General features: G+C 38.1%; 1 protein-coding gene across 1 annotated transcript; it reads right to left on the reverse strand.

The window, feature by feature from the left end:
- Positions 1-37,077: 37,077 nt before the first annotated feature.
- On the reverse strand, positions 37,078-40,759 carry LOC113743938 (uncharacterized). The gene is made up of 5 exons (XM_072049550.1): positions 40,097-40,759; positions 39,109-39,914; positions 38,278-38,844; positions 37,375-37,570; positions 37,078-37,218 (listed from the first exon to the last, which is right to left on the reverse strand). Exons 1-5 carry the CDS (start codon positions 40,757-40,759, stop codon positions 37,078-37,080), a joined length of 2,373 nt encoding a protein of 790 aa, XP_071905651.1.
- Positions 40,760-72,089: the final 31,330 nt, after the last annotated feature.

The following is a 72,089-nucleotide window of genomic DNA, read 5'->3' on the forward strand; positions in this document are numbered from 1 at the left end:
CAGCTTTCTAGGACTGGCTGGATATTACCGGCGCTTTATCAAGGACTTCTCCAAACTAGCCGGTCCTCTAACCGATTTGATGAAGAAACATGTTCGGTTCTTATGGAACGCCCGAAGTGAGACAAGTTTTCAGGAATTAAAGAAAAGATTGACCATGGCTCCAGTTCTAGTCTTACCAAACGGGGTGGACGGATATGCTGTGTACACTGATGCATCCCGAGAAGGCCTGGGTTATGTATTAATGCAAAACCGAAATGTGATCTCTTTTGCCTCGAGGAAGTTAAAACCCCACGAGCAAAATTACCCGACCCACGATCTGGAGCTAGCTGCAGTTGTTTTTTGCTCTGAAGAAGTGGAGGCACTACTTATATGGAGTAACTTTCGAGGTTTACTCCGATCATAAAAGCCTGAGGTAACTTTTCTCACAGAAGGAATTAAACATGAGGCAGCGACGGTGGATGGAATTCTTGGAGGATTACGACTGTACCATCAACTACCATCCGGGAAAAGCAAACATGGTGGCCGATGTCCTAAGTCGCAAAGCTCAGGTCGCGAGTCTAATGATCAAAGAGTGGGAATTGTTAGACTCCGTGTGTGAATGGAAACCCTGCCCTGGGAGCCATAAGGTGATTTTTGGCAATATTAAAGTGACTTCTACCTTCTTGGAAAGGATTAAAGAAACTCAAAAGGAAGATGCATTGGTACAGAAATGGGGAGAGAAAGTGGGAAAAGGAGAAACCACTGATTTCAATTTTGGTCCTGGGGGTATTTTAAAATACCGAAACCGGATTGTGGTGCCGAAAGATGAATCATTGAAAACGGAGATTCTAGAAGAAGCCCATCGATCCAAGTATACAATTCATCCGGGGAGTAGCAAGATGTATCAGGACTTGAAAGGAAACTATTGGTGGGACAATATGAAGAAGGAAATTGCTTTGTACGTGCAGAAATGCCTCGTGTGCCAACAAGTTAAAGCAGAGCATCAAAAACCATCGGGCTTGTTACAGCCCCTTGAGATACCCGAGTGGAAGTGGGAAAACATCACTATGGATTTCGTTTCAGGTTTGCCGCGAACGCAGCGAGGACACGATGCCATTTGGGTGATCGTCGATCGGTTAACCAAGTCGGCCCATTTCTTGCCGGTGAACATGAAGTATTCCATGGACAAGTTGGCTCAACTGTACATGAACGAGATCGTAAGGCTACACGGCGTTCCAGTCAGTATCGTCTCTGATCGAGATCCACGTTTTGTATCTCGATTTTGGCAAAAGTTCCAGGAGACTCTAGGGACGAAACTCAACTTGAGCACAACCTATCACCCTCAGACGGATGGACAATCAGAACGAACCATTCAAACTCTCGAGAACATGCTACGAACTTGCATTCTGGAACACAGTAGAGTTTGCATACAACAATAGCTACCATTCGTCGATTCAAATGGCTCCATATGAAGCATTATATGGACGAAAATGCCGATCACCAATTTACTGGAATGAAGTTGGCGAGAGGAAGACATTAGATCCAACCACTATTCCTTGGATGGAGGAAGCTCGAGAAAAGGTCAAGTTGATACGGCAACGACTCCAAACAGCTCAAAGCCGACAAAAGAGCTACGCAGACAATCGAAGAAAAGACTTGGAGTTCGAGGTTGGAGACCATGTATTTCTTAAAGTCACACCTTTACGAAGTGTCACAGCGGGCAAAGGAAAGAAGCTCCAACCGTGGTTCGTTGGACCCTACAAGATTCTCCAAAGAGTAGGAACGGTAGCGTATCGATTAGAGCTGCCGTCCAGTCTTTCTCGGATTCACGACGTTTTCCACGTCTCGATACTAAAGAAATACTATCCCGACCCAACCCATGTCGTACAACCAGAGGAGATCGACGTAGACGAATCGCTTGCTTACGAAGAAAAACCTGTCCAAGTGCTTGACCGAAAAGTCAAAGAGCTAAGAAACAAGCAGATTTCATTGGTGAAGATACTGTGGAGAAACCATGGGGTAGAGGAAGCTGCCTGGGAAGTGGAAGAAGAAATGCGAACGAAATACCCTAACCTTTTCGTGAGTTAAGGTGAGAAATTTCGAGGGCGAAATTCTTTTAAAGGGGAGAGAGTGTGAGAACCCGTATTTTTCATTTTCTAGGTTATATATTTTTTTCATGGCTTGTTTTCTGCATTTTCGTGATAGAAAAAATTTCTAGATGAATTTAAGGAGCAGATATAATTTTTAGATGTTTTTTCTAGTATCAAATGGATTTTGAAAAATTAAGAGCGTATACGGGACGTGGGACCCACTAGTGCGAAAAGTCCGGAAAAATTCGACCAACTAGGTTAAGTTTTGGATACAGGAATTAATTTACCGGGTGTTAAGAGATAAGTAGAGGTTGCAATTTGGATTGGTGTGAGAGGAAACAAAGTGATAGACTTACATTAAATGAAGTAACACATGTCACCATTTGAGTGGTTGAACCTTAAGACCACTATTCATGGTCTTACCATTTGACTTAAATAAACCAAAAATGACCCAAAAATCATCAAAAAATCCTCCATGGTAGCCGGCCCTCTCTTTCTCTCTTTCTCTCTCTCTTACTCTAAGCGCAAGGAAGAAAACTCTTCAAGCTTGCTCCAAATCATCAAAATCAACCATCCAATCTTGATTTTGCTCCATAAAACCGCTTAAGGAGGTGTTGGTGAGTTGTTGTGTGAAGTTATTTGGAAAGTTAAGGTGTCCAATAGCTCTCTCTCTCTTGTTTTAAGGTAAGTTGTGAAGAACCACCCTCCTCCCTTAATTGATGCCTAAATCATGCTTAGTGGTAGTATGAGATGCAAGTTTATGGGTTATTTCTTGATTTGTGGTTGAAGTGATGAAGTTTTATTATTTTTGGGGATTTTTCTGTTTTAATATAAGCATGATTGTGTGGCTATCTATGATGATTGGCAATGGTATATAATGAATCTAGGAGGTGGAAAAAGTGATTAATTGCAACCAATTTCTGGTTTGGAAGAAATTTCAGAAAATTAGGGTTCTTGAGGGAGCATTCTGCCCGAATTTTTAGCTCCTAGTTAGAGGCCGAATTGGCCTTAGCTTAAAACATGAAAGTTGTAGGGAATGATATTTTAGAGGTGCCTACAAAATTTCAGGTCAATCAGAGTAGTTTAGAATGAGAAAAGTCAAAATTGCTATTGCTGTTCTGGTTTTACCCGAATGTAAGAGTTGCGCCTGTAATTGGTTGTTGAGGCCTTCTGATGAAATTTAGCCCTGTTTCTTAGCTTTCAGCTGGTTTTGGAATTTCTGGATTTGGACTTGGAGAGCCTGAGTTATGATGTTTCTGCTAGAATGCGTTTTGGTGAATCTGTTTTACGTTTTTGATGTAGTATCTTGCATTCTTGACCTGTTTGCACTCAAAACTGGGTTGAGTGACCTTCTGTGATATTGTAGCCCTGTCTTTTAGCTTCGAAATGGTGGGTCTTGTACCCTCATCCGATAATCGTAGTGAAATTGGTGCCATTACCGTAAAATGAGGACAAAAACTATTTTTTTTCAGGGCCAAAGCTAGTTACATTTCCGAAATTTCTGGTTTCCTTTAATGTTTGTATATGCTTATGGAACCCTATTGGGGTCATGTTTGGCCTTGGTTTATGACTCGTTATCGAGTCTCATTGTATTTGTTTGCATGTTTTAGGACGTGATCGTGGTGCACAACGTTCTTTTGACGGAAGGGCATGAAACCACATTTGCGAGCTTGGTGAGTGTACTACTCACTTGTGTGTTATTATATGACTTTGATACTTGAACTTGAGATGTTGAATGTTAATTGATTGACGTGAGAGTGTACTTTATCACTCTCACTTATTGTTTCGCATGTTATTGGAAAGTTATTGGAATGTTATATGAAATGTTATATGAAATGAAATACATGACTTGGTGTCGTTTGGACGAGTCTCCAACGACTACAATTGTTATCCGTGAGCTCAACCCCATTGGTAATTGATTGAATCGAGCCGGCGAGGGCTTGGTCGTGCCAATTAATGTGCCTTGGGGCAATGTTATATGGAATCTTGTAGTATGAGAGACTCTCGATTCCGGTTTACTCGAGTAATACCACAATGCAAATGTTTGGATTTCGGACCCGGTTGGGGAATGTTAGGTGGAAGGAATGGAAGTAAAGTGGAGTCTACGGTTGGTTATTGTTGAACATTGACGGAGAGTCAATGACGTTCGATCAAGAAATGCAAACGAGGAAAAAGGGCTCTTGAGAGTCATCTGTATCCTTTTATCACCATATTTGACGTGTGCCTTTGCTTATTTTACTATATTGAATGAAAGTTTGATGCTTATATGCACTTGGTTGCGTAAGTGATAGTATCTCACTGGGCAATTAGCTCACACCGTTTCTTTTGTTTTCCTTACAGGAATATGACTCTTTTTGGAATGAATCTTGATAGATGGTTGCCGAATGAACTAGATGTATATTTTTTTGTATGGTATATGAAGTGATACCCTAAATGTATCTTTAGGACCGTTTTCGCTTTCAATTTGGCAAACCGTGTATATATTCACTTTTGACAACTTTTGTATGTCACTTTGAATTGTATTTGCTAAAGTTCAAGATGTGAATGTTTGTTCGATATTTGGTTGCGTTCTGACGGGTCGGTTACTATTCATGATTGACTCCGAATTTCTTTTTTTTTTGGGTTATTTTGCCCTTTTGCCTTGTTTACGCGCGTTTATAAGTTCCGGAATGCAATAGATCGCTCTAAACTGCACCGTTAGTCCTGGCGAGAGCTGGACAGGCAGTCCGCTAACCTCTTTGGTTCGCCTTAGGGGAAGGTGGGGCTGTCACACAATCAACACCAATTCATCTCAAATCAACCACATACAAATCATAGATGATAAAACACACCTTTCCGTACAATAACCATAACTGAAGCTACACTAATCGGATTGAAACAAATATTATGGCGTTTCGAAGCCAAGACATATACCTACATTTCTTATGAAGACCTCCAAAGCCAAATCATGCATTTTCAGGGTCAAAAATAGAAATTTCCACGAAAACAGAAATCTGGCCGCGAAACAGGGCTCATGAGCAGTCAAGGATATTTCGGTCATTTCACATGCTACAGTGATCTGATTGAGCTGAAATTTTACAGGTAACTAGCTAACTCAATTACCAACAACTTTCATGTTTTGGGAAAAGGCTGATTCGGCCTCCTTCAAGGACGTAAATGCAGTGTAAAATCAGGGCATATTACTAACCCTAAGTTGGAATTTCCGCACAAAGTCTGAAATTTTCCGCAACAGCTACAACTAACACACAAATGCTTCATTTCACACCATATCAAGCTATCATTCATGGCCAACCACTAATTATCATATGTAATCAGAAAAATCACCAATAAAACCTGAAATTTAGCTAACTCTACCTCAAACCAGAAAATCCTCCATAAAATAGCATATTTAGCCACCACAAACCATTAATTTGACATTAGCATGAACAAAGAGGAAGTTTGTAAGCAAAGTACCTTAACACCTCAAGAAAGATGATAACTTAGGATTTTTCTTTTACAAATCCCTCCACTAGAATCTTTAATCGTCCTTATCTAGCAACCTTGATGGTGTATTTTGCAACTCACTTGGTTAGAACTCAAAATTGAAGCAAATTGAAGTTGGCAAATGAAGTTTTCTCCCTTGGTTTTTCTCTTCAAGAAGCTCGGCCGAGAAGGTAAAGAATGAAGCAAAAATTGGTCAAAATTAAGGTTTTAGTAAAGGTAAAGAAAGTTAGGCAAGTCCAACTTCCAATCGTGTCGCGACACGTGGCACTTTTTATGGTTCAAGCTTATCTTCTTTCTTTCAGGGGTTAAGCTATCTAACTAACCTCTAATTACCTCCTAACACCTAGTAATTAAATTTCTTTATGCAAAACTTAATCTAATTGGCCGAATTTCTCTCACTTAACGCACTAGCGGGTCTCACGTCCAATATACACTCCTAATTTCTCATGAACTAATTATACTAGAAAAATTATTTAAAACCTATATTTACTTATAAAAATCTCTGGAAAGTCAATATAATAGGGTATAATGAAGAAAATGCATGCGAGAAAAGAAAATAAAATATTATGAAATAAAGAAAATTTACGGGTTCTCACATTCCTCGCTGCCGTCACCACCACAAACTGCCCATGCCGATTCTGCGCCCCAGTCAGGCCTGGAGACCCTTCCAAGACCACCGCATCAACTGGCCGCACCTCCACATAGCCAGGTAGAATCGCGGCTTCGGCCAAGCTACTTTCCTGAGCAGCACCCAATGAAGATTGCAGGTCCAGGTCCTTGGGCTGCGCTACCTTAGCAGGTAGGGACCTCAACTCCTTGCCCGCATCCTTAGACTCCTCAATGGACACTACCACCGTGGCAGAGGCGTCAACCTGCCTCGCATCCAGCAGCGCAACATTCTTTGGTAGAGCGTCCTGTAGTTCGCGACGCTTTTCTTGCTCCGTCTCCCCCTCCAGCAATTCCATCATGGTGGATTCCCCTCCAAGATGATGTGCACCCCTCTCGTCCTCCTGCAGACCAGTCCCCAACAACTCCCCACGCCCCGCTGCATCCCCCACTGGAGCAACTACAGCTGCCTTAGGAGCCTATGCTTGGCGCTGATCCTCTGCAGTCGACCTGCCTCTCACCTCTCTTCCCATCCCCATGCGACACACTTGAGCCCTGTGACCAACCTTGCAGTAGTCGGCATAGAAGTCAGGGCGGTTCTCATACTCCACCCATTGCCAAAACCCCCCCCACAGACCCATTACCGATCCAAAGCTTTTTCGGAAGTTCTTGCTGAAGATTAACCGCCACGCAAACTCGGGCCACGCTCGGCCTCACCAACGGAACCGTGGAAGAATCCACCTTGAGCGGTTCCCCAATGAAGCGTGCAATCGAAAACAAGGACCCTTTGGCAAAATAGTGAGCTGGGAGACCAGGAAGAGACACCCACACTGGTGCTATGGGAGACTCCGAGGATATCGAGAAAGCGGGAGACCACTTAAAGATACGCATAACCCAGCCCTAGAAGTTCCAAACTCCACGAAGCCAACATCGCAAATAGTCCTCTTCCAAAGTAACTCTAATCAATACATGCCTAGGGTCAAGCAACCCAAGACAGTACACGTCCTTGAACCCCACAGATTGGAACATCTTTCGTAGCTCCTCCATGCGTGGCCTGCCCTTGGAGAACTTGCCAACTAGCGTAAGTTTGAAAGGTGCTGAGAGAGCCGCAACATCTTCATCGGAGAAGAAGACAGCTGGCTTACCCTTGAAGGATGAGGGCTCCTTCACTACATCAACGAATGGTGAAAGTGGAAAAACACCAGGAACATCACGCGTCACTGGAGGCGGAAGCTGGGACACAATTTCAACAAACGATTTGGTGGAAGACGATGGAAGCCCTCCAGCACTGTACTGGCCAGCCATGAACGAAGCACCCACGCGGACGCAACCCTAGCAGCGGCCGGACGCACAAAGCATCCTTTTCTTGTAAAGAATAAACCTACTGCAACTTGCAAGAGCAAGTTGTGGACATTTCACAAAAGTTTTTTAACCAATTTTTCAGTAAAAAAAAAAGGCTAGAACTACCAAGACTTGTCTTGGAAAAATTAAGGACAACTTTATAACCACATTATGAGAACATTTTCTCTTTCAAAAACATTTATAAATATCCCTTATATCTCATTGATTAGAAAAGGAGAGAAGGGTAGAGAGAACTAAATAGTTGTAGCTTTGAAAATAGAACATAAAGTTGTGAGAGTAAAAGGTGAGCTTTTCTTTGTAGAAAAACAGCTATGTTGTTGTGAAATTGAAGATCAAGGGTATAAAAATGAAACTTGAAGTTCTTTTTTCATTCAATTGAATAAGATTTCATCAGCCTTTACTCTTTACTTTCTTGTCTAGTTCATGTTTCATTTCAAGAGTTTTATGAGTTTCAACTCCATGCTTAGCTAAACTCTCACATACTAGGGAAGAGATAAACTTGTAGTTTCTTGACTATGTGATAACTTAAGTTGATTTTTGGTCATTTGTGAACTTGTTAGTTCATATATTTGCATCTCATACTTGTAGTTAAATTGATCACCAACTATAATCATTCAAGCATGTGTTTGTGCACTTAAGCTTGCCTTGCATGTGTTGTTCAAAGTATATGAACTCTATATTACATTTTCACGTTAGTAGAAGTGGATTTAGATGGAAACAAGCCTATAACTCATTGAATTTCATGAGCTTATGCTAAGTTAGTTTATCATGCAAATAGATAAGGGCTTGATATGAGTATTCTTGTATATATTTGTGAAAACAATATCCAAGTGCATAAGGGAGTTACTTCCTTAACAAGTCGCAATTTATGGTCTAAACAACCAAGTTAATCATTGTCTTGAAGCAACAAGGGATGCTAATATCTAGGACTTCCTCACTATTCTTACAAAACCCTAATCTAAATTGTTCTTTACTTTTATTTCCATTCTTACAATTTGCCACCTACATGGTTAGTTTTGCCACCTACATGGTTAGTTTTACCACCTCATAGCTGGTGTTATATTTATTAAGCTGTATGGCTGGTTGAATCGCCTATCTAACTTTTAACTTTTATGGACAGTTATACCGCCTAACTAACTTCATTGATTTTACCATTTGACATTACCATTTGTTTGGATAATAGAGTTAGTTTTAAAAGTCTTAGTAATTAACCAATTCCTTATGGGATCGACCTTAATTATCACTATATTTGTTTGACCCATCTACTTGCAAAAAATTGAGATAATTGGGTTTAATAGATTTGATAATTAGGAACTTATAATTTGAAAATCTAAACCACGTCAAGTTTTTGGTGCCGTTGCCAAAGATCGAACCTGTGTCTCTCGCATGACAGGCAGGGATACTCACCACTATACTACAATGACAACGCCAAAAATTTGATGTGGTTTAGACTTTCAAGTTATAAATTCCTAATTATCAAATCTATTAAACCAAATTACCTCGATTTTCTACAAGTATACGGGTCAAACGAGTATAGTGAAAATTAGGGTCGATCCTATAGGAAATTGATTAATTACTAAGGTTTTTAAAACTAACTTTATTATCTAAATAAATGGTAATGTCATGCTATCAATTTAAACTAGTCAAATGTCAGAATTAACAAAGTTAGTTAGGCGGTATAACCATCCATAAAAGTTAGAAGTTAGATAGGCGGTTCCACTAGCCATATAGCTTGATAAATATAACACCGGCCATCAGATGGTAAAACCAACCATGTTGGTGGTAAACTATAAGAAAAAAAATAAAAATTAAGAACAAATTAGATTAGGTCTTCATAAGAGTAATTGCGGAGCCCCTAGGGATTAGAATCCCTTGTTGCTTCAAGACAATTATTAACTTGGTTATTTAGACTATTAAATTGTGACTTGTTAAGGAAGTAACTCATTCACCTGGAAATTGTTTTCACAAGTAAAAAAAAAAATACTCATACCAACCCCTTATCTATTTGCATGATAAACTTAGTATACGTTCATGAAACTCAATGAGTTACAAGTTTGTTTCTTACAGAAAACATAAACAGAAGCCCTTATCTTAAGGAAAAGTGAACCTTATTGCTTGAAAACAAAAACTTCTATCTAAAAAGAGAAGATTACTAAGATGATAACACCAATTAACTTTGAGTTTTTATTAACGACATTAATAGTGACAAGTGGTCAGCAGTCTAGTGTATTTCTTGCAACTGCCTCATTTAGCGTTAAGATTAAATTTTAAAACTTTGATGTGCTAAAGTTACTACTAGGATACAACAACAATTGAAATTGTCATCGACATTTTAAGAACTTTTTTCCTAAAATAAATGACTTCCAAAGTTATGGACTTTCCTAAGTTAATTTATGACCTCTCTAAAATAAAGACTTAGCTAAATTAACTAAACTTTCCTTGATGATTGATTTTTCCAAGAGTGTTGACCTAAACTAGGATTCCTTCAAAAGTTGTTTAGACTTACCAAAAATAGTAACTTTCTAAGAAAAGAACTTTCTAAAATAGGAAGCTTATTTAAAAGGGAAATATTAGATATAGAAACTTTACTCGTTCAACAATGTTAGGTGTCCCAGGGTTAAACATCTCTAGGGGATGTATTAAAGAAATAAGTGACAAACAGTTAATATGTGTAAAGTAATAGACTTACGTGTTATCTTTCTAGGGATACAAGGTAAGGATCAAGAACCCTAGTAGGACTTTCTTCCAAGCTAATCGAGGTGAGTGGGATTTACTCCTTTGTATTTTTTAAAATTGTTTTGCAATGTTTAGCAAAATGTTACTTTCTTTATATGAAAATGGACCTTGTATGGCTATATGCATTGAACCTAAACCTTCTTGCTATGAAATCTATATGTATATGAGATGTTCATGCTTATACAAAATTATTTGATTTTACTTGATTAAGTGTGAATGTTAATGTAAAAGCTGTAATGGTCACGACATAATCGGTAGGGGTTATAGTCGTGCCAATGTTAATGTAAAGTAAAGTGCAATGTTGGTCAAAGGGTACTCCGGAGCTCCCTTTGACTGCCCGTTCTAGTAGAGTCAATCACTAGGTTGAGTACTCAGTGCCGATGAAGGCATGTAAATATTAAGAGCCATTAACTGTTTAATCAATGTTTATAGATGATACTAATGTATAAGGAATGTTTAGTCTTCATGAAATTGTATGTTTACATGTATAGCTTTTGGAAATATATAACTGTGTATATATATATATATATGTAACATACTTGATCCAACAAGGATGGTATAGTTTACTCATTGAACAAGTTGATGCTCATCCCAATATTTTAACATTTTATATGGAGGATGAGTACGTATACGAGTTTGTTGAGGCTAATAGTGACTGGAATTGCTAGTAGAATAATCAAATAGTGATTGAATAAATGTTATATTTGGATTCATTATGTTAGTAATGAGTATATATGGCTCAATAGAATGATTACTTAATCATTTTATTTTTTATTATGTATTAATAGAAATAAGTTCCGCACTAGATTTTCTATTGTTTCTGCAAATAAAATGTAATGATTATTGAGGCCTTGTATTTTGGAGAATTATACTCTTTGGGGTATGGCGATTGTCGCATTCCGAGCAAGGTGCGGGCTTGGGACGTGACAGGTTTAGTGGTATCTAAGCAAGGTCTAGATCTTATAGGAATAGATTCTAGATACTATAAGATATGTGATTTCTAATTTGTTTTTGGGAGATTTAAATTTGCTTTAAGTTAAAATTTCTACTAACGAGAACATTTTGATCGTGTAGGTTATGACTGGACATGTTGTCTATCATGTTGAGGGAGGAGTGCAATTGTCTGGTAGAGGCAATTGGATGCTATGTTAGGCGTAAAATAAGATGCTGCAGAATAGGGTTCAGGAACTTGAGAAGTCAAAGAAGGAGTCCAGTAATTTAATTGAAGATTGGATGAAAAATGCAATACAGGTTGAGGTGGTTGCCAGAGAGATGATCGAGAGTTTAAAAAGGGAGCTCAAGGAGAAAACTAATGAGACTCAAGGACAGGAATTAAGGGAAGGTTCCTTGCATAAGGAAATTATCAAATTTCTGGTTTCTAATACTGAGGTAGAGAAGGAGAAAGAATTTTTAAGGCATAATGTTCAGAAGCTAGTGACTAATACCGTTTGATTGAGGAATAGAAATATTGCTTTGGACTTGGAAGTCAATAATTTGAAGTATGAAAATATCCATCTAAAAATAGATATTGAAACTTGGAGGACTGAAGCCAAATTAATGGGAGAATGCGGTGGAGGAAATGAATGATTATACCTATGAGCGAGGGATGGCCTACCATGATCTAAAGGCCAAGTATGAGTAAAAGATAAATGAGTTTCGCACTATCATAACTACATTTGCACCAATCCTCAAGTTCGAAAACTTTTGGACAAATGTTGAAGGTAATAATGAGGGCAAGAATGCCCCTATCATTGCCAACAATGAGAATGAAAATGCTATGAATGGATGAAGAAGAAGAGGATCCTATAGTGGAGGAAGAGCAAGAGAAACCCATAGAGAAGGAAATAGGCAATGACGATGCTCTTGGGGATGCTCAAGCAGATGAAGAAGATTTAGGTGTTGAGGATATAGTAGATCCTTAATACCTTGATACGATAGAAAAGTAATATGATTTCGCTTATTTAAAATAAAATCTCTATAATAAGTTGTAATAAGTTAGGTGTTATTCCCTAATGTTTGACAATTTTATTGGCAACATTATTATTATCTTTATTATTAATATTCTACTTTTGATATCTGTTTGTTTAACTTTTGATCGAATAATTCACGAAATTCATGCTTACCATTGATTATTACATTCATTAGTTGCTTGCACTAGATAACTCTTCTCCTGCTTTACATTTTGAGGCAAAAAAATGACAACAACTTTATGACTTGAACTTAGGTTGTTCAATGTATATAGATCTTTGGCATAACATAAATGAGTTGATAGATTTTGTCATTTTAGGAAAATGGTACAAACTAGGAGTAATGGTTAAGGTGAGAGTAGTAAGAACTAGAATACAAATAGTCAAGGTGGCAATGGAAACAACAATCAAACTGTGAATGGTCAAGGTGACAATGGACATGTAATGATATTGCCATCAAAATTTATCATAGCATTAACTGTTGTGGCATAAGCTATGCAAGGCCATGTGCAGTTGCAAGCCCAAGCGGTACAGGCAAATGCACAAAGATAGATTGGTAGTCATGTACACTATGACAGAATGACGAAAGTGCAAGTCCCAACCTTTGATGGTTCTCTGAATCCAGATAAAGTAGAGAAATAGTTGGGAGAGGTTGAGACTAACTTTTAGTTATTGCAAGTTCTAGATGAAGTGAAACATGAGATAATTACACCCTTTTTAGTTGAAGATGTAGAGAAATGGTGGTCAATTGTTAAACCTACCATTGCACGGCCAATGAATTGGGAGAAATTCAAGGAAGCTTTCCTTAACTATTTTTTCCACCTGCTGTTTGTCTTCAGAAAATGGAGGTAATTGAATCACTGAAGCAAACACCAGGCATGGCTGTCGCGCCCCACTTTTTGAATGATGTGTGTGGTGTGTGAGTAGTGGAATGTGAATGTGTGTAAAATGAAAAGTAAAAGGCCATGGGACTTTGAGAATGCGACGATTTGGCCAAATAAAGTTCAAAAGGGGTTTTTTGAATGAAAAACGGAGTCGCCACTTGGTATAGAGTTAGGGTGTACCAAGTCACCCAAAAAGTGTTTTTTCTAAAGGAAAGGTAGAAAGAAACCCCTTTTAAACGACTCCTAGTCCACGTAAACCAACGAAAAAGGTTCGGGAGTCACATTTGACGAAAGGGAAGGCAAGGATAAAAATCCAAGGCACCCCTCCGACCTAGCCAATGCTAGTTGCGTGATTTAGCCCCACCTTTCCTAACTTTTCTACCAAAAATATGTATTGCATGTTTTGGATTTGACTAGATGAATGCAAAAAGAAAGAAAAAATGCAAACCTAAATTCTAAAATGTCTCTTGTAAGGTTTTTGGTCCCAACCACATGAGTTGTGGCGGCCAATAAAGGAAAACCTTATAGAGATCGATTAATGCAAATGATGGCTAAAGTGCAAGTGTGCAAGTGTATAAAAAGGTGCACGTGTGAAATTGTATGAAAAATCCAAGTGTTTGTGTGCAAGTGTATGAAAAGGTGCATGTGTGAAATTGTATGAAAAATCCAAGTGTTTGTGTGCAAGTGTATGAAATATAGTGATAAGTGCATATAGGTGTAATTAAGTGCAATTTTGTGGAGTAGAAATCAAAATGAACAATAAGGAAAGGAAAAGTGATGAGGAAATGTGAATTAAAAAAAATGAGTAAGTGATAAATGAGAATGGATGAACCTAAAGGAATGCATCAGGTCGGGTATGGGAATGACTCCTAACTTTTTCGACTTCGATTTTCCCTTTGATTAGAAAGCAAAACTAGCGTGCTAAGGTTATCGAGTAGCCACACTCGCTCGTTTCCCTTATCAGAAGGGGACTCTTCAGGCAAATGTACCCTAACTAGCATGAGATGCAAGACCTAAAGTGAGGGGAAAGGGGAATCGAGGAGCATGCCAGATGATAAAACTAAGGAAAAATGCATGATATGTAGTGAACAGGCAAATAATGCATTAATGAAAAACAAAGGAAAAATCCTATTGGGTCTAGCGTTGGACTAGCCCTTTCTATGAATTCCTACTAGCATTAGACTAGTGGAAACAATAAAAGAAGCCACAACTAGCGTTGGACTAGTGTGGTGACGTACATTCATCCATTCCATTCATCCACACTATGGAAAGCAAGTAGACATACCAAATACTCATAAACACGTAGCACGTAACATTTAGCATGCTCGACTAGATGCAAGAGCCTAATAAAACGAGTAACACTTAACATGTAGGCATGCAACCAAACTAATGAACCTATTACATTCACTAACTAAAACAAAAGGGGAAGGGGAAATGGACCAAATTGCTCGCCAAGCCCTATCTATTACAAGCCAAGAGGTGTACACATACCCCATAATGAATAACTTAAATAAAATGCAAAAGTAAATGAAATAAATGAAAGGAATTAAAGAAAGGGAAGGAAAGCAACGTAGACATGCAATTCACACTTAGCACGTTGGATCACATAGGAGAAATGAAAATCAAGGAGATAGAGGTTACCTCCCTTGCAATTGGGCCCCAATGAAGTGAAATCACTTATTTATCCTCCAAAATAAAAGAAATGGTCAAGGCACCAATTTATTTGGAAAAATTAAAGAGAAATGTGCAAAACAAAGCTCACTTGATCATAAAGCCCCTAAAGTCACGAACTAAATGCAACTAAACAAGCTATGGCAATTAATTAAAGCAAACAAGCAATGAAGTTACAAAAATCAAAACTGCGAAGGATCAAATTGATGCAATTATTCAATTGGTTGGGTCATAGTAAAATAAAGAAATGAGGGATCAAACTGCAAATTTTGGAAAGTTTTTCATGCATGCACGAGGCTTTCTTTGCTCTTATTTCTGCAATTCAAGCCATGAAGCTATCCTTCTGCAATTTTTATCCACAGGCTCTCCGTAGCTCTTAAACACATTCAAACTCAATATGAGCTAAAGTAACAAGACAACCACCTAATCCTCTCACTTTGCCACATAGAACTTTAGATTTAAACACAAAAATCAGACCACAAAGCATGCAAACATTGAAAAGATATTCTGCAAATCCTCCTTGTTCACTATGGCAGCCTTATCAGGTTTCATTGTTGCGGCCAACCGTTATGTCTTTCATTTTCTTGCATTTAAATGGTAGCAAACGTATGCAAAACTCATCATCCGATATCAAACAGACACAAGCAACAAAATCAGACCAAACCAAACCTCAACCAACCTAAAGCTAAGCTTTACCAACGCTGCTGCAACAGATTTGAGCAAATCGAGAGCTGCAAACCTGCAAATGTCGGTGTCATAAAACGAACGTGAGATATGTCCGAAAATGCATGCTGATTCCAGAAATGAGATTGAGAATGCCGGTGCCGCAGAACTTCAGCGCTGATGAAGTCGTCAATTTGGCTTCTGATTTGGCTATCTTTCTGTGGTTTCCCTTCAAGATTTCTGAATGGAAAACACTCCCATCACGTTGTAGATGTTCCAGATTGTCTGAAATCTCCAAAAAGGGGCCAAATCCATAGAGAAAATTGCCTCCAAAGATAACAGAAAGTCAGCGTGGATGGTAGATTTTCTGGAAAATTTTCTCTTCTGGCCGCCGCTCTTTCCCCTCACCTTTCTCAGTTTTTTCCCCTAACTCTCTCCAGATCTACCTCTCTTACTTTCTTCTCTATCCCCTTCCCTCGTGCCTCTCGCAACCTTTCGGTTATGGCTGAGAAGAAACAGAACTCTCCACTCTCCCTCTCGTTTCTTTCTGATTTTTCTCGCTCAAGCAGCCGCCAACGAGCCTCCCTTTTCATCCACTAGCCTTCCCCTTTTTCCAGTTTTTGTTCCTTGCTCTCTCAGCTCTCTTCCCAGCTCTCTTTTGTTTCTTGCTCAAAACCCAGCCGTCCCCCTCTCCGCTTTCCTTCTCCGCCGTCAACTTATCTTCCTCACGCTCCCCTTAGCCCCGCTTACCTCTGCCTCTAAACTCCAGTCGCCTTTACCTCTCCTCCTATTTCTCTCTCGCCTTCCTCTCTATTTTTTTCCCTAGCCGAGCCTCCTCTCACTCCCTCTATCTCTCCCCTTTGCGGCTGTCTTGCTCTTTTCTATTTATACGGGAACCCCAACCCTAAACTTCAGCCAGCTCTTCTGTATTTGCAGCCAAAGGAGCTGCCCAAACCTTTTTTGCAAGCTGCAACAATACGCAGCTGCAACTCGCGTATCCATTTTTTTATTTTTTTTTTAAATCGCAATAATAATAATAATTCAAACAAACTTAAACTTAAATAAAATGTACAAAATTAATAACCAAAAGATAAAATAAAGCTAAGATTTTCCTCTTTTCCCACTTCTTCTTTTTCCTTTTTTTCATTTTTCAATTTTTCAATTTTTCTTTTTTTATTTTTAAATAATGAAACTAAAAACAACTAAAACATATTTTTTGAACACTTTTCTTTTTCCTTTGAGAAATTCTATGCTAAAATGGCTAAAATAACTAAAACTAAAAGTAAGTAAAACTAATTGTGACAAATAAAAATAGAACAAATAAAAAACGAATAGTAAATAAATAAATAATAAAATACCAAAAATTTGGTGTCTACAATGGCAGTTGTCAAGTTTGCAAATAAGTTTTGCACTTTGGGTCCCTTCTATTATGGCAAATGAACAGTTAAAAATGTTAAAATTCACAAGGAAATTATCAAGCAAAATTCAATCAAAGCTATCAAACACTATGATCTCTGACTATGATACACTGTTCCATACAAGTGTAAGAATTGAGGCAAAAGATTTCAAGCGAAAGAAAGAGGTGAAAGGCCTCGACTTGAGAGTGAAGGTAGTATGGTCGGTCCAAAGAGACCAAGCAGAGTTTTTTGGTTGGTAAGGAGAAACCTGAATACCCCTTCACGGATGGTTACATCTCAATCTAAAGGAAAAGTTCCTACTAAGAAGGAATACCCAACTTGACATAGGATGCATTTGGGAGAATGGCGTCTGAAAATTGGTGCCTATTTTGGGTGTGGACAGATGGGTTATTGAGTGAAGGATTGTCCAAATCCTAAGAAAGAAGGTGATAAGTCTACTAAACCCCTTGAAAATAGGCCAAGAATCAATGCAAGGGTACATGTGATGACTAACTTTGAGGTAGAAGAATCTAATGACGTAGTCACAAGTACACTTCTTGTAAACTCTACGCCTGCCTACATGCTCTTTGATTGTGGTGTTACCCATTCTTTTGTGGCTAGAAAGTTTGCTAAGACCTTGAACGTGCAACATGAATGGTTAGATAACCCATATCGTGTGTCAAACCTAAAATATAACAATTGTTTGACTGAAATTGAGGGTAGAACATTACAAGCTAATCTAGTTGAAATCAACATGAGTGACTTTAATGTCATTTTAGGAATGGATTGGTTAGTGAGAAACCAGACACATATTGATTGTAGGAGAAAAAAAAGTGATTTTTAATGATCCTACTAAAGATAAGTTTCTTTTCAAGGGAATTTAGAAAAAAAGAAGAAAATGCGAGGACTTGTAAAATCCCTTATATTTTTCTTAAAATTTTCTTTTATTTTCTTTTATTACTTTATAATAGCCTTACAACTCATTCACCCCACAATAAGTGCAAACAAACATAGAATTAAGGGTTTTTCCTTTCGTTTTCAAGTTATCGTCAATTAGGGTTTTTACGCCTTTTCGCAGTGTGATTATTCGGTACGGAGTGTGTATCAAATTTAGTGATTTAGGGTGAGTTTTAGATGATGTTAAGTGTGTGATTGGAAGTGATAATAATAAGTTAGTGAATTATGAGTTAAAACACTAGTATACGCAATTTAAGGAAAATCGGCTCGAATCGATGGGTATCGTTCACTACCGATTAAACACACCACTTGACCACCACTTTCCTACCATAAACTATCATTGATATTAGTACAAAATATCCCCCCCATACTCAGTTAAGGTTGGCCGAAAATGTTGACCAAAAAAACAAAGGAAAAGAAAAAAAAATTGAGAGTTAATCAGCCCGTGACAAGTGGCGGTCATTCATGAATTGTTGACCAACTAATTTCCTCCATATTTATCGCTAAAAACTACTCAAAATGCTCTCCATTTCCACCCTATCAGCCGTGAGAGAGAGAGGGAAAAACAAGAGAAAGAGAGCTTCAATCCATCTTGGATTTTGCTTGATTGAGTGAGAAAACAAGAAAACTAAACCGATTAACTTGCAAATTGAGATCTTGGGAAGTTGAGGAGCTAAATTTCACAAGGAAATGTGAAGGATAACTCTTTCAAACCCTTTTATTGAGGTATTATGGCTGACCATCCTTTCCTTTTCCCTTACTCTTGTTTGAGTTATGTAGTAACTTGAATTCATGCTTGGTGATACCTAATCTAAGTGATTTTGATGATTGTAGTGATGAATTTTGAGTAAGGGCTTTGAATGGTTCACTTGTAATTCTTGTTGTTTGGATGGTATATGGTGTATGTAGGCTTGTATAGGAGGTAGTAGTAGTGGTTTTAAGCTAGAAATGTGAAGTTACACCTTGAATACCTTAAATTCCAGAATTGAGATTCTTCATTGCTCTGTTCTGCCCGGTTCTATTTGACCATGATGGAGGCCGAATTAGGCTTAGCACAAAACATTAAAGTTGTATAGAATGATGTTCTATAGCTTCCTGTAAAATTTCAGTTTAATCCAAGCACTGTAGCAAGTGAAAAGACAAAAATACCCCTGACTGCCATAGGTAGAGCTCTGTTGACAGTGTTGACATTTCACCAATCTGACTGTGTCTGTTCACCCTGATCTATACTGAATTAGCATTTGGCCAAAACACAGAAGTTGTAGTGCTATGTCTTATCTTTCCAACAGCTCTGAAAACCCTTCAATTGGACTTCGGTACCCTGAGTTATTGTCGTTTAAGCATAGTATGGTTAACTAGCCTGATTGTGAGATTTTGGTTCTGTAATTTGAAATTTTGACCTGGATACACTACGAACTAGACTGAGTGGTCTTCATCAAAGTTGTAGCCCTTTATTTTAGCTTCGAAGCGGTATAAATTGTACACCAATTCGATAAGCATAGCTTCGGTTGTGTCCGATACGCAAAGCGACGTCAAATCAGTCTTTTGTTTTATGACTTAAACTTCATTTCCGGACATTTTCCTAGCTTGATTTTGTACTTGTACGACATTAGCCTATTGAATAGCTATTGAAATGAGATTATTTTGTGTGTGACTTTGGAACTGATTGATGAAAAGAATGAAGCCATAAATGGCTGGAAAATAGGTAAAAACAAAGGGTATGCTGCCCAAATCTTCACTCGCAGGCTAGTTGGATGTACTTATGACTCAAGCGAAAGGTTTTTAGGATTGTTCAGGTTTTAAGACCAACTGCTACCTTTTTACTCCAGCGTCACATTGTTATTTCTTCGCATTAGTAGTTCACTTGGTTGGGCACACGACTTATAGTCGAGTTTCATTTGTGCATTTCGTTTCCTGGGTTAGTGGATGGGAGAAACCATAATTGTTCTATCTTGGTTGTTGATAGGACGTGACGGTAATCAAAGTCATCATTTGGGAGAAAACTTTTGAAGGTAGCTTTGCTTGAACTGGTGAGTGTACCACTTCTCTAATGTGTTACTTCTCTGGTTTATCTATCTGGTTTATTTGTACTTGCAACATGCAATCTGATTATCTGTGACTTTTGTATACTCTGCATGAAACAAGGGTGTACTTTATCACACTCGTTTCTCTCATCTATCTGTTCTGGTTCCTGTATATGTTTTAATTTGTTATCTATATCTGTATATGTATTTGTTTGATGTCGTTTGGAGGTTTGTATCCAATGACCCTTCTGTGACCTTTGAGCTCAAAACCTGTGGCTAGTTATTCGAGTCGAATCGGTAAGGGCCTGGTCGATTAGATGACGAACCACGGTAGTCTGTTTCTGAGAAATCCTTGGGTATTGGAGACTTTGAATTTTCGGTATACTCGAGTATTACCACCTCTGTTCTGTATGTGTGAAAAAAATTTGGTTGGATTTCGACGCAGCTGCGGTCCTTAGTGCTTTTCGATGATTCATTTTCCTAATGATTTGATCTATAGTTCTGGCGAGAGTTGGGCAGGCAGTCCGCTGACTCTTTGGTTCGCCTTAGGAGGAGGTATGGCCGTCACAGATGGTATCAGAGCTGGTTCGCGTGGTCTCTGCGCGAAGTGAGCTTGGGCCTAGTGGTAAATAAGTGTAAAGGACTAAGTGCTCTTTTGAGCATACGGTATGGATCGTGAAATGTTTTAGGTCTCAAACCTTTATCATGGTACTTGGAGATAATAGATATGTATGTCAGGTAGAAATTTAAGATGTAAATAATTTACTCTTGGGACTGGCCAACTCAAGTTGTGGATTAATTTATTTTGGATTTTTGTACCTGAATACTAAAGATGAGAGCTTAGATTAGAAATAATTTGGACAATCTAGAACTTTGATTCTACGGAAGTTCGTGTGATGTGTTAGGGTGATATGATTAACCCATAAAGGGGAGAGTACGTTGGCTCAATTGGGAACTAGGTTAGGACTCCTTTGAGTCATGTTTTGATTCCCTGTGAGAGATATTTAGGGAAAGTTCTCAGTTAGTTGTTTTGTACTTTTGGCCTAGTTTGTGCATTATACTTTTGAATAACCTCGATACTTTCATGGAATTCTTTTTGCTTGTATCTGACTGACTACTACTGTGTAATCTATTTGATAAAGATGTGTTATATGTATACTTGCCTTGTGAGTTGTGTCTTCTTTTGTCACTTGTACCTGATAAGGCAACCCTAGGGGAAGACCCTCCTAGAACCTCCCAACCTTGTAATATCAGAGCTGGACCTTTTCTCCCAATGGAAATTGAACTCGATTATTCTTCTCATGAACTCAAGACCTTTTGTCGCGCCCCACTTTTTGATGAAGTGTTGATGTGTGGATGAATTGTGTGATGTGTGTGTGAAGTGTGGTGTGAACGTGTGCAAAATAAAAGTAAAGGCCATGGGACTTTGGAAAGCGACGATTTGGCCAAAAAATAGTTTTAAAAAGGGTTTTGAAATGAAAAGTTTGGAGTCGCCACTTGGTAATGGTTTAGGGTGTACCAAGTCACCCAAAAATGAGTTTTAAAGTCAAGTAGTAATAAACCCTTTTTAAAACGACTCCTAGTCTACGTAAGCCAAAGAAAAAGGTTCGGGAGTCACGTTTGACAAAGGGGAAGGCAAGGATAGAATCCAAGGCACCCCTTTGACCTAGCCAAGGCTAGTTGCGCGACTTAACCTTACCTTTCCTAGTTTTCTACCCAATGTATGTTCGCACGTTGGATATGACTATATGAATGCAAAACGGAAAGGAAAATGCAATCCTAGATGCTACATTGTCTCTTATGAGGCTTGTGGTCCCAAACCACATGAATTGTGGCGGCCAACAAAGGAAAACCTCATAGAGGTCGATTAATGCAAATGAGATTCGAGTGCGCAAGTGTGAAGGTGTATGAAAGAAGTGTAAGTGCAAGTGCTTGTGTGAAATTGTATAAAGGTGCTCGTGTGAAATGGTATAAAGTTCAAGTATTTTCGTGTGCAAGTGTATGAAAATAGAATAATAGAAATAGAAGGTAAAGTGGAATTTCATTTGTGAAGTGAAAATAAGCAAGTGATAGGTAACATGTAGTAAAAAGGTATGGTTTGAGAAATGTGAAAAAATGTGATTAAAAGAGTATGTAGGTGATAAAAAATGAAAGTATGATCCTAGAGGAATGCAACAAGTCGGGTACGGGGGTTGACTCCTAACTTTTCGACTTTGATTTACCCTTTGATTAGAAGGCAAAACTAGCGTGCTAAGGCTATCGGGTAGCCACACTCGCTCGTTTCCCTTATCAGAAGGGGACACTCAAGCAAAATGAACCCTATAGCTAGTATGGGATGCAAAACCTAAAATGAGGGGAAAAGGGGCTCGAGGAGCATGCCAAATGATAAAACTAAGAAAAATGCATGACATGTAGTGAACAGGCAAATAATGCATTAATGAAAAATAAAGGAAAAACCTTATTGGGTCTAGCGTTGGACTAGCCCTTTCTATGAATTCCTAATGAAATAATGTGCCACCACTAGCGTTGGACTAGTGTGGTGACGCACATTCATCCATTCCATTCATTCATGGCTATGAAAGCAAGTAGACATGCCAAAACACTCGTAAACACATAGCACATAGCACTTAGCATGCTCGACTAGATGCAAGAGCCTACTAAAGCAATTAAACATGTAGCAACAAAAACAAGCAACCAAGGGGAAGGGGAAATGGACCAGATGCTCTCCGAGCACTATCTATTACAAGCCAAGAGGTGTACGCATACCCCATAAAAGCATAAAGGGGAAGGGAAAATGGACCAGATGCTCTCCGAGCCCTATCTATTACAAGCCAAGAGGTGTACACATACCCCATAAAACTTAAATAAAAGAAAGTAAGTAAATGCGTGCAAAGAGGTAAGGAAAGCGAAGTAGACAGGCATATTCACATAACACATAGGAGCACGTAGGAAAAATAAAGTGCAAGTGAGGGATAGAGTGTACCTCCCTTGCAATCGGGGCCCAATGAAGTGAAATTATTCAATTACCCTCCAAAATAATAAAAAGGTCAATGCACCACTTTATTTAAGGAAGAAAATAAAAGAAATGTGCAAAACAAAGCTCACTTAGTCATAAAAACCCCAAAGTCAGGAATTAAATGCAATTGAAACAAAGCATGGTAGTCAATTGAAACAAATAAGCAATGAAATTGTAAGATTAAAAGTGACCAAGGACCAAATTGAGGAAATCATTCAATTGACTGGGCCATAGTGAGTCAAGAGGGGACTTGGGGGTCAAAAGTGCAATTTTCTGGAGTTGTTTCATGCAATTCATGCAAGCTACGTAGGAAACATTCTGCACAACGAAGCTTCACAAACTAACGAAGCTCTCAGCAAAATTCTGCTACACAATCTTTAGGCTCAAAGCTCAACAATTTCAGCGAAGCAAATTCATACCACAACTTTGAAATTTCTCCAATTAAACCTGGCTTGACATTCTTTAACTTGGCTTGAAATTTCTCCATTTAAACATGGCTTCGATAGTTATAAGAACTTCATGCAAAGCTTTCATGCAAATACAAAGGGAACAAGCTTCTGCTACACATAAAACTCTCGGCAGTCAATGAAACTCTCGCAAGCTCCATACTTCAGTTCAAGCAACCAAAAGAAACAGTTAAAATCAAACCTCAGCACTCCTTAGCAACTAGACATTTTGATTACCCCAAACCCAATAAAGCAACGAAACATTAGAGATCAAATGACTGACTAAGAGGGAAGCATATGCTGCGGTAGCAGAAGAAACATCTACCTATGTTCATAAGCCATTTACTTTCTTCCGCAGATTCCTAGGTGCAATCATCCAGAAAATGCAGCAAGGATACGTGGTCAGAGTAGGACACTTAGTGTGAATTAGAGTAGGACACTTAGTGTGAAAGTGCATATGACATATCAGCTAAAACACAACTTTCAATCAGACTAGAGCTCCAGCAAATGAAAGTATAGGCCTGCTGCATTTTCATTTTTCGCACACAAATTTCAGAAAACTAACTCAAGCTTTGCACAAAACCTCTCAAACCAATGACCAAGCTTTGGATTAAACAACACAACACACAACTTGGACATCCAAACCAGCACAACCGTAGAAGAAAATTCATGCCAAAGCTGGAAAAAATCTATGCAAAGGGGTTCGGCAGTCCTAACATGCTATTACTCAGCAAAGCATTTAATTATAACTAGCTCAATTTTCCTTCTTTAGCCCCCCAAACATGCAAACCCGACAGTAAATCACTCCATTCCCTGCCCTCCACACCAGATTACGCATGCAGCTCAAGTGTAGACATTCGATGAGCAGCTACGGAAGAGAAAACAGAACAGAAAATGCTATTCCTTTTGTTCTTTGCTGCGGAATTTTCTGCAGCTTTGAGTTCATGTAGATTTAAGGCAGAAACACTGCATTGGACTCCCCATTCATCTACCAAAGGCATGCACATGCCCCAAACATTAACCTTAGCAGTGAGGAAACAAAAGAAAAACAGCAAAGAATGCATCAATGCATAGATGATCATGCTGCTGTGACAAACTGAAGTCTTTAAACTAATCGTAGCAGATTTTATGAGCAACTTCAAGTGCGAAAGTATTCTAAGATCATGTAAGAGGGCTCCTCAAACCTTCTTCCCAGCTTCAACATGAAATTCTTAAAACTGAAACACAAAATTCAGGGAAAAGAACGTGCCAAACCAGAAACAAAATTTCTGCAATTTCGCTGCTAGGGAATTCACACCTCCATCCCAGGTAACAAAACTCCAAGCAAAACCTCAAGTTTTAAACCAAAACATGAAGATTATGGAGCCCCCAAACATCAAGATTCAATCTTGGTTATTAACTTCGCGCCATAAAACCTTAAAAGCCATCGTACAAGGTAAGCAGGAAAAGTGCAGCAAAGAAAAAGGTATATGCAGGCTAGATTCGGATGAGTTTGGTCAAGATTTGAACTTGAATGGCAAGAGCAAAGTGAAACTACATCACCTTAAAAGCTTTGGGAAGTTGAGATGATGCTGTAAGCTTGAGGGAATAGGAGCTCAAACACCGCAGCTACAAGCAGATACGTTCGGCGCCGACGACACAAGAGCTGCGACTCCAACAGGTTTTGGCTTCGATTCAAAGGCGTTCCAGCGGTTTTTCCCAAGAGCTTTGTATGCAAAGATTCTTCCCCAAACACCGGAGATTATCCAGATCAATTAAGGTATTCCAGAAGAGACCTCTCCGATGGAAAAAATCGCATCGCAAGGTAACGAAAATCCAGCCTTTTCTAAGAGTCTCTGCAGAAAATTTTGTTTTCCTTCGTTTCTTTCCCAAGATTTCTTTTCACTCTTCTCGTTTCTTCCTCACTCGGCTCTCTCTCTTTCACTCTCCCTCAGCCTTCCTTTCATTCAGCCGCCAACAGGCTCCCTCTCTTTTCAGATTTTTCCTTTTCTATTCTCCTCCAAAATTTGGTGTCTACAGTTTGCCCCTCTTTGTCTGAGTTTTGGAAAAACTTGAGACAAAGAAGTAGACACCAAATGCTTACCTGTGTTATTCGCCTACGAGCGTCTCGAACGATGGATGCTTTAGAAATGGGGACTGACCCTTTTGACAAAAATTAAAAATGGGATTGATCCAAACAGAAAATTTAAAATCGGGACTGACCCGAACAGAAATTTAAAATTGGGATAGACCCACGGGATAGACCCGAACAGAAATTTAAAATTGGGATAGACCCGCGGGATGTTGTGAAGTTGGCGGCACGAAATCCAGGCCCAACGTGATTTTTGGAATGTTGGCGGCACGAAACCCAGGCCCAACTTGATGTTTGTGAGGTTGGCGGCACGAAATCCAGGCCCAACTTGATGTTTGGAACGTTGGCGGCACAAAATCCAGGCGCAACAGAATTTTTGGAATGTTGGCGGCACGAAATCCAGGCCCAACTTGATTTTTAGAATGTTGGCGGCACGAAATCCAGGCCCAACTTGATTTTAGAATGTTGGCGGCACGAAATCCAGGCCCAACTTGATTTTAGAATGTTGGCGGCACGAAATCCAGGCCCAACTTGATTTTTAGAATGTTGGCGGCACGAAATCCAGGCCCAACTTGATGTTTGTGAGGTTGGCGGCACGAAATCCAGGCCCAACTTGTTTTTTAGAATGTTGGCGGCACGAAATCCAGGCCCAACTTGATTTTAGAATGTTGGCGGCACGAAATCCAGGCCCAACTTGATGTTTGTGAGGTTGGCGGCACGAAATCCAGGCCCAACTTGATTTTTAGAATGTTGGCGGCACGAAATCCAGGCCCAACGTGATTTTTGTGATGTTGGTGGCACTAAATCCAAGCCCAACGTGGTGATGTGAAGTTGGTGGCACGAAAACCAAGCCCAACGTGACATTTGTGATGTTGGCGGCACCTAGTCCAGGCCCAACGTGATAAAGTGATGTTGGCGGCACCAAGTCCAGGCCCAACGTGATGAAGTGAAGTTGGTGGCACGAAAACCAAGCCCAACGTGATAAAGTGAAGTTGGCGGCACAAAATCCAGGCCCAACGTGATGATGTGAGGTTGGCGGCACCAAGTCCAGGCCCAACGTGATAAGTGAAGTTGGCGGCACAAAATCCAGGCCCAACGTGATAAAGTGAAGTTGGCGGCACAAAATCCAGGCCCAACGTGAAAACATGTGGAAACGGGTTATGCCCTTATGATCACGAATGATTTGATGAATTTCTTATGAGCATGATCCTCACTTTGGATTGTCATGAATGAATAAGTCAACGATGGACTTTATGAGCTTGTAATGTGGCTTGAAAACGATAGTTTAAGACTTTCAAGGATACTGCACCATAGATCGCATTTTTCCAAAATTACCCCTATTTTGAAATCAAAAGATCTCAGACTTTGTTTGCATTTTTCTCATCACTCACCAGAGACTTTCATCATCAAATCTTTTTGCATTTTTCTCTTTTTTTTTTTGCATTCGCTCTCCTTTCTCTTTTTCAAAAATGCCCTCGCGGGGTTTCACATAAAGAGCAGTGTCAACCTCACACCTAATCAATTCAGAACACAGCTAAAATTTTCCGGCATCAGAAGTTTTCTTGACAGGGCCATTGCAAAGAACAGAAGTCAGGGCTTTCGGCTTTTGTAATGGGGTCAGGTGGAGTGTTTAGAAAAGTTAAAGCTTGAAGGCAGATTTCAAGAGTGGTTTGAAGAATCTGAGATCGCATTGTTGCGTCAACCCTATTTGAGGGTTAAATCAGAATTTGCCCCAGTTTATGCTCAATTGAGGCTTTTCACTTTCATTTGCTTTCTTTTTTTGTCTTTCCGGCTTTTTTGCCATTCTTTGAAACTTTCACAAAGTTGCCCCAGTTTATTTTTGAACTGAGGTTCTCTTTTCTTCTTTTGCTTTTTGATTTTGTGGGTTTTCACTTTTTCGCTTCTTGAAATTTTCTTTTTCAACCCAACTTGCCCCAGTGTGGGGTTTGCGATTCTCAGGGGGTGCCAAATGAAGTATTTTATTCTGAAGGCTCAAAAGGGATAACTAGGGATAGAATGTTTGATTGGAAAAGAAGATGGCCTGACTTGTATTCCGTTCCTTACAATAACTCTGAAAGGAAATTTTCATTAATGGGAAATTTTTGGCGTGTATCTGAATCAATTGACTGAGGAAGACCCTTACTCATCCATATTTGTGAAACATAGGCGATTCACATGGACAAAACCCCTTCTTTTCTTTTTTCCAAAAATTGAAACCCAGATAGATTCAAATTTCTCCAATTTGTGATTCCCTCTTTTTTCCCTTTTGGCATTTTTGCTTTTCTCTTTCCTCCCTTTTTCAAAATTTCCCAATCTCCTTCCCCAATGTGGGGTGCGATCATATGTGCACTCGAAAAGAACCACCAATTTAGCTCAAACGAGGATGCAAGGGATGATCAGTGTTTAGATTGTAGAAATGACGGCCAAAGTATCATTCTTATACCTCATGACAACCGAAGTAGCGAAATGGTCATTGAAAATCCATTCTTCTTTTGATATTTGAAAATTTTTCAATGAAGGGTAGTGATCATTAAGACCCTTATTTGAAACGAAATTATTCTTTTAGAATCTCAAATGGGAGAGTAAATGATGAAAATCTGTATAGGTAATGAAACGAATGCTTGAAGTATCATTCCAAATTTTCCAAACAAATAAGAATAATGCACATTTTTGCTTTCACTTAGATGTGAATTGAATCTGGTTAAACCAATGGGCATTTTCAAGCAAAGATGGCCCCAATTTGCAATTTATCAATCAATGTGACTGATTTTATTTTGGAATTAAGTGAAGGAGAAAGGTATCTCATAGGGCCTTTTGAGTGACCGTTCACTCTCTTTCTTTCTGAGCACTCTTATTGTACAGGTTGGAACACCAATCGAGTGTAAGGATTTTAGGAAGCATACACTTGTGAAATTCAGGCTATAGGTTGAAAAATCTCAAATTGGGTCTTATTTCTCAAAAATCATCATGAAATCTCCAATGAGTAAGAAAAAAGAATGAAATGTACATAAATATACACAAAACAATAATTGTCCAAAAATTTTATTGCTGAAAAAGTTTGAAACAAAATTTCTCATTCAATTATGGTACAAATGAGAAGAGAGAGACTTGTAAAGAGCTCCACATATACACTTTTTGTCTCCTTTTCTTTTGACACAAAAATATATTAACAAGTCAAATATACAAAATTTTCCTTGAAAACAATTATGAAATCTCTTAGAAGCTCTTAGCCTAGAGCTTTCAGATGGATCTTTCAGGTTTCCATTATTGGATCTGCCCAAGAATCAAATAATACTTTCCAAACTTTATCGGATCAAAAAATTGTTATCCAATATAGGGAAATATTTTCATCTTATTGAAACCCTTTTTTATGAATGCAGGGGAGAGGGGAAACAAAAGAAAAATACCCCGAGTTAGTAAACAAGAATATAAAATCGGTATGCATGTCCTATGGGAGAACCCTTTTATGCCAAGGGTAGGCCTAGCATGAAAATGCAATCCTCTAGGGTAGGCACTATACCATACCTGACGGATCTGATCAACTCATTGAGTGAAAAATAATTTTGAAAAATTTGGTCAATTGGAGTGACGAGAGACACTTTGTCAAAATGAGGTCAACGTCCGAATGGATTGATCACTTTTGATCGATACAAGAATTTGCAAAAACGCACGGGTTTGACCTTGACGAACTTCCTATCGAAGAGATTGGAACTTTTCCCAGTGAAGCATGGGTCAAAACTCCAACTAATCAAATGGCTGGATGCAATGGATGCTTTTCTCAAAATCGACTAGGTTTTCCATTTTGAAATTCGACATTGAAACCCTAATTAGTCGAGTGAAATTGACAATTTATTAAAAATCGACCGGATTACCCTAAAAAGGGAAACAGGTCAAATGAATGACATTTAATTTATCCAAAATTAATCAGATCACCCTAAAAAGGGTAAATTGATCAAATAGATTGAACGAAGCTTGATTTATTCAAAAATCGGCTCGGTTACCCTAAAAATGGGTAAATTGGTCAAATGAATGAAATTGAATTAGGGATTTATTCAAAAATCGGCCGAATGACCCTAGAAAGGGTAAATTGGTCAAATGAATTGACGATTTATTCAAAATCGACCAGGTGACCCTAAAAAGGGTAAATTGGCCAAAAGACCCTAAAAAGGGTAATTTGGTCAATTGAATTGATAATTTATTCAAAAGCGACCGAATGACCCTAAAAAGGGTAAATTGGTCAAAAGACCCTAAAAGGGTAAATTGGTCAAATGAATTGAATGAAATGAATTTATTCAAAAATGATTAGATTGAACTAAAATTGAATGAATTGGAAAAAAGTGGATTGGATAAGATGGATGATTTGTTCAAAAATCGATTGAATTATTCGCCCACTGGGTGGTTTCAAGAAATCATTACAATGCCTTGGTCTATGAGCCTCTAAAATCAAAATTTGGCCTCTATATTTATCGTCTCAACAATGAGGAATCATTTGTGAATTTTCTTCGAATTAATGTCCTTTTACGCAAGGGATTTTTACCAACTTTGATAAAATGGCCAAAAAGTGATTATTAAATGCTCATATTCCAAAAATTGCTTCATGAAAATGATCGGATCTTTACCTTACCTTGTGCACTACCCCTTCGGATGGTACGAGAAAGGTAAACGTGCAAGTCTCATTCGGATTATATATCCGAGACATGGGGTGGTTTATTCCTAACGCGGGATCCCCTAAATGGCATTCCCTTTCTAGGGTTTATGCATGATGCCAGTTTATTAAAGCTATGTAAATATGCAATAAATATGGCCTAGAGGACAAAATAATGCAACGGGGGGAAAGGGTCTAAACATGAAATGTATTTACTGAAAGGTAAGTGCAAAGACTGAAATTTAGACATGTGAGCTATCTAGTGGGTGAGTCACTAAAAGAGTGCCAAAGAGGCCCCTTATTGCTAAGGCACATGAATGCAATCCAAGAAAACAAAAGAATGGTTAGTGCAATTGATAGTACACATAACACATTGGGAGCAATTAAGAAAAAGAAATACAATAAAGCGAGTAAAAGGGGTAGAACCCCTTCCCTCGTGCCTATTGTGCTTAAAATAGGGTGAGGCTGACTCTAGCCTAGGAAAATTCTAACATGGATGCATGAGGCTGGGGTTCACTAATGCCTAGACTCGATAAAGCTTCGGCTCCCAAGCCTTCAGACCTAAAGGCGAAGGGTCATCACTCCCAGGGCCTTTGGTCGGTGGCTCGAGTGATCCCTTAGGTAGCGCTATGGGCGCAGAGCACACCATCCGCCTACCCAAGGCAATCGGTCCTAGTCCTACAAGGCGGTGTGGGATGGCGCCCACGAAAAATAAAATAAAATGGGATAAAGCAAGTAAACGTGCACGTATGAAGTGTTCCCCTATTTTGAGGGAAGGGGTGAGAACCACGCGAGGCTCTAAAGGTGACACACCCCCTCCCAAATGCAATGCAAGCGCGAGATAAATAAGTAAACATACATCCAAACATACATTCATGAGTCGAGGGATTGGTTTGATTACGTACATAAGACAAAAGGTCCTAAAAATGAAAAATGCAAACCTAATATCCAAATGCAATGCATAAAAAGGGTAGAAAAGGAAACGAATGGCTAAGTCAAATGCTTGGACCCACTTAGGAAGTCCCCAGTGGAGTCGCCAACTGTCGCGCCCCACTTTTCGATTGAATGAATTGTGTGATGTGTGTGTGAAGTGTGGTGTGAACGTGTGCAAAATAAAAGTAAAGGCCATGGGACTTTGGAAAGCGACGATTTGGCCAAAAAATAGTTTTAAAAAGGGTTTTGAAATGAAAAGTTTGGAGTCGCCACTTGGTAATGGTTTAGGGTGTACCAAGTCACCCAAAAATGAGTTTTAAAGTCAAGTAGTAATAAACCCTTTTTAAAACGACTCCTAGTCTACGTAAGCCAAAGAAAAAGGTTCGGGAGTCACGTTTGACAAAGGGGAAGGCAAGGATAGAATCCAAGGCACCCCTTTGACCTAGCCAAGGCTAGTTGCGCGACTTAACCTTACCTTTCCTAGTTTTCTACCCAATGTATGTTCGCACGTTGGATATGACTATATGAATGCAAAACGGAAAGGAAAATGCAATCCTAGATGCTACATTGTCTCTTATGAGGCTTGTGGTCCCAAACCACATGAATTGTGGCGGCCAACAAAGGAAAACCTCATAGAGGTCGATTAATGCAAATGAGATTCGAGTGCGCAAGTGTGAAGGTGTATGAAAGAAGTGTAAGTGCAAGTGCTTGTGTGAAATTGTATAAAGGTGCTCGTGTGAAATGGTATAAAGTTCAAGTATTTTCGTGTGCAAGTGTATGAAAATAGAATAATAGAAATAGAAGGTAAAGTGGAATTTCATTTGTGAAGTGAAAATAAGCAAGTGATAGGTAACATGTAGTAAAAAGGTATGGTTTGAGAAATGTGAAAAAATGTGATTAAAAGAGTATGTAGGTGATAAAAAATGAAAGTATGATCCTAGAGGAATGCAACAAGTCGGGTACGGGGGTTGACTCCTAACTTTTCGACTTTGATTTACCCTTTGATTAGAAGGCAAAACTAGCGTGCTAAGGCTATCGGGTAGCCACACTCGCTCGTTTCCCTTATCAGAAGGGGACACTCAAGCAAAATGAACCCTATAGCTAGTATGGGATGCAAAACCTAAAATGAGGGGAAAAGGGGCTCGAGGAGCATGCCAAATGATAAAACTAAGAAAAATGCATGACATGTAGTGAACAGGCAAATAATGCATTAATGAAAAATAAAGGAAAAACCTTATTGGGTCTAGCGTTGGACTAGCCCTTTCTATGAATTCCTAATGAAATAATGTGCCACCACTAGCGTTGGACTAGTGTGGTGACGCACATTCATCCATTCCATTCATTCATGGCTATGAAAGCAAGTAGACATGCCAAAACACTCGTAAACACATAGCACATAGCACTTAGCATGCTCGACTAGATGCAAGAGCCTACTAAAGCAATTAAACATGTAGCAACAAAAACAAGCAACCAAGGGGAAGGGGAAATGGACCAGATGCTCTCCGAGCACTATCTATTACAAGCCAAGAGGTGTACGCATACCCCATAAAAGCATAAAGGGGAAGGGAAAATGGACCAGATGCTCTCCGAGCCCTATCTATTACAAGCCAAGAGGTGTACACATACCCCATAAAACTTAAATAAAAGAAAGTAAGTAAATGCGTGCAAAGAGGTAAGGAAAGCGAAGTAGACAGGCATATTCACATAACACATAGGAGCACGTAGGAAAAATAAAGTGCAAGTGAGGGATAGAGTGTACCTCCCTTGCAATCGGGGCCCAATGAAGTGAAATTATTCAATTACCCTCCAAAATAATAAAAAGGTCAATGCACCACTTTATTTAAGGAAGAAAATAAAAGAAATGTGCAAAACAAAGCTCACTTAGTCATAAAAACCCCAAAGTCAGGAATTAAATGCAATTGAAACAAAGCATGGTAGTCAATTGAAACAAATAAGCAATGAAATTGTAAGATTAAAAGTGACCAAGGACCAAATTGAGGAAATCATTCAATTGACTGGGCCATAGTGAGTCAAGAGGGGACTTGGGGGTCAAAAGTGCAATTTTCTGGAGTTGTTTCATGCAATTCATGCAAGCTACGTAGGAAACATTCTGCACAACGAAGCTTCACAAACTAACGAAGCTCTCAGCAAAATTCTGCTACACAATCTTTAGGCTCAAAGCTCAACAATTTCAGCGAAGCAAATTCATACCACAACTTTGAAATTTCTCCAATTAAACCTGGCTTGACATTCTTTAACTTGGCTTGAAATTTCTCCATTTAAACATGGCTTCGATAGTTATAAGAACTTCATGCAAAGCTTTCATGCAAATACAAAGGGAACAAGCTTCTGCTACACATAAAACTCTCGGCAGTCAATGAAACTCTCGCAAGCTCCATACTTCAGTTCAAGCAACCAAAAGAAACAGTTAAAATCAAACCTCAGCACTCCTTAGCAACTAGACATTTTGATTACCCCAAACCCAATAAAGCAACGAAACATTAGAGATCAAATGACTGACTAAGAGGGAAGCATATGCTGCGGTAGCAGAAGAAACATCTACCTATGTTCATAAGCCATTTACTTTCTTCCGCAGATTCCTAGGTGCAATCATCCAGAAAATGCAGCAAGGATACGTGGTCAGAGTAGGACACTTAGTGTGAATTAGAGTAGGACACTTAGTGTGAAAGTGCATATGACATATCAGCTAAAACACAACTTTCAATCAGACTAGAGCTCCAGCAAATGAAAGTATAGGCCTGCTGCATTTTCATTTTTCGCACACAAATTTCAGAAAACTAACTCAAGCTTTGCACAAAACCTCTCAAACCAATGACCAAGCTTTGGATTAAACAACACAACACACAACTTGGACATCCAAACCAGCACAACCGTAGAAGAAAATTCATGCCAAAGCTGGAAAAAATCTATGCAAAGGGGTTCGGCAGTCCTAACATGCTATTACTCAGCAAAGCATTTAATTATAACTAGCTCAATTTTCCTTCTTTAGCCCCCCAAACATGCAAACCCGACAGTAAATCACTCCATTCCCTGCCCTCCACACCAGATTACGCATGCAGCTCAAGTGTAGACATTCGATGAGCAGCTACGGAAGAGAAAACAGAACAGAAAATGCTATTCCTTTTGTTCTTTGCTGCGGAATTTTCTGCAGCTTTGAGTTCATGTAGATTTAAGGCAGAAACACTGCATTGGACTCCCCATTCATCTACCAAAGGCATGCACATGCCCCAAACATTAACCTTAGCAGTGAGGAAACAAAAGAAAAACAGCAAAGAATGCATCAATGCATAGATGATCATGCTGCTGTGACAAACTGAAGTCTTTAAACTAATCGTAGCAGATTTTATGAGCAACTTCATGTGCGAAAGTATTCTAAGATCATGTAAGAGGGCTCCTCAAACCTTCTTCCCAGCTTCAACATGAAATTCTTAAAACTGAAACACAAAATTCAGGGAAAAGAACGTGCCAAACCAGAAACAAAATTTCTGCAATTTCGCTGCTAGGGAATTCACACCTCCATCCCAGGTAACAAAACTCCAAGCAAAACCTCAAGTTTTAAACCAAAACATGAAGATTATGGAGCCCCCAAACATCAAGATTCAATCTTGGTTATTAACTTCGCGCCATAAAACCTTAAAAGCCATCGTACAAGGTAAGCAGGAAAAGTGCAGCAAAGAAAAAGGTATATGCAGGCTAGATTCGGATGAGTTTGGTCAAGATTTGAACTTGAATGGCAAGAGCAAAGTGAAACTACATCACCTTAAAAGCTTTGGGAAGTTGAGATGGTGCTGTAAGCTTGAGGGAATAGGAGCTCAAACACCGCAGCTACAAGCAGATACGTTCGGCGCCGACGACACAAGAGCTGCGACTCCAACAGGTTTTGGCTTCGATTCAAAGGCGTTCCAGCGGTTTTTCCCAAGAGCTTTGTATGCAAAGATTCTTCCCCAAACACCGGAGATTATCCAGATCAATTAAGGTATTCCAGAAGAGACCTCTCCGATGGAAAAAATCGCATCGCAAGGTAACGAAAATCCAGCCTTTTCTAAGAGTCTCTGCAGAAAATTTTGTTTTCCTTCGTTTCTTTCCCAAGATTTCTTTTCACTCTTCTCGTTTCTTCCTCACTCGGCTCTCTCTCTTTCACTCTCCCTCAGCCTTCCTTTCATTCAGCCGCCAACAGGCTCCCTCTCTTTTCAGATTTTTCCTTTTCTATTCTCCTTTCTCTCTCGGCTATCTCTCACTCTTTCTTCTCCCGTCCGTCCCCCTCCTTTTCAGATGTGCAGCTGCTACACTCACTTCCCCAGACTCTCTTGATTTTTCCTTATCCCCGATGCCTCTCTTTCTTTTCCCTTGCTGTGTTTCTATCTCTCCTCGTTTGTGGCTCTCTCGGTTTTTGCTTCCCAAGCTCAGCCGTCCTTGTTTCTCTCCATCCCCCTCTCTCTTTCTAGCTTTCAGCCGTTATTTCTCCTCTCAAAAAACCTCCCCTTCCGGCTGCTGCTTCTTGTCCCCTTTTATATGGAACCCAAAGATCCTTAAACCCTCCACTGAATGGTCAGGATGAAGGCCAGCCTCTGCCTTCATCCTGCCCTTCAGTGGCACGCACGAAACTAGCCCTTTGCAAGCTGCCAAAAATGCAGCTTGCAGGCTGCGATCATTCTCTTTTGTTTTTTTTTTTTTTTTTTTTTTTTTTTTGAAAACAACTTGAAGATTACAGAAAATATGAATAATAAAATAACAATAACAATAATAACAAAATTACACAAACCAGGTAATAATAATAATAACAAAACAAAAATAATTTTAAACAAAAGAAACTAAACAAAAATGGCTATTTTAAAAATTTCCAATTTTTCATTTTTCCATCATTTTCTTTTCCTCAAAATAACTTAATAAAAATAACTAAAATGCAAAAGGGTTGAATTTAAAGAAATAAAAAATATTTTTGTGAACAAATTTCCCTTTTCTTTTTTTTTAATGATTTTTCTTTCCTTTCCTCTTTTTTTGAATTTTTCTTTTCAAGAAAGCATTGAATAAAAACAAAATGACTACAACATATTTTTGATGTTTTCCTTTTCTTCTTTTTTTTTCTAAAAACTCTACGCTAATTTTAAACTTAAAAGCTAAAACTAAAAATTAAAACTAAAAGTAAACAACGAATGCAAGCAATCTAAAATGAAAATCATGAAATAGATGCCACATAAAATTACCCAAAATTTGGTGTCTACACCTTTGACACACGAAGGTAATCAACAACCTTAAGCAAATAAAGATGGATGAAGAGACACCCCGATTAGGGAACAAACTAATCGATAAAGTCAGATTTGAATCCTAAGCAATGAACTCAAGAATTCAAGAGTAAGTTCGATTAAGAACTTGAAGGAAAATTCCTCACGATTTCTGGTTGTAATATTCTGTGTCTTTACTCATACAAGAGTTGCCTTTTTATAGGCTAAAACTAGGGCAAAATCCGGCCCACATAAATTTGGAAGAAATTCGGTCCGCATAAAGAGCTTAAAGAGTCAGCTCTTTAAAGCTTTCTGATAAGGCCCAATAAGTAATAAAATATTCAACGCCTAACAACTACTAAACTAGACAGTCTTAAAACAACTACCAACTAAGCTAACAAGTATGAGATCATTCCTTCACTTCAAACGTACAAGTGAACAAAGTAACTTCATGGTCCATCAAATCTTCAAACTTAGCTTGTTCCTTGCTTGTATGGTGAATGATCAAGGCTCGTAAAGCTTCCTTTATCTTCTTGGTTCTTGATCTTGTCATCGGACCACCAATGTTGATCAAAGGGTCCTTGACCCAAGGTTGAAGTTGTTGCGCACTCGTATCCGCATCATTCCCTCCCTCCTCGAAAGAATTCGTCCTCAAATCTTCAAAGTTTGTATCAAAGTCAAAAGGGGATAGGTCAGACACATTAAAAGATGCGCTTATGCCATACGCACTTGGAAGTTCCAATTTGTATGCATTGTTGTTGATCCTCTCTAGGACTTGAAAAGGTCCGTCACCTCTTGGATGTAACTTGGTCCGTCGAGATGCTGGAAACCTTTCCTTCCTCATGTGCACCCAAACCCAATCACCAGGTTCGAATATAACATGCTTTCTTCCCTTATTCGCATGTTATGCATATTGTGCATTTTTCTTCTCAATTTGAGCTCGAATTCTCTCATGCAAGGTCCGAACAGCCTCTACTTTTTTGACACCATCTGCGCTTAAACACTTATCAACAGGAATAGGTGATAAATCTAGAGGAGTTAGCAGCTGAAACCCATAAACAATTTCAAAAGGAGAATGATTAGTAGTAGAATGAGTGGTTCGGTTTTATGCAAACTCAGCGATAGACAAACATTCTTCCCACTTCTTCAAGTTCTTTTGAACAATGGCTCGAAGTAAAGCACCAAGGGTTCGATTGGTTACCTCGGTTTGACCATCCGTTTGAGGATGACTAGAAGTAGAAAATAGCAACTTCGTTCCCAACTCTCCCCAAAGTGATTTCCAGAAGTAGCTTAAGAATTTCACATCCCTATCACTTATAATAGTACGCGGTACCCCATGCAATCTAACCACGTCCTTGAAGAATAAATCAGCAACATGGCGTGCATCACTTGTCTTCCTACAAGGGATAAAGTGAGCCATTTTAGAAAATCTATCAACTACAACAAAGATACTATCCATACCTCTAGAAGATCTTGGTAAACCAAGCACAAAATCCATGGATAAGTCTGTCCAAGGAGCATGAGGTACGGGTAGAGGAGTGTATAATCCATGAGGGTTACTCCTTGACTTGGCCTGCTTACACTTTAAACACTTATCACAAATGTTAGCAACGTCACGCCTCATTTTAGGCCAATAGAAGTGTTCATGCAAGATGTCAAGAGTTTTATCAATGCCGAAATGTCCCATCAATCCTCCCCCATGGGCTTCTCTAACAAGTAATTCCCTAAGCGAACAATTGGGAATACATAGGCGATTCGATTTTCTTTGAACAAGAAACCTTCATGCCTATAGTACTTTTGAAATGCAGCATGTTCACAAACTTGAAACACATTAGAAAAATCGTCATCATGTGCATACATGTTTTTAATGTGCTCAAAACCAAGTAGCTTAGTGCTCATGTTAGTGATCAAAGTATACCTCCTAGACAATGCATCCGCAACGACATTATCTTTCCCCTTCTTATACTTAATGATGTACGGAAAGGAATCAATAAATGCAATCCACTTCGCATGTCTTTTATGCAACTTACCCTGACCCTTAAGGAATTTAATTGATTCATGATCTGTATGTATCACAAACTCCTTAGGCATAAGATAATGCTACCACACTTCAAGAGCACGCACAACAGCGTACAATTCTTTATCATAAGTAGGGTAATTAAGAGCTCCCCCACTCAACTTTTCACTAAAATAAGCCAAAGGCCTATTATTTTGATGTAAGATAGCCCCTATGCCGATTCCACTAGCATCACATTCAACTTCAAACGTCAAGTCAAAATTAGGCAAAGCAAGAATAGGTGCCGAAGTTAACAACTTCTTAAGCTTAAGAAATGACTCTTCTTGCTCTTTTCCCCATTGAAACCCCATATTCTTTTTAATTACCTCATTCAAAGGTGTTGCAATAGTGCTAAAGTCTTTAACAAATCTCCTATAGAAACTTGCAAGACCATGAAAAGACCTTACCTGAGACACATTGGTTGGAGTCGGCCACTCTAAGATGGCTTTTACCTTGGCGGGATCAACACTTATGCCATTTGCACCAACAATATATCCAAGGAAATTAACTTCAGGAGTGCAAAAGACACATTTTTTCATGTTAGCAAACAACCTATCTTCACGCAAGGCACTTAAAACAAGTCGCAAATGCTCAACATGTTTATCTAAAGACTTGCTAAAGATGAATATATCATCAAAATAAACAACAACAAACTTCCTAAGAAAATGCCTTAAAACATGATTTATTAACCTCATGAAAGTACTTGGAGCGTTTGTTAAGGCGAAAGGCATCACAAGCCACTCATAAAGACCATACTTTGTTTTGAAAGCAGTTTTCCATTCGTCACCTTCCTTTATCCTTATTTGATGATAACCAGATCTTAAATCAATTTTAGTGAAAATGATTGCTCCATGCAATTCTTCTAACATATCGTCTAACCTAGGAATGGGATGACGATACTTAACAGTAATTTTATTAATTGCACGACAATCTGTACACATTCTCCAAGTCCCTTCTTTCTTAGGTACTAAAATGACTGGAACCGCACAAGGACTAAGAGATTCATGAACCTGGTCCTTTTCAAGGAGGGAAGCGACTTGCCTTTGGATTTCCTTTGTTTCCTCCGGATTTGCTCTATAGACTGGTCGATTTGGTAGAATTGCTCCAGAAACAAAGTCGATATGATGTTCAATACCTCGAATTGGAGGTAATCCTTTCGGTAGTTTCTCCGGAAACACATCCTTGAATTCCTGCAAAAGAGAGTAAATTGCACTAGGAAGAGAATTGGTTATGCCAAGTGTATAAAAAGAAGAATAATCGGCTTCCCGGTACATAAGTACTATGAGAAGACTTTGTGCATTCAAGACCCTATATATCTCACGCACACTTGCATAAAAGCTCATTTTCTTCGCTTTCAAGCTCTCGGCCTCACTGAGTCTTTTCCCACTCGAATTTTCTCTTTCACTCAACTCGGCCTCTACTTTCTTTTTTTCCTCATCCTTAGGCACATTCGGCTTTTTCTTTGCCTCTCTCAGTTGCCTTTTCTCTCGCTCTTTTCTTAGATGCAATTGTTCTTCATACACTTGTGTAGGTGTCAAGGTTGAAAGAGTGATCTTGAGGTTGTCCATAATGAACTTATACTTATTAGTGAGTCCAATATGATCAGCCTGCCGATCATACTCCCAAGGACGCCCTAACAAGACATGACTAGCTTGCATAGGAATTACATCACATAAAACTTGGTCCTTGTATCAACCAATAGAAAAAGCGATTAAAGCTTGTTTGGTCACCTTGACTTCCCCCCATCATTTAACCAAGATAGTCTATAGGATTTAGGGTGGTAAGTCCACGGAAGGTGTTTTTGCTCAACAAAATCAGCAGTTACGCAATTAGTACAAGAGCCACTATCAATGATCATGAGACATACCTCATCTCCAATTTTGCATCTCGTATGAAAAATGTTGGTCCGTTGGAGATCATCTTCTTGAGGTTGTGCATTTAGCACTCTCATAGTCACCATAGTTCGAGCTATGAGGTCCTCTTCTATTTCAACCAGGTCATCATCCTTCCCCTCTTCTTCAAGCGGTGGCATGTCCGCATATTCCTCCTCTCCTTCGCTTTGCCACATTCTTTCTTCATTCATGTAAATGATGCTTCGGTTAGGGCATTGAGTCATGAGGTGGCCAATTCCCTTACATTTGAAACATGCCTTTGGCTGGTTGGTAGACGTATTTGCCCTTGGAAGAGTCGGCCGCGGGGTTGGTTTAGAAGTAGTTGCACTCGGATGGAACGGTTGCTCCATTCGCCTGTTTTCCCTTTCTTTATTGCCTTGCCTCGGCCAAGCATTGGATGTTTGCAATTGATCTCTTCTCCAAGGTGTGGAAGAGGATGTAGTGGTTCGGCCACTAGGTGTCCTTATAGGTAAGGCTTGCTTTTCCACCTTCTCTGCATAAGACACCATTTGTTGTAGCTCAAAGTGGTCATGAAGCTCAACCTTCTTCCTAATTTCAGGATTTAATCCATTAAGAAATCTTGCCATGGTTGCTTCCGGATCCTCTTGTACATTGGCCCTTATCATTGCTACCTCCATTTGTTTGTGGTACTCATCAACCGAACTGGACCCTTGGGTGAGTCGTTGGAGCCGATTGTACAAGTCTGTGGTGTAATGGAAGGGTACAAATCGTTTCCTCATCACTTGCTTCATTTCAGCCCAAGTGTCAATTGGTTGTTCCCTATTTCTCCTCCTTGTGGCACATACTTGCTCCCACCAAATGGATGCATAATTTTCAAATTCAATAGCCGCAAGTTTCACCTTTTTCTCTTTAGAGTAATTATGGACTTCAAACACTTGCTCAACTCTCCTAACCCAATCTAAATAAGCTTCAGGATCATTTTTTCCATGAAAGGTAGGCATCTTAGTTTTGATGGAACCAAGATTGTCATCGATTCTCCTAGGTCGGTCTTGGCCTTCCCTCGCTTTCCTGTGGCTTTTCCTTGATCGGTATGAGCTGTTAGAATGATATCCCTCATCATCCGCATCATGGTCAGCACTCTGAGCACTCGAAACCCGATTGTGTGTATCTCCGGTACCTCGCATCTCAAGGGCAGCCAAGCTATCGGATAATTGTGTCATCACAAATTCTTGTCTCTCCGCTTTTTTTTGAAGAGTTTGGAGCACCAATTTGAGTGGTAAGTCGGTCTCAGACGGCTCGGGTATGTTCCCCTCTTGAGACATATTGTCAAACCTGCAAAAATAAGTGTATCCTAGTCTACCTTGCAAAGCACTCGTGTATCACTCAAGGAAATACACTCACACTCAATTTTTCTTCTTGAAGTTCTTAAAACAACTCAACTCTCAAAAATTCCAGAATTAATTACCTTATAAGTAATAAGACACAAAACAGAATTTTTGCGAATCCTAGAAAATAAAAACTCTACCTGAAGCTGAAACTTTTTTTTTTAAGCTGTTGTTTTGCTGAGTTTCTGGTCAGTATTTTGGAGTATAAATGGTGCTTTTGGGGTGCTCAAATAATGTACTAACCAATCCTCAAATTTCAGTCAAATCGGATCGCAAAACTAGCTCAATCGATTTTAGAAACTCAAGAACTCCCAAGGCGGTTTGGGCTAAGGTGTTTGGTTTGGTTTTGAAAACGGAATTGGGTGTGTTTGGGGCTAGTTAGGTTGTTTGGGGTCTTTGGAATTCAATCAGGGCTAGTTAGGTCGTTTGGGGTCTTTGGAATTCAATCAAGATTGGAACTTAAGAGTTGGAAACCAATCAAGTTTAGGAAACTTAAGTTTTGGGAAATCAACCAAGATTTGGAGACTAATCAAGATTTGGGAACCCACCAAGAATTGGAAACTCACGATTTTTTTGGAAACTTGATTTCCTTTGTATGAGAGCCGATTCCTTCTTTTCTTTCTTTTTTTTTGTTCCTTTTTTTTTGTTTTGGCTCTTCAAGGAACACAAAGTCAGATCACACCAACAAGTTCAAGAAAACGGATGAAAGGTTATGCCAATTCCAAGAAAACCCTAGTTCTTGGTTTATTGTTCAAGAATTTTCAAAACAAGATTTGGTGGTCCAAGAACTTCAAGAATTTGTTCAAGAAACTCAAGAATTTTCCCAAATTATGTTGCGGTGTCTAGGGTTTACAAGAACAACAACCAATACTCAAGAAATAAGCAAAACAGAATTTCAGCAATACTCAAAAGAAAATTCCAGCAATACTCTAGCAGTTTGAACACTAAACAATATAAGGTACGTGACTTTTTTTTTTTTGTCTTTAAACCCTAACAACCCAAACACAAGTATAACAAACTCAAGAACGAAATTTGGACAAAAAACAGAAAAGGACAACACCCAAACAGTTTTTTTTTTTTTACTCGGATGAACAGTAACGTGAACAGTACGCTACATTACGATGAACAGTAATTCGGAACAATAACGATGAACAGTAATCGCTACAGTTTTTTTGACAAAAGACACAAACTAACAAGATATGAACAACTTCAATTGAAAGAGAATTAACCTGATGCTCTGATTACCAACTGATAAGGCAACCCTAGGGGAAAACCCTCCTAGAACCTCCCAACCTTGTAATATCAGAGCTGGACATTTTCTCCCAATGGAAATTGAACTCGATTGTTCTCATGAACTCAAGACCTTTGACACACGAAGGTGATCAACAACCTTAAGCAAATAAAGATGGATGAAGAGACACCACGATTAGGGAACAAACTAATCGATAAAGTCAGATTTGAATCCTAAGCAATGAACTCAAGAATTCAAGAGTAAGTTCGATTAAGAACTTGAAGGAAAATTCCTCACGATTTCTGGTTGTAATATTCTGTGTCTTTACTCATACAAGAGGTGCCTTTTTATAGGCTAAAACTAGGGCAAAATCCGGCCCACATAAACTTGGAAGAAATTCGGTCCGCATAAAGAGCTTAAAGAGTCAGCTCTTTAAGGCTTTCCGATAAGATCCAATAAGTAATAAAATACTCAACGCCTAACAACTACTAAACTAGACAGTCTTAAAACAACTACCAACTAAGCTAACAAGTATGAGATCATTCCTTCACTTCAAACATACAAGTGAATAAAGTAACTTCATGGTCCATTAAATCTTCAAACTTAGCTTGTTCCTTGCTTGTATGGTGAATGATCAAGGCTTGTAAAGCTTCCTTCACCTTCTTGGTTCTTGATCTTGTCATCGGACCACCAATGTTGATCAAAGGGTCCTTGACCCAAGGTTGAAGTTGTTGCGCACTCGTATCCGCATCAGTATCTGTACACATTTTTTTAATATTGTATTCGCGTTTCGACCCTAGGCTGATTAAACCAAATGGAGGGCACTCGTAGTGGACGAGGCCTTGGGCGCAACTCTAGGCAACCGTTGACTGAAAAGCGTACTTATGTACAAATGCCGGAACCAAACCCTGAATCTGGAATGGATCCTAATGCTCAGGTAGCTGCCGCTATCCAGCGTTTGGCTGATCTGTTGGCTCATGTAGTGGAACGCTAGGGCCAAAATCCTATTTCCCAACCTGAAAACCTTGGAAACCATATAGAGGGTGAGGATAAGCCCCTCGAACGATTTCAAAAGTTCTCTCAACCATAATTTATTAGAGGACCAGACCCAGATGTGACCGAGAAGTTATTGGAGAAAATGATTGACATTTTCGCTACCCTGCATTATAGCGAAGAGAGACAAGTAACATTTGTTATCTTCCAGTTAGAGGGAGCAGCCCGTTCTTGATGGAATGTGATCAGAATGAAGTGGGAGAGAGAGCAAACACCAAGGACTTGGGTCAATTTCATGAGAGAGTTCAATGCCAAGTATTTTCCTCCTCTAGTTCAAGAGCAAAAGGAGGATGAGTTTATTAAACTTCGTCAGGGAGCTCAAACCGTGGCAGAATACGAGAGCCACTTTACTAGGTTGTCTAAGTTCGCTCCAGAACTTATTGTGACTGAGCAAAGGAGGATACGGCGATTTATTCAAGGGTTGAATGTTGAGATTCAAAAGGATTTAGCCGTAGTCCAGATCAATACATTTAGTGATGCCGTAGAGAAAGCCCTACGAGTTGAAAATGCGAGACTTCAAGTTAGAACCTTCCAAGAGAAGAAATGGGGATGGCCTCGAAGTAGTTCGAGACAAGAGAATGAAAGTACTCCTCCCAAGTCTGGAAGGGGCACTGGAGGAGTAAGACTTTCCAGGAAGTCAAGGGGAACCCAGGCCAGAGGTGGACAAGTTGGGCGAGAACCAAGTGGTGCCTCACAGGGAGGCTCGTCTTCTGCATTCCGTGGTCCCTGCGAATTTTGCGGGGGGCCAAATCACACAGAGAATAATTGCTGAAAGAAAGAGGGAAAATGCATGCACTGTGGAAGTGCCGATTATCTGATTGCTAACTGCCCAGATCGATTGCGAGAAGAGAAAGGGACCCAGCAACCAACCAAGACTAACCTTGGACAGTCGAAAGGGGAAATGACTAGATCAAAAGTACCGGCTCCGGTGTATTCCCTAGAGCAACATCGGGTCCCTGACTTGCTTGAGGACGTAGAAGGTATGATTCCCTTTATTCACCATTTAACTAAGATTTGGATAGCTCCTGGTGGTAAGAAAATTTCGAGGACGAAATTTCTTAAGGAGGAGAGAGTGTGAGGACATATAAAATCCCTTATATTTTTCTTAAAATTTCCTTTTATTTGAAATTTATTACTTTATAATAGCCTTACAACTCATTCACCCCACAATAAGTGCAAACAAACATAGAATCAAGGATTTTTCCTTTCGTTTTCAAGTTATCGTCAATTAGGGTTTTTACGCCTTTTCGTAGTGTGATTATTCGGTACGGAGTGTGTATCAAATTTAGTGATTTAGGGTGAGTTTTAGATGATATTAAGTGTGTGATTGGAATTGATAATAATAAGTTAGTGAATTATGAGTTAAAACCCTAGTATACACAATTTAAAGAAAATCGGCTCGAACCGACGGGTATCGTTCACTACTGATTGAACACACCACTTGACCACCACTTTCCTACCATAAACTATCATTGATATTAGTGCAAAATATCCCCCCCCCATACTCAGCTAAGGTTGGCCAAAAATGTTGACCAAAAAAACAAAAGAAAAGAAAAAAAATTTGAGAGTTAATCACCTCGCGACAAGTGGCGGTCATTCATGAATTGTTGACCAACTAATTTCCTCCATATTTATCACCAAAAACTACTCAAAATGCTCTCCATTTCCACCCTATCAGTTGTGAGAGAGAGAGGGAAAAACAAGAGAAAGAGAGTTTCAATCCATCTTGGGTTTTGCTTGATTGAGTGAGAAAACAAGAAAACTAAATCGATTAACTTGCAATTTGAGAGTTTGGGAAGCTTAAGGAGCTAAATTTCACAAGGAAAGGTGAAGGATAACTCTTGCAAGCCCTTTTATTGAGGTATTATGGCTGACCATCCTTTCCTTTTCCCTTACTCTTGTTTGAGTTATGTAGTAACTTGAATTCATGTTTGGTGATATCTAATCTAAGTGATTTTGATGATTGTAGTGATGAATTTTGAGTTAGGATTTTGAATGGTTCACTTGTAATTCTTGTTGTTTGGATAGTATATGGTGTATGTAGGCTTGTATAGGAGGTAGTAGTAGTGGTTTTAAACTAGAAATGTGAAGTCACACCTTGAATACCTTAAATTCTAGAATTGAGATTCTTCATTGCTCTATTCTGCCCGGTTCTATTTGACCATGATAGAGACCGAATTAGGCTTAGCACAAAACATTAAAGTTGTACAGAATGATATTCTATAGTTGTCTGTAAAATGTCAGCTCAATCCGAGCACTGCATCATGTGAAAAGACAAAAATACCCTTGACTGCCATGGGTAGGGCTCTATTGACAGTGTTGATATTTCACCAATCTGACTGTGTATGTTCACCCTGATCCGTACTGAATTCGTATTTGACCTAAACACAGAAGTTGTAGTGCTATGTCCTAGCTTTCCAACGGCCCTAAAAACGCCTCAATCGGACTTCGGTAGCCTGAGTTATTGTTGTTTAAACATAGTACGGTTAACTAGCCTGATTGTGAGATTCTGGTTCTGTAATTTGAAATTTTGACCTGGATACACTATGAACTTGACTGAGTGGTCTTCATCAAAGCTGTAACCCTTTATCTTAGCTTTGAAGTGGTACAAATTGTACACCAATTTGATAAGCGTAGCTTCGGTTGTGATCGATACGCTAAGCGACGTCAAATCTATCTTTTGTTTTATGACTTAAATTTCATTTCCGGACATTTTCCTATGTGTGATTTTGGGACTGATTGAGGAAAAGAATGAAGCCATAAATGGATGGAAAATAGGTAAACACAAGGGGTATGCTGTCCAAATCTTCACTCGCAGGCTAGTTGGATGTACTTATGACTCGAGCAAAAAGTTTTTAGTGTTGTTCAAGTTTTAAGACCAACTGCTACCTTTTTACTCCAACGTCACATTGTTATTTCTTCGCACTAGTAGTTCACTTGGCTGGACACACGACTTATAGTCGAGTTTCATTTGTACATTTCGTTTCCTGGGTTAGTGGATGGGAGAAACCATAATTATTCTATCTTGGTTGTTGATAGGACGTAATGGTAATCAAAGCCATCATTTGGGAGAAAACTTTTGAAGGTAGCTTTACTTGAACTGGTGTGTGTACCACTCCCCTAATGTGTTGCTTCTCTGATTTATCGATTTGATTTATTTGTACTTGCAACTTGCAATCTGATTATCTGTGACTTTTGTATGCTCTGAATGAAATGAGGGTGTACTTTATCACACTTGTTTCTCTCATCTATGTGTTTTGGTTCTTGTATATGTTTTAATTTGTTATCTATATCTGTATCTGTATCTGTTTAATATCGTTTGGAGGTTTGTATCCAACGACCCTTCTGTGACCTCTGAGCTCAAAACCTGTGACCAGTTATTTGAGTCGAGTCGGCAAGGGCCTGGTCGATTAAATAACGAACCACGGTAGTCTGTTTCTGAGAAATCCTTGGGTATTGGAGACTTTGGATTTTCGGTATACTCGAGTATTACCACCTCTATTCTGTATGTGGTGTTCGGGCCCGGCAAGGGATATGTTTAGTGGATGGAATTTGTTGACAAGTGGGGTCTACGGTCATGTATGTTCTCTAAACGTTGACAGAGAGTCAACGAGGGTGGATCAAGTACTGCAACGGAAATTTGGCTCCTGAAAGCCACTTGTATCATTTCTATCTGAGGTGTTTGTTTATTTCCTTATATGTTGTGTATATGTGCCTTAAAAGTGAAATGCCATGATTCTTTACTACTTGTACTTGTAGTACCTCATTGAGCGTAAGCTCACCCCATTCCCGTTATCTTTGTCTTCCTTACAGGGTTCAATATTTTGAGAGCTATGATTTTGAAGATAAGAGTTGAGCCAGTTCTAGACATTTCCTTTGATTAGGCTCTTCTGTACTGACAAACCCTAAATGTAGTTTATATAAGTATGACTACGATGGTTTGTACTTCAAGTTAACTAGTTGAAAACTCCGATGTACATATATAAATAAGTGTTTGATCAAGTGTTTCACGCGTATTCATTTGAGATTGTACGTTTCTATAGCTATGTGAACTTTCTTGTACCATTAGGAAAAACGAGCGAGTGTGACGCTTGAACGAGGAAGAAAAAAATTTGGTCGGATTTCGACGCAGCCGCGATCCTTAGCGCTTTCCGATGATTCATTTTCCTAACGATTGAATCAGTAGTCCTGGCGAGAGTTGGGTAGACGGTCCGCCACCCTTTGGTTCACCTTAAGAGGAGGCGGGGCCATCACAGAAAATACACAAGCAGTTATTATTGACTGCATTACAAGCATCTAGGGCATTAAGAAATGGTGTAGAAAGTTATCTTGCCTATTTGGTAGACACTAAAGAGAATGGTATTTCCTTAGAAAATATACTAGTAGTTAAAAAGTTTTCAGATGTTTTCCCTAATGAACTACCTGGGATACCCCTAATAGGGAAATGGTGTTAGAGATCAATTTAGTATCTGAAGCAGTACCAATTTCTAAGCCACCTTATCGAATGGCCCCAGCAGAATTAAAAAAATTAAAAGACCAACTTCAAGAATTACTTGATAAGAAATTTATTCAGCCGAGTACGTCACCTTGCGGAGCACCTGTGCTTTTTGTTAAAAAGAAGGATGAGAGTGTGAGACTCTGTATAGATTATCGAGAATTAAATAAAATCATGGTCAAGAATAAGTACCCACTTCCAAGAATTGATGATTTATTTGATCAATTGGAAGGTGCTGAGGTATTTTCTAAAATTGATTTGAGATCTGGATATCATCAATTGAAAATCAAAGAAGGGGATATTCCTAAGAGTGCATTTAGGACAAGGTACAAGCATTATGAATTCTTAGTATGCCATTTGGATTAATCAATGCACCTGCTGCATTCATAGATTTAATGAATTGGTTATTTAGATCCCAATTAAATATGTTTGTTGTGATGTTCATAGATGACATCTTACTATATTCTCCAACTGAGGAAGCACATGCTGAGCATCTTAGAGAAGTACTAGGAATATTAAGGAAGGAAAAGTTATACGAAAAATTTAGCAAATGCGAATTTTGGCTAAGGAGTGTAACCTTTCTAGGACATGTAATATCGAATCAAGGTGTGGCAGTAGATCCTAAGAAGATAAAAGCTATTGTGGATTGGCCAAGGCTAACTAATGTGATAGAAGTAAAGAGTTTTCTAGGATTGATGGGATATTATCTAAAATTTGTTGAAGGATTTTCATCAATAGCCGTGCCTTTAAGCAAGTTAACTCACAAGTGAGCTAAGTTTGTATGGTCACCTGAATGTGAGGCAAGTTTTCAAAAGTTGAAACAAAAATTGGACTCGGCTCTTGTATTGACATTGCCATCTGACTTGGATGATTTTGTGATTTATGGTGATGCATTCAAGCACGGGTTAGGTTGTGTGTTAATGCAAAATGGTCGAGTGAGTGCTTATGGTTCTCAACAATCGAAACCGTATGAACAAAATCACCCGACTCATGATTTAGAATTAGCTGCAGTTGTTTTGTACTAAAACTATGGAGGCAACAATGTGAGGTGTTCACTGATCACAAGAGTTTGAAATATTTATTTACTCAGAAGGAGTTGGAAGCAACGAAGGTGGCTAGAATTGATAAAGGATTATGATTTGACCATTTAGCTACCATCCTGGAAAGGCAAATTGAGTAGCCGATGTCCTTAGTAGAATAACAACTACCGCTAGCACCCCTAATTTGAGAAAGTAAATGGCAGATTTGAAGTTAGATGTGGTAGATTCTACTGATGGAGTTTTAGTTGCAATGGTGTTAGCACCAACTTTGGTTAACAGAATTAAATATGCACAAAGGGTAGATCCTGAAGGAGAAGCTTAAGGTTGAAACATCCGGGAAATTTCAAGCAAAAACTGATGGTAGCCTATTGATGAAGGGAAGGTTATATATACCTAAGAATGAAGAAATAAAGTAGAAAATTTTAAAGGAGGCCCACGGTACAAAATTTTCTATACATTCAGGAGGAACTAAAATGTATCGAGACCTAAAACAAACGTACTAGTGGAATGGGATGAAACGGAAAATTGCCTCATATGTTGCGAGATGCTTAGTATGCCAACAGATTAAGCTGAACATCAAAAACCTGCTGGATTATGGCAGCCATTGGTGATCCCACAATGGAAATGGGAGCATATCACAATGGATTTTGTGGTAGCACTACCAAGGACCAAAGGAGGCCATGATATCATTTAGGTCATTGTGGACCATTTGAGCAAAAGTGCACATTTCCTACCTATTGTAAATGGAATTTCCATGGAAAAATTGGTGAAGATGTACATTTCAGACACAATTTGTTTATATGAAGTGCTGATAAGTATTGTATTTGATAGAGACCCTAAATTTACATCAAGATTTTGGTCTACATATCAAAGAATGATGGGAACAGATTTTAGATTGAGTTGCTTTCCATCCACAAACGGATGGGCAATCTGAACGAACAATTCAAACTTTGGAGGATATGCTGCGAGCATGTGCACTTGAATTTAAAAGAAGTTGGGATGGAATGGTTAAGCTAATGGAATTCTCCTACAATAATAGCTACCATAGTGGAATTGGAATGGCCCCATTTGAAGCATTATATAGAAGGAAGTGTAAATCCCCATTATATTGGGATAGAGTCGAAGAGGAATTAATTTCTGGACCATATTTGATTGAGAAGACTTTAGAGAAGGTTAGAATCATCAAAGACAAATTAAAGACGGCTCAAGATCATAATAAAAAATGGGTAGACACTAAAAGGAGACCGCTAGAGTTTAATCAAGGGGATAAGGTATATTTAAAAATTTTCCCTTCGAAGGTATTATGAGGTTTGGAAAGAGTGGAAAGTTAAGACCCAGATACATAGGACCGTTTGAGAGACTTGAAAGAGTAGGAAATTTGATGTATCGTTTGACACTGCCACATGCTCTATTGAAAATCCAAAATGTCTTTCACGTGTCCCAATTGAGGAAGTATGTCTTTGATCCAAGTTATGTACTGGAGGCTCAACCACTACAGGTGAGGGAAAACACATCCTACGGAGAGCATCCAGTGAAAATTGTTGATCAAAAGGATCAGGTGCTTAAGTGAAGGGCGATTCCGTATGTCAAAATCCAGTGAACAAACCATACAAAGAGAGAAGCAACATGGGAGTTGAAAGAAGAAATGAAAACAAAGTATTTGCAATTGTTTACACAAGGTATGTCAGTTTCGAGAACAAAACTTATTTTAAGGGGAGTAGAATGCAATGTCCTAAAATCATGCCTTTACCATATTACTTAGGCAAAGGAATCTAGTCATACTACTAAACATTAGTAATAAGATTAATAAATGTAGTTAGTTCTTTTCTTTATTTTTTATGGTAAGGTTTCCAATTACATTTAGTATCATTAATATGTAATTATTAGTCAACCACTAATCAAACCTATTTTCATTACTAATTAGGATATTTCCTATGGTAAGATTTAGAATACAATTAATAGCATTTATGTCTAACTATAAATCAAATCTCAATCAATCCATTTAGAAAATATTATCAACTAATAATTAGGACATTAACTTTTTAATTGAGTCTTGACACAACACTACTTATCTGAGGCTTATACCTACCCTATTCAAAAAAATTAAATCATCTTTTCCTTTCTTTGGAAAACTGACAAATACAACGGTGAGTTTGAAGGAAAAGTTGAGCAATCTTTTGGAAGAGGAAAAGAGGGAGGAGAAGGAACTTTGAACAACTCGTGACTGCAATGCAAGTAAAACTCTAAGATTTTTATTCTTTATTGTTTTGAAAAGCCAGTCTAGATTTTAAGATTTATTATACCTACTTTAGTTTATGAATTTTAGTAGAATTAACTAGATCTTAAAACTCTAAAAATTGTTGATTAAGTTCTATTAGAATTTGTCAAGTAACTCCTAAAGGTTCGTGTTATAATCAATCCATTTGAATGTGCCTTGATTGATCTAACAATAGTACTTACCCTTCAAAAGATCATGTTGGCTCGAGAATCGATTAAGAATGCAACTCACATATAAGTAGTCAGATCCTATGCATATTAGTTTTCTTATTATCATGCACATGTCATTACATGGATTTGGAGTCATTATGGATTATGTTTAGTATAAGCGTAGTAGCTTCAATGCCTTACTAAGGTTTCTTTTTGTTTAGACTATTGTTCACATAGTAATGCAATTAGTTTACATTTGATATGACAAGTATGATTCAAATCTGGTTCTTAGTCTTAGTGTTTTAGACTTTTAAAAGTTATGCAAATCTGGTGCAATCAGTGGTCCCTGACCAATACCTTGTAAATTATTTTAGTACTGTCACATCTAGAATATTCAAGTGTAAGACTGAATTTTTAGCCCTTAACGCCCTAACGTTACTTTTGTTATCATAACAGTTCCAAGATTATCTTATAACCATTATTAATTATCCGTAGCTAAATGACAGTGATAGTATCTTAAGGAAAAGTGAACCTTAATGCTTGAAAGCATAAACTTCTATCTAAAAGGAGAAGACTACTAAGATGATAACACCAACTGACTATGAGTTTTTATTAACAACATTAATAGTAACAGTACTCAACAATCTAGTGTTGTAATTTATGTATTTCTTGCAGCTGCCTCATTTAGCGTTAAGGTTAAATTTTAAAACTTTGATGTACTAAAGTTACTACTAGGATACAACAATTGAAATTGTCATTGACATTTTAAGAACTTTTCCAAAGTTATGGACTTTCCTAAGTTAATTCATGACATCTCTAAAATAAAGAATTAACTAAATTAACTAAACTTTTCTTAATGATTGATTTTTCCAAGAATATTGACCTAAACTAGGATTCCTTCCAAAGTTGTTTAGACTTAACAAAAATAGTAACTTTCCAAGAAAGGAACTTCTAAAATAGGAAACTTATTTAAAAGGGAAATATTAGATACAGAAACTTTACTCATTTAGCAATGTTAGGTGTCCTAGGGTTAAACATCTCTAGGGGATATATTAAAGAAATAAGTGACGAACAGTCAGTATGTGTAAAGTAATAGACTTACATGTTATCTCTCTAGGGATAGAAGGCAAGGATCAAAAACCCTAGCAGGACATTCTTCCAAGCTAATCAAAGTGAGTGGAATTTACCCCTTTGTATTTTCTAAAATCTTTTTGGCAATGTTTAGCAAAGCGTTACTTTCTCTATATGAAAATGGACCTTGTATGGTTATATATGCATTGAACCTTAATGCTTCTTGTTATGAAATCTAATGTATATGAGATGTTCATTGTAATGACCAAAAAAAATTATTTTTCTCACTTCTTAATTATTTGCATTTCTATTTAAATTATATTTCTATAAAATTTGCAATCATTTAGTGATTTACTTGTTAAGTGATAAATTAGTTTCTCTTGCTTGCTTATTTTAACTTTCGAACGATTAATTTCTCGAAAATTGTTGATTTCTTGACTTATTAGTGAGTTTGGCCAAAATTCTAGAAGAATATAAGTTGAGATATTAGTGAATTTAAGAAAAATTTTGGGAGTTAAAAGAATATTAGAAAAGCTAAAGGTTGATAGTAAGAAATTTAAGTGGAAGACACTATTCGGACACTATTTATAGTTGACTTAAAAACCTTTCTTGTGGCTAGTATATTAGCTCAAAAGCAACCAAAATTCTTTCACTTTTCTCCTCTTGTTGGCCAAAAATTAGAGAGAGGGAGAGGGAGAGAGAGAGAGAAACTTCACTCTTCTTGAAATTGTTGAAGATCCAAGCTTCCCTTTCACTAATCTACTTGAACTTTTGGAAGATCTTGAGAGAAAAAGACTCCTAGGAGTGCATCTTGCCATCTTCTTGGGTTAATTTTGATAGAGTTTGGAGTTTTGAAGAGGTAAGTGGCTAATCTACTTCATTCTTTTGCTTTTCAAGCAATTTTGGACTAGATCTTGGTAGATTTATGGTATTTGTGAAAAATCTATGATGGATTTCAAAGTTTTATGAAAATTTGGTCCTAAATGCTTTATTGATCTTGGTATACTTAGATCTTGATATATTTTGTTAGAATTTGGTGGATTCTTGTCTCTTGAGATCCTAGGGTTAATGATTGATGAAACTCTTGAGGATTTGAGTATGATTTATGGTGAATTGTTGGTGAAAATTGGAGTATATATATATATGCTGAAATTTCTGTTTAGATGGCCAATTATCAAGGACAAATTTTCAGCTTTATCTCCCTTGAATTTGTGGCTTGTTTGTACAGTTGTGCTAAAAAGTTTTTAGAAAAATTGATGCTACTTGACTCTATGTATGTTGGTTGAAGTATGTTGAAAATTTGTAAGAAAATAAAATGGTGATGTGGGTTATCTTGTTGGAAAATTTAAAGTAGCAAAAGCTAAAAAAAATGGCCTAAGCTGGCCGAATTTGCAAGTTAAAACTCCAGTTTTAATTTTCTATTTTAAAAACTGTTTTGGGTGAAATTTAGCTCAAAAGGTTCTATTCGACTTTGATTTTGGTATGTATAATGATTTTGGATCAAAATTTTGAAGTTAAAGGGGAGGAAAGTAAGATTTCCTCCAAAATTTAGTGGTTGACAATTTTATGGATTGATTTGACTTTGGATCCTTGTTTTCATGAAGTTTTGGTTGGTTTAGTTCAAGAAACCTTATTAAACTTTGATCTTTGTTTGTGAGATGACTTTGGAACAAAAACTACGAATGTAAGAAATCGAAAAATGGACTTTTGCTATGATTTGCTTGCTAGAAAACTTGTAGGAGTGGAAAGTCTTGTCCCAACTTTTGGACTGCTTTTGCCCAAATGGAAAGTTGTGTTTTTACCTGAATTGTCGATTTGAAATTCTAAATGGGTTGAAGTGTCTAGGATACTAAAGTTGACTAATTTGAAAACAAAGTTTTTGTGTTTAAGTGAATTGATTTGGTGAACACTAAAGGTTCACTTATATGTTGTATTTGTTGTGACGCCCCGAAAAAAAATGAGTTTGAGAACCCGGAAATTTTCTAATTTCCTAGGGTTTATTGTTTTAACGCCCGCCTTTTCTACATTTTCTTGATTAGAAAATTTTCCAGATGAAGTTTATGAGCAAAAATTGTTTTTAAATGATTTTCTAGTATCGGTTAGTTTTGAGAAATAAAGAGCGTATATCGGACGTGGGACCCGCTAGTGTGGAAATTCGGAAGAAATTCGGCCAAAAAGGTTAAGTTTCGGATACTGTGTAAAATTTATCGGGTGTTAAGAGATAAGTAGAGGAGTGTGAGGTGATTGATGTGAGAGGTGACCAAAGGATAGAAATGCATTTAATAGTGTGCCAAGTGTCATTTTTGCATTGGGTGGACTTTATGATTTACTATTCATGTTTTTGACTTTTGACCCATTAGTTAAATATCTCAAAATTTACCTCAAAAATCACCATTTTTCACTCCATGTTGGCCGACTCTTGAGAGCTCAAGAAGGAAGAAATTGCTTCAAGTTTCAAGCTTCCATTTAGCTCAATCTTCCAAACCGCTTGCCTAAACTAGTTTCCACTCCATACAATCTTTCCATTTAGTGTTAGTGGTGAGTTTGGTGAAGTTTTTGGAAGAGCTAAGGTGGTCTACAACTCCTCTTCTCTTGTTTACTAGGTAAGTGATGATTGAACATCCTCTTATAGCTAATGATGCTTATTTTGTGCCTAATGGTGGCTATAGTGTTGGAATGTGTGATTTATTTCTTGATTTGAAGTGATTTGGTGAAGTTTTTATTTTTTTGAGGAATTTTCTGGTTTAATGTGATCATGGTCTTGTGGATGTTTATGATGGTTGGTAATAAGGGGTTATGACTCTAGTGGATGTAAATGATTGATAATTGCAATCAATTTTGGATTTGGAAGGAAATCTGGAAAATTAGGGTTCTTGGTTCTTCATTCTGTCCGAAATTTTTGGTCCTAGATAGAGGCCGAATTGGCCTTTGCTTAAAACATGAAAGTTGTAGGTATTGATGTGTTTGAGGTGCCTGAAAAATTTCAGGGCATTTTGAGTAGTGTAGAGTGAGTTATGCCGTTTTTACTGTTGCTGTTCTGGGTGATCAGAATGTGCGAACTGTGATTGTAATCGTCTGTTTTGACTGGATTTGGTTTGGATTTTGTTGTTGGTGTCTTCTGATGAAATGTATTTTGATGTCTTAGCTATCCTATGCCTTTGGAATCAATGCATTTGGACCTGTGTAGACTGAGTTGGATGAATTACAGCATTGTGTGATTTGGGAACCTGCAATTACGGTTCTGGCTTGGTTTTCTGCATATTTGACCTAGTTGTGCTAGGATTTGGACTGAGTGAACTTCTACATTGTTGTAGCCCTGGTTCTTAGCTTCGAAACGGTGGGTCTTACACCCTCATCCGACAATCGGAGCGCCTTTGGTACCATTACCGCAACATGACGTCAAAACTGTTTTTCTGGTTTTGAGCTTAACTTTCATTTCCGGACTTTTCCCTAGCTTGACTTGTACTAGTACTGCTTGGAGCTTGCTGAATGGCTATGGGATGAACTTATTGTTGTGTGTGTACCTTTGGGACTGATTTGAGGAAGTAATGAAGCCATGATGGCTAGAAAAGTTAACAAATTCAGGGGAAGTGCTGTCCGAACTTTGAAGGGATTTATTTGCATTGAGTTTGTGATCTAAGACTTGGATTTGAGCAAGACAATGTTATATGCTGGATGATTTCTGAGCCGTGGAGGTGAGTGACCTCAAACTGTTTCCAAATTTACTGTTGAACCGCTTTCCTGCATTACCTACTTTTGGAACTATTTTCTTACATAGCATGCGTGCTTGCATCTTAGTGTCTTGTTGTTGTGATTTTGCTTTCAATGATTGTTAAAATGAGTTTTCTAGGCGAGTGTGTACTTTATCGCACTCGACCTTAATAAATATGAAATTTTCAACGATTAGTGATTAAATGCTACTTGCGCATGAATGTAAGCCTTTTGGGCTGAACTGGCCATTGCCCCTTGTTACCGGTCGTCTCGAGCCAGAAGCGGACTCGGTCGGGCGATTAGGGACTTGGGTGAACATTTGGTATACTCGAGTATTACCTTTGTAGGTTGGTGGAGCCTGGCCAAAAGCCAGGGACGGGGTGAATGAATGCACGAATGAAAATAATGAAATGCAATGAAATGACAGGAGAACGAATGTATCCTTTGCACGAATGTTATTATCGCTTTCCATTGTACATGTTTCTTGAATTATTCATGTGATTTATGACATCATTGAAAAGAAATATTGTTAAACCGATTTGATTACCGATTTTACCGGTTACTCGCTGAGCTTCTAGCTCACCCCAAAAATGTTTTATTCCCCTCCACAGGGCTCAAGGCGGAAGAAGGGCTTGTAGGGTTTATTCATGGATTATCTCATGTATGGATTGAACTTGGATTTCCTTTTGTGTAATCATTCATATTGGGATTGTATTGAACGTTTAAGAACGTTTAGAATTGATTGGATGTGTAATAGTCTAGTTTTGGACTTCCTACTGTATACCAATTGTGATCAAGGATTAGAGTGGCGCTGCGGAAGCGTGGACGCTTCGGTTTTGATATGTAAAGTTTGGGAACCTTTGATGTATATTTGATATATATATCTTGAAATTCAATTGAGGATTGTAGTGAACGACTGAGTCCCGGCGAGAGCTGGGCAGGCGGCCCGCCGAACCCTCTGGTTCGCCTTAGGGGAAGGTGGGGCCGTCACATTTGTCTTTTAGGGTTGCAATCTGAACATGCAGGCGATCCTTCTGTGGACGTTTAAGTGCTATTTGGTAAGTGTTCTAAGTGCGTGGTAGCACTATATATATGCTTGATATGTCAATGAACTTGAGAAAAATGATAGGACTATAAACTATCATTTTTTGAACTTGTTGATGAATGGGCGAGTGTGTACTTTATCGCACTCGACCCCACTGAATTATTATTGCTATAAGTGAATGTGATATGATATTATTGATATATGGGGGTTCCAAATCTCAATGGCTAGTTATTTGAGATTAAGCCGGCAATAGTTTGGTCAACTCGATTAGCGAACCTTGAGTAGTGTATATGTGTTGGATCCATACTGTACTGGATATACTCGAGTAATACCAATCTCTGAAATTTTGTTAGTGTGCGGCCTGGTTAGGGGGTGAAAGGTGGACGGTGTGGTGTGAAGTGACGATTCTACATGGACATGAAAGTTGATGGAGTGTCAACTACTTGAATTACTGATTGATCGAGTGTTTGCCAGTGCTCAGTATCCTTCATGATTGACATATCGAGCCTAGGTTTCGGAGTAATTTGGGCAGAATAGGGAATCCTATAGATATGAAGTAATAGGAGTGCTAGAATGACTTATTGTGAGGACTCACAAAATTTAATATTTTAAATTTCATTTTGAGCTTATTTAAATATTTAATTGCCAATTTATTCTGAATATTATTTTCTAACCTCATTAGACCTAATTACATGGATTTATAGCTTCAATATATATTTTTTTATATAGTGACTTGTCTCAAAATTTAAATTTTGGAAGCTCGTTAAGTGAGAATAGTAAATACGCGTTTGGAGATTTTAGCTGATTTGGGGGTACAATAACCTTGGAAAATTAGAGACTTGCACAATGGTCTTAAAATAGGTATTTTTATGTTTAAGTATTCAAGTGACAGTTAGTGGTACTAGCATTATAAGAAATTCTTGGAGATTTCACTTTATCGCACTTAAATTGGAAATACGCGTTTTTACACGCGCGATTTAATTGAGAGACTTTAGACCTTTATTTTAAGACAATTAAGAGTGAATAATATTTATATGAATATAAGTGCATTAGAGGTTTAGTGCACTAGTGAAATAAACTCGAGAGGAATCGAGCACAAAACGCGAGCGTGCGCGCACGAAGGAGAGTTGACTTTTGGGTAAACTTGGACCACACATTAAAGCTTCTCTTGGAAGCTTCATTTGAACAAACACTCCCTCTCTTTTCTCTCCCATTTGGCCGGCCATCAAGAGGAGGAAAACACCAAGGAGCTCTTCCATTTTTCTTCTCCAATTCTTCACAAAATCATCACCCATTTCACCTCAGATTTCACCCATACTTAGCTAAACACTTGGTGATCATCTTAAGGTACAAAAGGGGGCTGCTTTCCACGGTTTTCTTGAGCTAAGGAAGGCCGAAAATTGCTACCTTGCACATCTAGGAGAGTAAGTGACGATCAACCCTTCAAATCTTGCTTTAGGGAAGTAGGAGTGCACATTTAAGCTCATGCATGCATATGGGTAGCTTGTTATGTTAAAAAATTGTTGTGTGGGCTCTATGAACTCCCACTTTGGTTGGATGGACTGATTTGATGAATGATGATGTTATTAATGTTGGTTTAGTGCTTAAATTAGTGGGATAATGTTGTATTGTTGGTAGAAACTCAAGAAAGGTGCAATGAGCAAAAGTGACCATTTTACCCCTGCCATGTTCGTGCACTTTGGTGCGAATTTTTGAGGTTCTAATGACTTGTTTATGATGTATACATGTTATATGGATGGTGTAGAAAGTTTCATTGAAAAATAACATGATTTGGTTATCCAAATGTATTGATTTCTAAAGGATAGCAAAACTGGAAAATTTTCCCGGATTGCCTAGGTAGTTCTTTTGTTTCGGCTATAACTCTTTGCTTTGATGTTGAAATCGAGTGCTGTTTGTTGTACTAGAAACTAGACATTTCCATCTTTCCATTGGTATAAAATGCACATCCTGGTTCCACTTGAGTGAGCCAAACCATTTGTTTGAAAATTGCTGTCCTGTTTCGTGGGTTCACTAGAGGGCAGAACATGAACTACAACTTGATGCCCAAATGTGGACTAGTTGTGAACGGATTTTGCAAATTTCTTCTGAGAAATTGTAACTTTATGATGTGTTTTCCAATGCCACCAACTAAGCTCAATTCCAATTTGAATCGAATTAGTTGTGGCTAAAGTTTGGGGCTGACTCAGTGATGGAATTCCTCATTTTGGACTAATCCTTAACTAATCTTGGTTTAGGACTTGTTTTTCGAAATTCTTAGTGTAGATCACCTACCAACTGTGTCTTGAATCCTTACTAGATTTGACCATCATAAATGGGACATGTTTTAGGTATTTTCCTTGGTCAAAAGTTTGGAAAAAGGAAATTCCCACACACAAGGCAGATTTGCCTTGGAATTTTGGAACTTTGGTGATTTGGTTAACCAAACTTCCGTGCTTATTTATCTATGAAATTTGGTAGAGAAATAGCCCTTATATGGTAATACAAACATACCAAATTTGGTGCTATTCCACGGCTGTTTCAATGTACAACTAAACTCCCAAAGTCTATGATTTACACTTGGAAAAAAAAAACCCTTGTTTAACAAGGAGATTTTGGTAACTTTGGGTCACCATATTTTGGTGCTCAAAACTTCAATTATCTTCCCATTTGATTTGTTTTAAACTTGGATTACAACTCTAATAGAGTTCCAAATTTCAAAAGCTAGTTCAAATTGAGTGAATTTTGCCGAATTTTCAAAGTTGGCCAAAAACCAACTTAAATCTGTCTTGATAACTCAAGTTATCAACTTCAAGCCAAAATTTGAATGCCTTCCACTTGGATTCATGGAAAGGTGTTTTCTAGAAACTTTTAGTACTTTGAAATATGTTTCCAACGGTACCAAATTTTCAATTTTGGACAATCAGAGAGTGAGTTATGATTTTTCAAAGAATGTCCCAAAAATCAAAATAATTGGCCGTTTGAAAGAAATCCGTGCGGAAAACTATTCACCAGAATCCGGCCTTGAATCCGGCCAATTCTTGGCCGGATAGTCGGCCGGATTGGTGTTGGAATTTGAAAAAAAAGGAGGCTTGGTCACTGCCTCCAATCCAAACAGGAATTCGGCCGGGGCCAGAACCCAGCCGGAATGTGACGTGACCTGTCTTGTTCTGACTTCGGTCGTTCGTTTTGAAAATAATTAGCACGTACCTGTTTCCATCCAATGATTTTAAGGATAATGATCCATTTTTACTCGAGTTTTGTAACCATACTGAGTCTCGAATTTCAAAAAAGAAACCTAGGCTCGATTTTCGAGATATATTCTAATATTGTACTAGTGTACGACCTTCCTTATCATTTGGAATTATCAGTAAAAGCCCATTATTAATTGTTCAGGCACACAAGAGGATCTTCAAGAGGATCCCACAGTGAACACCTAAAGCTCCGAGTGACATTTCGTCCTCATTACTTATATCGGTGAGTGTCAAGTGCATGTTTACTTGAACTCCTATGAACTTGATACGTGTCTACTTGTTACCAATGATTTAAGTTTTGAAAATAGAGTCGAGAGTGTACTTTATCGCTCTCGTTCTCATTCGATACTAATAATTCGTGAATGACTTATTTGACATATAATGAATGACCTGCTGGATATGATATAGGTACTAGAATGTATCAAATGCTTGCTTAACATGAAATAGTATGCTATGGTTGCATACGTCGCTGGAGTGAATCTCCTCAACACACAAATGCACATGGGAGACGCCCAAACTCATAGGCCGACCTTAGACTCGAGCCGGCATGGGCTTGGTCGGGAACCTTGGTGAGCCATGAGACAAATAAGCTCGACCTAATGAGAGGTCTTGCTTGGCATACTCATAGAGTATCGCCTTATAAATGTCTTGCGGGCCCGGTGTGGTGTACGGTGGATGGAGGGAAGTAAGTGGTGATCTACGAAATGGAAATACCGACCCGGTTGACGGAGTGTCATCGTGGGAAGGTATACGAACGACATCGGCCAAGCAAGTGGAATTTAGCTCCTGAGAGCTACCATATCCTTGAATTGTTTCTGTTTATATTTCACTAGAATTGTGAATTTCATGTATATTCTTATTTGACCTATTACCTGGGCTTGTTACTTGGATTATGTGCTTGCATGTGTGTTCTTGGCCTCACGAGCGTTTTGCTCACCCTGTAGATTTGTTTTCCTTAACAGGAATGAGCTTGGAATGAGACTCGAAGGAATTTCCCGTTTGATGTATTTTGTAATGGAATTTCGATGTATTTGACTAGGTATTGTGGCTGTTGTTATTTTGGGATTTAAGATGTATTCTGGAAACCCGATGCAAGGGTTGGATAATTGTTAAATATTGTTAAGATTGAAAGCTTCCGCATCAATTGCCTTTCATTATCTGGTTGTGATGCCTAGTACTGCATTAAGGTTGAACAGAAATTGCCTGAATCCTGGCGAGAGTTGGGCAGGCGTCCCGCGGATACCCTTTGGTTCGCCTTAGGGAGATGTGGGGGCGTCACACTTATTAAGTTGAGAATTGTTTAAGTATTGACTTTTAAGTGTTAGGGTTTAAACTTGATAGGTAAGTCTAAGTTTTTTCTTCTATTGTCATGTAGGACATGGAAGGAGGGAATAATGGTAATGAGGATCCAGCGAGACCACGTCGAGTCATTACTTATCGAGAGAGACCTAGGGGACCTCTCCGGCATTAGGGACCTGGGCATCGGATTCGGCCCTGCGATTGTTGGAGGATCTACTCGTATCCTGACCGAGTAGTCCTAACTGTAGATGATGAGAGGAGGAGATTAGCTAGAGCCAACTGTAGGGTTCAGACTGAGATTCAGAGGATGAGAGGCATCATGAGGATGCAGGATGATAGGATTCAGGAGCTCCGGGAGGATATACTGATGGAGTAGAAGAGAATGAATGCTTTTAAAGAGTAGCTGCAGGCAGTTAATGGCCGCCTCACTAGGGTGGTCAGAGAGAACAGGGACCGAGCTCCTTCAGGGGGTGATTGGCGCTAATGTACCTGTGGAGGGTTAGGGTAGTTCTACTCATGAGAGAGAGTCTGTTGGCTCTGTTGTGGACTAGGATAGCGCATTTTGAAAGTCCTTCCTTTTTGTGTTTAGGAGATAGTCATTAGATAGGGTTTCTTTTGATATTTTTGTGATCTTGATTAGTTTGGATGCTGTATTTTGTGTATTCTGGCCTATCTCTCTTAATTTGAAAAATCTTATGAACTCTTTTGGTCTAATGTACATGTCTATGACTTGTTATCGTGAATGAAATGTTTATTTTACTTTTAATTGGTGTTATAGTTTGTACATGTAGTTAAATTTTGTTTATGCATATTAGACTTGCATTAAAACCATGGATGGTCGAGATCGAGGTTGTAGTCGGGGACATAAATGACCCTAAGAGCAAAGGGGTGATCAAGGATCTGCAATTGATCAAAATCGGGGGCCAAGGGCTGAAGGAGGTGACCAAGTGTCTACGGCCATCAATCGAATGACTGACCTCTTGGAGAGGATAGTAGATAGACAGGGTCAAGAACCCATGATTCAACCTGAGGGTTTTGAGGGAGGAGTAGACAGAGCTTTAAAATGATTTCAAAATTTTTTTTCACCTAAGTTCTTGAGAGGGCTTGACCCTAAGATAGCTAAGAGTTGGCTCAAAAGGTTGATCGATATCTTTGATGTCCTAAATTACACTGAAGAGTGGCAAATGTCTTTCGTCATTTTCCAATTTGAGGGAATAGCTCAATCTTGGTGAAATGTTGTGAGAATTAAGTGGGAGAGAAATCAGACCCCATGGACTTGGACAAATTTCATGAGAGAGTTTAACGAGAAGTACCTTTCTCCTTTGATTCAAGAGAAAAGAGATGATGACTTTATAAGACTTCAGCAAAGCAAATTAAGTGTGGCAGAATATGAGACTTAATTTACTAGACTTTCAAAATTTGCTCCGGAATTGGTCGTAACTAAACGGAAAAGGGTAGGAGATTTGTACAAGAGCTAAATGTGAAGATCCAAGAGGCTCTAGCAGCAGTTCAGATTAATACCTTTGTCGAGGCATTAGAAAAGGCTCATAGGATTGAAAATGCAAGGCTTCAAGTCAAAACCTTTCAAGTGAGAAAAAGGAATATACCGAGTGACATATTAGGGCAAACCAGTAAGAGCATGCCACCTCCTAAAATTGGCAGAGAGACCGGTAGAATTAAAATGTTAGAGCCACTTAGAGTGGCTCCAGCGAGAAAAGGCCAAGGTGGTCCGAAACAGTCAAAGAATACCTCACAAGGAAACCAGGGAGTAACCTCTCATGCACCCTATGGTTATTGTGAAAAGTCGGGTCACGTTGAGAGCAATTGTTGGAGGAAAGGAAAAAGGTGCTTTCATTGTGAAAATACTGAGCATCAGATCTCTAGTTGCCCGCTCATGTTTTCAGAAGGAAGTAATACCCAATAATCAGATAAGCTGTTACTAAGCCAACGAGTTCAGGAGGGGGTAGACTTAAAGTGCCAGATAGGGTTTATGCCTTGGATTATCAACAAATCCCTGACTCGATTGAAGTTATAGAAGGTGCGATCCATGTATTCCGCTTAGTTAGGGTTTTAATAGACCCTGGTGTGATTCATTCATTTGTAAAACTTGATTTTATGAGTGGGGTAGATGTAAAACCTGCTATAGTGCCTTATAATTTGTAAGTTAGAACACCCATAGGGGATCAATGCTTAATTTCTAATTTAGTGTACAGAAACTGTGAGATTTGAGTTAGGAAGCGTAAGTTGTTGGCTGACCTAATAAGTTTACTGATTAAGGGATATGATGTCATTTTGGGGATAGATTGGCTAGTTCAATATCATGTTCAGTTGGATTGTAAGATGAAAGTTGTGAAATTGTGCATTCCGAGGAAAGCAATACTAAGGCTGGACGTGGAGGAAATTAGCCTCGTCAACTCTTATTTCAGGGATTCTAGCTAAAAAATTGCTAAGTAAAGGAGATCGAGAGTACCTAACCTTCCTAATTAATACCCCAGGGGAATAAGTGAAGTTGGAAGATGTACCAATAGTGAAAGATTTTTTCGACGTTTTTCCTAAGGAGTTGGTCTTGTTACCACCTGAGAGAGATGTAGAGTTTAAAATCGACTTGTTGCCAAGGACTGCACATATTTCTAAAACTCCTTATAGGATGACACCAGTTGAGTTAAAAGAATTGAAGTTACAATTACAAGAATTACTGGAGTAAGGATTTATAGTGAGAATGATTTGCCTTGAGGAGCTCCAATTTTATTTGTTAAGAAAAAAGATGAGAGTTTGAGGTTGTGCATCGATTATCGAGGGTTGAATGATATTACTATTAAGAATAAATATCCTTTATCTTACATAGATGAATGGTTTGATCAATTACAAGGAGTTGCAGTATTTTCTAAATTAGATCTTAGACAAGGATAGTATCAACGAAGAATTAAAGAAGAGGATGTACCTAAAACTACTTTTAATTCTAGATACGGGCATTTCGAATTTTTAGTGATGCCTTTTGGATTGACTAATGCCCCAGTAACTTTTATGGATCTAATACATCGATTTTTAAATCTTATCTGGATCAGTTTGTAGTGATCGTTATTCATGATATTTTGATATACTCGAAGACAAAGGAAGATCATGAATACCGTTTGAGGATAGTACTGCAAATTCTAGGGAAACATCAATTGTATGCTAAGTTTAGCAAGTGCGAGTTTGGTTGGATGAGATATCCTTCCTTGGGCATGTAATTTCTAAAGATGGAATAACTGTGGACCCAACGAAGGTAAATACGGTATTTAAGTGGAAGCAATCAGAAAATTTCACCGAGATTCGTAGTTTCTTGGGTTTAGCAGGTTACTACTGTCGATTTATTCCAAATTTTTTCAAGATTGCCAGGCCATTGTCTGAGTTAACCAAGAAAAATACTAAATTTTTCTGGGGTGCCAAGTGTAAGGCTAGTTTTCATGAATTGAAGAAGTAGTTGACTAATGCACCTATTTTGACTTTGCCAAGTGGGAAAGAGGGTTTCACAGTGTATACAAATGCATCGAAAAAAGGGTTAGGAGGTGTATTGATGCAAAAAAGAAAAGTAATAGTTTATGCATCTAGAAAATGAAAACTTCACGAGCAAAATTATCTGAGTCATGATTTGGAGTTAGCCTCGGTAATTTTCGCCCTCAAGTAGTGGAGACATTATTTATATGGGGTGACTTTTGAGGTGTATACAGACCATAAAAGTCTTAAGTATTTGTTTTTTGAAAAAAAAATTGAATTTGAGGGAACATCGGTGGATAATATTTTTGGAAAACTATGATTGCATTATTAATTATCACTCGGAAAAGGTTAATGTAGTAGCAGATGCACTAAATCTAAAAGTTTAGATAGCCAGGCTTATGACTAAGGAATGGCAAATTAGAAAGGATTAGTGAATGAAATCCTCAAATTAAGCATCAAAAGGTGATTTGTAGGAATATAGTTGTGAGATCCACTTTGTTGGAACGCATTAAGGAAGCTCAAAAGGGAGACCCTGTGGTATATAAGTGATGTGAGAAAGTGCAAAGAGGAGAACTTCCAGAATTTTGCTTGGGATCCGATGGAGTTTTAAGGTTTAAAAATCGAGTAGTGGTGCCAAGCGATGATGGAATAAAAAGAAAAATTTTAGAAGATGCTTACCGCTCAAAGTATTCAATACATCCTGTAAGTAATAAAATGTATAGAGATTCGAAGCAATTGTATTGGTGGGATAATATGAAGAAGGAAATAGCACAGTTCGTTCAGACCTACCTTGTTTGTCAACAGGTGAAAGCAGAATATCAAAACCCTCAGGATTATTGTAGCTGTTAGAAATACCTAAGTGGAAATGAGAGCATATTACCATAGATTTCATGTCGGGTTAACCGAGGACTCAGAAAGGTTATGATACAATTTGGGTGATAGTCAATCGTTTAACTAAGACTATTTATTTCTTGCAGATTAACATAAAGTATCCTTTGGAGAAATTAGCTAAAGTCAACTTGGATGAGATTGTAAGGTTACATGGGGTGCCAGTAAGTATAGTGTCATATAGAAATTCTAGATTTGTGTCTCAGTTCTGGCAAAAGGTACAAGAAATTTTGGGAACTAAGTTTAAATTTAGCACTACATACCACCCTTAGACCGATGGACAATCGAAAAGGACTATTCAGACCCTTGAAGAGATGTTGAGTACTTGCGTTTTGGATTTTGGAGAAAGTTGGGGACAATATCTAATCTTGGTAGAGTTTGCCTATAATAATAGCTATCACTCGATTATCCAAATGGCTCCATATGAGGCTTTTTATGGGAGGAAATATCATTCCTCAATTTATTGGAAAGAAGTAGGGAAAAGAAAAATTATGGATCCAACAACATTACCATGGATTGAAGATGCTTATGAGAAAGTGAAAATTATACGTTCAATGACTCAAGCAGCTCAGAGTCCGTAAAAAAGCCACAAAGATAATCAGAGAAAAGATTTAGAGTTTGAAGTTGGGGATAGGGTTTTCCTTAAGATTATACCATTGAAATCTAGTATCATGACAGAAAAAGGGAAGAAACTCAAGCCGAGGTATGTGGGACAGTTTAAGATTTTACAAAGAGTGGGAAGTGTTGCATATCGTTTGGAGTTACCTTTAAGTCTTTCTAGAATCCATTATTTTTTTCATGTCTCTCTGCTTAAGAAGTAGCACCTAGATCCAACTCATGTATTCCAACTTGAAGATTTAGAGATTGACGAATCATTGACTTATAAGGAACAACCAGTACAACTTTTGAATAGGGAAGTGAAAGAGTTAAGAAGGAAGAAAATCCATTTTGTGAAAGTCCTATGGAGAAACCATGTAATAGAAGAACCAATTGGGAGATGGAGGAGGAAATGCGAAAGAACTGTCTAGATCTATTCGCTAGACCGGGTGAGAATTTCGAGAACGAAATTCTTTTAAGGGGAAGAGAATGTGATGACTTAGAAAAATTATTTTTTCCACTTCCCAACTATTTGCATTTCTATTTAAATTATATTTGTATAAAATTTGCATTCATTTAGTGATTTACTTGTTAAGTGATAAATGAGTTTCTCTTGCTTGCTTATTTTTAATTTTCGAGCGATTAATTTCTTCAAAATTGTTGATTTCATGACTTATTAGTGAATTTGGCCAAAATTCTAGAAGAATATAAGTTGAGATATTAGTGAAGTTAAGAAATATTTTGGGATTTAAAAGAAGGTTAGAAAAGCTAAAAGTTGATAGCAAGAAACTTAAGTGGAAGACACTATTCGGACACTATTTATAATGGACTTAAAAACCTTTCTTGTGGCTAGTATATTAGCTCAAAAGCAACCAAAATTCCTTCATTTTTCTCCTCTTGTTGGCCAAAAATTAGAGAGAGGGAGAGAGAAAGAGAGAAACTTCACTCTTCTTGAAATTGTTGAAGATCCAAGCTTCCCTTTCACTAATCTACTTGAACTTTTGGAAGATCTTGAGAGAAAAAGACTCCTAGGAGTGGATCTTGCCATTTTTTTGGGTTAATTTTGCTAGAGTTTAGAGCTTTGAAGAGGTAAGTAGCTAATCTATTTCATTCTTTTGCTTTTCAAATAATTTTAGACTAGATCTTGGTAGATTTATGGTATTTGTGAAAAACCTATGATGGATTTGAAAGTTTTATGAAAATTTGGTACTAGATACTTTAATGGTCTTGGTATACTTAAATCTTGATATATTTTGCTAGAATTTGGTGGAATCTTGACTCTTGAGATTCTAGGGTTAATGATTGATGAAACTCTTGAGAATTTGAGTATGATTTATGGTGAAAATTGGAGTATATATATGCTGAAATTTCTGTTTAGATGGCCAATTATTATGGACAAATTTTCAGCTTTACCTCCCTTGAATTTGTGGCTTGTTTGTACACCTATGCTGGAAAATTTTTAAGAAAGTTGATGCTACTTGACTCTATGTATGTTGAAAAATTTGTAAGAAAATGAAGTGGTGATGTGGGTTATCTTGTTGGAAAAAGTAAAGTAGCAAAAGCTGAAAAAAAAATGGTCTAAGCTGGCCGAATTTGCAAGTTAAAACTCCAGTTTTAATTTTCTATTTTAAAAACTGTTTTGGGTGAAATTTAGTTCAAAAGGTTCTATTGGACTTTGATCTTGGTATGTATAATGATTTTGGATCAAAATTTTGGAGTTAAAGGGAAGGAAAGTAAGATTTTCTCTAAAGTTTAGTGGTTGACAATTTTATGGACTGATTTGACTTTGGATCCTTGTTTTCATGAAGTTTTGGTTTGTTTAGTTCAAGAAACCTTATTAAACTTTGATCCTTATTTGTGAGATGATTTTGGGACAAAAACTATGAATGTAAGAAATTGAAAAAGTGGACTTTTGCTATGATTTGCTTGCTAGAAAACTTGTAGGAGTGGAAAGCCTTGTCCAAACTTTTGAAATGCTTTTACCCTAATGGAAAGTTGTATTTTTACCTAAATTGTTGATTTGAAAGGCTGAATGGGTTGAAGTGTCTAGCACACTAAAGTTGACTAATTTGAAAACAAAGTTTTCATTTTTAAGTGAATTGATTTGGTGAACACTAAATGTTCACTTATATGTTGTATTTGTCTGTCAAGGTTGCAATCTGAATGTGTAGGCGATCCTTCTGTGGACGTTTAAGTGCTATTTGGTAAGTGTTCTGAGTGCGTGGTAGCACTATATATATGCTTGATATATCAATGAGCTTGAGAAAAATGATATGACTATGAATTGTCATTTTTTGAACTTGTTGATGAATGGACGAGTGTGTACTTTAACACACTCGACTCTACTGAATTGTTATTGCTATAAGTGAATGTGATATGATATTATTGATATATGAGGGTCCCAAAGCCCATTGGCTAGTTATTTGAGGTTGAGCCGGCAAGGATTTAGTCGACTCGATTAGCGAACCTTGGGTAGTTTATATGTGTTGGATCCATGCTATACTGGATATACTCAAGTAATACCAATCTTTGAAATTTTGTTGGTGTGCGGGCCCGGTAAGGAGTGAAAAGTAGACGGAGTGGTGTGAAGTGGCAATTTTACATGGACATGAAAGTTGACGGAGTGTCAACTACTTGAATTACTGATTGATCGAGTGGTTGCCAGTGCTCAGTATCCTTCATGATTGACATATCGATTTTAATGATGTGCTTATATGATACCTCTTGTTTATATTTTTTGTCAACTTATATATGTGAAATAATTGCTTTCTTAAATTGCATGTCTTTCTTAGATCTCACTAGGCACAATCTTATACCTTTCCTTTTGTTTTCCTTACTAGGGTTGGTTCGTGATTCGGTAAATTAGCATTTAGCTTTTGTTTTAGTTAGACTAAGTGATTAGAGTACTGTATTATTTGAATGTTAATTTGTAAGCGTAAACTCTCTTTTGTATTTTAAATTGTTTCGACAGACAATTGTATGTATTCGTTGTATTTGGCGTATCTTGTAGTAAGGTGGGATATTGAGTTTGATGTTGTGGTTTGTTAACAAGTTCTGGCAAGAGTTGGGTAGGCGGTCCGTTGATACCTTAGGATATACCCTTGGGAGAGGTGGAGTCGTCATGCTTATACAAAATTATTTGATTTTACTTGATTAAGTGTGAAGCTAATGTAACGACTCTAATGGTCATCACATAATCGTAAGGGCTATAGTTTTGCTAATATCGAAGTAAAGTAATGTAAAGTAAAGTGCAATGTTGGTCAAAGGGTACTCTGGAGGTCCATTTGACTACCCATTCTAGTGGAGTCAATCACTAGACTGAGTACTCAGTGCCAATGAAGGCATGTAACTATTAAGAGCCGTTAACCGTTTAATCAATGTTTATAGATGATACTAATATGCAAGGAATGTTTACTCTTCATGAAATTGTGTGTTTATGTGTATAACTTTTTAAAATGTATAATTGTATATTCATATATATATATATATATATATATATATATGTAACACACTCGGTCCAACAAGAGCGGTATGTTTCACTCACTGAGCAAGTTGATGGTCATCCCAATATTTTAACATTTTATGCAGAAGATGAGTACGTATACAAGTTTGTTGAGACTAATGGTGACAAGGATTGCTAGTAGAATAATTAAATAGTGATTGAATAAATGTTATATTTGGATCCGTTATGTTAATAATGAGCATATATGGTTCAATAGAATGATTACTTAATCATTTTATTTTTTATTTATGTATTAATAGAAAAAAATTGGGTTAATTCCACTTTGTCCCCCCAAACTTTGGACGATTACCCACTTCAATCCCTAAACTTCAACATTGGACACTTAAGTCCCTAAACTTATAAATACCTCCCACTTAAGTCCCTAAACTTATAAAATGGGACACTTAAATCCCTAAACCCTTATAAAATAGGACACTTCGACCACCAACGGCATTCAGAATTTGTTAACAATTTTCCTTAAGTGGGAGGTATTTATAAGTTTAGGGATTTAAGTGTCCCATTTTGAAGTTAGGGACTGAAATGGGTAATCGTCCAAAATTTGGGGGGACAAAGTGATATTAACCCAAACAAATTCCACACCAGATTTTCTATTGCTTCCACAAATAAGATGTAATGATTATCGAGGTCTTGTATCTTGCACAATTATTCTCTTTGGGGTACGGCGGTAGTTGCATTCCATGCAAGGTGCGGGCTTGGTGTGTGGCATTCTAAGCTACAACTATTTAGTTCTCTCTAACCTTCTCTCCTTTTCTAATTAATGTGATACAAGGGATATTTATAGATGTATTTGAAGGAAAAAATATGCTCAAAATGCAGTCGTAAAGTTGTTTTTAACTTTTCCAAGACAAATCTTGCTAGATTCAGTAGTTTTCTCTTGTAGAAAAATTGGTCAAAAAACTTGTGTGAAATGTCTACAATTTGCTCTTGCAAGTTGCAACAGGTTTACACTATTTTGCTAAGTTTATAATATTACTCTATTTTTTTACCAAGTTCAACTGCAATTTTTTCAATGATAAAAGCCAAATTAGCCATTTCACAAAACATAAAAATTGTAGTTCTTTGAGTTATCTTTCAAATGTATGATGCCCCCACATCTCCCTAGGACGAATGCTACGGTATCAACGGGACACCTATCCAACTCTCGTCAGGACTCATGCACTCATTCAAGTTTAATAGCGATCTACAAGTCAATCATAGATTTAGGATTAAAGAAATACTGCAAATATACAATCCAAATTCTTCTAGGGCTACTATTTACAATTACAATCCAAAATCCCCAAGTATAACAAAATTTACACTTCAAATGTCTCCAATAATCTACAAAAGGTTCACTAGCTTCAACCAAAAGTCGCTAGTCTAGAGTCCTCCACTTTCACTTCCAAAACCTATTAAGGAAAACAAATTTAAAGGGATGAGTTAATGCTTAGTGAGGTCAAGAAATTCAAACAAGCAAGCAAGTAGCACAAATTAAATCAAATATCACGGTTAAAAATGATCAATATGAAATTTCATTT

The sequence above is a fragment of the Coffea arabica genome, chromosome 5e, assembly GCF_036785885.1.
Source record: "Coffea arabica cultivar ET-39 chromosome 5e, Coffea Arabica ET-39 HiFi, whole genome shotgun sequence".
Classification (NCBI taxonomy): Eukaryota; Viridiplantae; Streptophyta; class Magnoliopsida; order Gentianales; family Rubiaceae; genus Coffea; species Coffea arabica.

Coding starts and splice junctions, on each gene's coding strand:
- LOC113743938 (XM_072049550.1), bottom strand. CDS start 40,759: ATGGAGGTAGCAATGATAAGGGCCAATGTACAAGAGGATCCGGAAGCA. Junction 39,915..40,096: donor GATGCAAAATTGGAGATGAG/GTATGTCTCATG, acceptor GGTTGATACAAG/GACCAAGTTTTATGTGATGT. Junction 37,571..38,277: donor GTGCGTGCTCTTGAAGTGTG/GTAGCATTATCT, acceptor TATCCCTTGTAG/GAAGACAAGTGATGCACGCC.